Below are 71,855 nucleotides of genomic sequence, written 5' to 3'. Positions count from 1 at the left end.
AATTAAAAAATGCACCTTTGCTCCTGCCATATTTTTGTAAGTACCCAAAATGTGTCAATCTAGTTTGATTAACAGGTATTTGGTCTCTTTGAATTTTGAAAGAAAAAGTACAGCAAAAGGGCTACTTTCAGGAAGCATGGCTTAGAATGAATGTTTTATCTTTTCCCGAGAAGATACCACAAAAATCTCAAATAGAACAGGTATGTTCTTTTAGGAAGTTCAAAAAGAATAAAAAAACCATATTAAGGGATAGCAGCAATTAAAAAAACTGGGACAAATTAAAAAATGCACCTTTGCTCCTGCCATATTTTTGTAAGTACCCAAAATGTGTCAATCTAGTTTGATTAACAGGTATTTGGTCTCTTTGAATTTTGAAAGCAAAAGTACAGAAAAAGGGCTACTTTCAGGAAGCATGGCTTAGAATGAATGTTTTATCTTTTCCCGAGAAGATACCACAAAAATCTCAAATAGAACAGGTATGTTCTTTTAGGAAGTTCAAAAAGAATAAATAAAATGTAGTGACCTTGCCGGACTTATGATCAGGGATTTTGAAACTGAAAGAAGACTTCAAGCCGGTTATAGCTTCATTCACAGTAACTGTTGTTGAGACCTGGGAGATCAAATCCAACTTAGAGAAAAATAAATTATAAAAGATATACCGGTGTTGGATTTGGCATCTTGAGAGCAAATAGTTGAACAGGTAATTGACATTGCATGAGATTTAATCAACTATACTTTTCCCTGTTAAGATTATGTCAGTTATCACATGAAATAACAAATTTTACCATGACAGTTTGAAAACATTTTGCTGAATTTCCAACCTTTTGATTCAAATTTTTCTTTTCTTACAACTTTTCTTTTAGCATAAAGAACAAAGAATGGTTGAAAAAAGACAGCACTCAACCAGTTAGATAAGGCACTGACACCTACTGCCATAATACCAGTCACGACATATTTAGAAAAGAGTATATGAAAAAAAAAAATAGTTCCTAAAATTCTGGCCAATATATAGGTCCAGTACTATCTTGGATTATTAACTTTTTTTCTGGAGAAAGATTTAGAGAAGAAGAGAATTACAGTTGAATTGCTATCAACTTTGACATCTACAGTAGTTCTACCATTCTGGTACTTGGAACTAATATCCCCAACAAATACTTGTTTGATCTTCACACCACTTGCAGTCAGTCCCTGTCATAAAAAGAAGAAAAGGCATTTCCAAGTTAGAAGAGATGCATTGCAAACAAAGCTAGTGAAAAGAACTGAAAGGGGGCAATTTCATGTGTTTCCTAGCATAACCAAATAATATCACTTGTATGTCTTTTAGAATGAGAAACAACAAGCGTAATTAGTTCAAACTTCAAAAATACCTAAACTAACCCTCTGTCTTTTAGAATGAGGATGATAGAACTTCAGGAATTTTATGATAATTAATAGAGTAAGAGTAAGGGCACAAACAATAACTTTACAACAAAGTATGTACCAATCCAGATTTACTGGCCAATGTTAGCAAAAACTTGTGGTCAAAATTGTAGTCCTTGTACAAAAGATCTGCAATAAACATAAACAAGTCCAAAGATTGAATTATAATCACCTAAATATCCTTGTTAACAACACAGGAAGAAATAATATAAAATTTCAAAAAGTAAAAATGATAATTTTGTCAGGTGATTACTAGACAAGACATTTTTAATGATGCCAAAAGTAAAAAGAAGAATTTTATATATTGTAAACAGAGACAGAATTACAAAGATAAAATTGAAAGTATCACATAAAAATATATTTGGCAACAAATAGGTCCCAGGTTATCATATATTTAGTTATTTGCTATCTAATGCATCATGCAGGTCCTGAAAAGAGAATTATATCATACAACCCAAATGCACTTGTTAAGTTCTCTATTTTCAGCTAGCCATAACAATAGACACTAAATTTAATCAAATGGTAATACAATGTCAAACTCCAAAAAATAAATATGCAAGTAGATATCACTAGAGCTCTTGCAATATGCCTTCACACTAAAAGTAGCGCAAGGCGATTCAACAAACAAGAACTTCAAAATGATTACCTTTAGCCCTCTTTCCAACTTCATTAAAAGGAACTGGGCCATTGCTCATCTTTCCCTGAAAAGGGTAAAGGAAAAGGGAAAAAAATTAGCCCAACTGGTGATTTATTTCTTGACAGAGTTGTATTTGCAACAACAGCAATATTATGATATCAGAATCCATTATAGGCAATCTAGAAGTGAATGATGAGACAGTGAAATAAATGGAATGGTTAACAAATGACCAGTTCACCCTTCACAGATCTATTATTCCATCTAGCAAGCTGTAAAGTAATCAGACTTGCTAATGAAAAATAAAAAAGCAACAATTACAGCAAGAGGAAGGTTTCAGTGGAGATTTTGAATCCTTTAGGCCGAATTGCTGATGTAATGTGCGCCCAGAAAAGGAAAACATTGGAAAGTTTAATCCCCTTCGTTTGCTTCAATGCAGAAATATATTTCGAAATCGTTTCACTGGTACATACTGAACTGGGTCACTCAACAGTACTAAGCAAAAACTGGTACCAAACAAAACCCGATCTTTTTTGTATCTTTGAGGTTCAAAGTCGGCTCATAAACGCAAACAGATACAAATCGATAAATCATGCAACTTAAAAGTCACAACTTTTCAAAACAGTAACGATAAAAAAAAAGAAAAAAAAAAGAACAATGATGGAGTGAGAAACAACTTAAAAGGGTTAGAGATCGAAACTGGAGAAGAGATGAGCTAGGAGGGAGCTGTGGCTAGTGGCAGTAAAAGTGAAGCCCCAAAAACCCTAGTTTTGAAAGGGCTTAGGGAAACTGAAGTCAAAATTAGAGCAAGGGTTTTACAAAAGGAACGACAACACAACAGTGAAGGCGAATTTTCAAGGAAATAAATCTGCTACGATTCTAAGGAATCGTAGGAACCTGCTTTTCCAAATCCAACCACTCATTTATTTAGAGATTCGTGCATGAAAATCAACTGTTTTTAGGATTCGTGCATTCTAAAATATTGATGGTTAGATTTGAAAAAGGTGGGTCCTACAATTCTGGTTGGAATCGTAGCAGATTTATTTCCAATTTTCAAAAGGTACCCTTGGAAATAACTGAATAGTGACTTTACCCTCCTACGGCCGATTTTTTTAAAAATACTCAAAATAAAAAATAAATAATTTAAAATATCCAGGTTTCGGACAAAATTTTAAAAATGCCCAAACCGCCTCAAAATTCGGCGGTCCGAAATTATAATTCCGAACCACCAATAAATTCGGCGGTCCGGGCTTATAAATACCCCCCAAAGCCTGTTTCTCTCTCCTCACAATTCATTTTCTCAAAATCTCACTCTCTCTCCTCCCCACCCGAATTTCTCCTCTCTTTTCTCCTCTCTTCTTCTCTCTTCTTTCAATTTGCAAGTAAGTCCCTAGATTTTTTTGAAATTTCATTTGTAGTGTAAAAAAGTTGTAGATTAGTCCAATTATGTTAGTAAGGTACCAAAATTAGTATTTTTTTTTTAGTTAGTTGAGTTAGTGCTAATTAGTTATAATTAGGATTAAATAATTACGGTACCAATTTAGTAGTAATTAGTATCAATGTAGGTATCAAAATATTTATAATTAGTGATAATTATGGTACCAAAGTTAGTTTTAATTTTAACTTGAATTATTTAGTCCAAAATTTGATCGTAATTAGTGCTAATTAGTTATAATTAGGGTTAATTAATTACGGTACCAATTTAGTGGTTATTAGTGTCAATGTAGGTACTAAAATATTTGTAATTAGTGATAATTATGGTACTAAAGTTAGTTTTAATTATATTTTATGTCAAAATAGTTACACTTTTCTCCTTCGGTAAAGTAAGTTAGGTAAAATTTATTAAATTATTGGTATCTTTGCAGGGTCCTACCTACATGCCGACACTGATTGAGCACCAGGCTGGGTCTCCAGAGATCCAGCCGATGCGGGAGTCTCCGGAGATCCACCCTACGCAGGATGAGAGCTTGACTTTCAGCCTTGCAGATTTTGTTCCAGAGTATCAGTTGGACACAGCCGCCTCCCCGACACCGCGTCAGCCGTATCCGGAGAGGTCTCATGATTGGGAGGCCTCTGGTAGCGGGACTCAGCCTGACTATGGTTCCCAGCTTGCGGCATCCTTGTTCCATACCCCCCCGCCACCGCCAGCTACCCACACCGCCGATGATCCATGGGGTACAGCACTCATGATGAGCAGAGAGGCTGAGCCCATGGAGGAGATCACACCAGCTCGCGTGGCGCAGGAAGGAGAAGTACAGTGGAATGATTGGCATCAGGCTCGGGTTTTCACCAGAGAGAACAGGGGCCAACCAGCTGACCGATATACACCTTCGCAGTATCGTTGAGCATTTAGTTTTTTTGTTTTATTTTTAGTTAGTTTTATTATGTTTTAGAGCTCGTGGGTTTTTTTTTATAGTTTTATTATGTAGTGTTTTATATTTTATTATGTTTTATGTTTGTGTTTTTAGTTAGCTTATTATGTTTTATATTTTAGTTAGCTTATTATGTTTTATATTTTAGTTAGCTTATTATGGTTAGCTTATTATGTTTTATGTTTTATTATGTTTTAGTTTTAGTTTTGGGTTAAACTATGTTTTATGATAGTATTCGTACAATAAAAAAATATTAAACAATTTTGAAAAAAAAACACTAAAAAAATAAGAACACAAAAATACTTCAAAAATAACACTAAAATAAAATAGTACAACAACAAAAATAAGAACAAAAAAACACTAATAAAAATAACCACAAAGTTAAACCCCGGAAGAAAAATTTATCGGTTGGGGCTATTTTTGCGAGCTTATATCTCACGTTTTGTTCAGAGATTCTGAATAAAACTTGGCAGTGCTGTTCTAGGATGTTGATACTGTATGTTGGTAAATTTTCATGATTTTTGGAGATGTTTTTCTCAGGAAACCAGAGGTGCAAAGTTGGACCCCGGAAGAAACATTCATCGGTTGGGGCTATTTTTGCGAGCTTATATCTCACGTTTTGTTCAGAAATTCTGAATGAAACTTGGCAGTGCTGTTCTAGGATGTCGAGACTGTATGTCGGTAAATTTTCATGATTTGTGGAGATGTTTTACTAAGAAAACAAGAGGTGCAAAGTTGGACCCTGGAAGAAACATTCATCGGTTGGGGCTATTTTTGCGAGTTTATATCTCACGTTTTGTTCAGAAATTCTGCATGAAACTTGGCAGTGCTATTCTAGGATGTCAAGATTATATGTCGGTAAATTTTCATGATTTTTGGAGATTTTTTACCAAGGAAACCAGAAGTGCAAAGTTGGACCCCGGATGAAACATTAATCAGTTGGGGCTATTTTTACGAGCTTATATCTCATGTTCTGTTCAGAGATTCTACATGAAACTTGGCAGTGCTGTTCTAGGATGTCGAGACTACATGTCGGTATATTTTCATGATTTTTCAAGCTGTTTTGCTAAGAAAAATCAGAGGTACATTTTATTGCAAAAAATCTGAATATATAAAACAATTTGATTTGCAAAAAAAAAAAAAAAAAAAAAAAAAATCCGGACAGCCGAATTTATTGGTGGTTCGGAATTATAATTCCGGACCGCCGAATTTTGAGGCGGTTTGGGCATTTTTAAAATTTTGTCCGAAACCTGGGTATTTTAAATTATTTATTTTTTGTTTTGGGTATTTTTAAAAAAATCGGCTCCTACGGTCCAAAGCCAAATTAAAATATCAAAATTATAAGTTTACAAATTACAAATTTTGGATTGACTTCAAAGTGAACCGTTACATGTCAAAATTATAAAATTTTAAATAAAATTAATTTAGTATAAAATTAAATAGTTAAAATATAATAATAAATAAATGCATTAAAATTAATTTATAATTTTTTATTTTAACCGCTTAATCTTAAATTAAGTCAAAAATTTATAATTTGATATGTAAATGCATTACTCGTAAATTAAATCGATTTCAAATTTTCAATAGTTTGAATTTGTTGTTTAAAATCATTATAATAAATTTTGACATTAAGCTAATCGAAATTAACTTAAGAGAACTCTAGTTTTCCTCGAATAATTAGGTGCGAAATTAAATATATACAAATGTAAGGACAAACCTCCTCGTATTATTTGTAAGGCTGTAGAAAAAAACAAATTGAAAATTAATTTATCGGAGAAAAAAAATTAAATATATACAAATGTAAAGACGAAACTCCTCGTATTTCTCTATTGTACGATTTAATCAAATAAATGCTTGTTGAAATAATTGAACCTAATTTTTTTTTATTACCATAATAAAAAAAAATAAACCAAAACACCCTCGTTTGATAAGAATTCAAGAATTACCTAGGCCGCAGAGCCAATCTGTGAACCCATTTAATGGGGATTGCACGGCCGAATATTTTAGCCAGGCCGCAAACACATTCAATTTGAAGCCCAACATTTTTTTTTTTTTGGTTTACATAAACATTTATGATAAAACCAAAAGCTCGAAGTTTGAGGTATGTCAAACGACCAAAATATTTTAGCATGAAACAGCTCAAATTTGAACCCCAACACGATTTCTAAGTAAAAATAGTAAAATTGGGGCCGCAGATTAAATTTAACTCGTAATTGATGGAATTCCTATGAGTTAACTGCAAAAATGTAAAAGTTAATTTGTACCCCATCTCTTTCCTACTATTCACCTCTTCCTACAAGGAGATAGATCAGAAGATTTAGTATTATTCAAATGTCAATTACGAGTTAAATTCACCTACGAGTTAAACCTACGGTTATTGATGAAATTCTCACAAAATGAGGGTATTTTGGTATATTTTTTTTTCTTTATTATGCTATTAATAAAAATTTCAGTAAATTTAACTCTCTCTTTTTTTTGGAAATTTAACCGTAGGTGGATTTAACTCGTAATTGACATTTGAATAATACTAAAAATGATTATCTTTGTTATGAATAAAATATTAATGTGATGTCCATAACTCCCAACATTAATTCTCCACTATCCCCACTACTCCATGCACTACAATTGGAATTGATGGCCACCACTATTGAAATTTATTTCTCTATTTATTTAGATGGTTTTTCATTTACAATTTGTAGCCTATAAATAGAGGCTTTGTAATATTGTATTGTACACACATATGAGAAATGTATGAATAAAGAGATTGACATTTTTTCATCTCTATTTTGCTTATTCTTCTTTATGCTTGTTCATATTTATCTTATAACACGTTATCAGCACGAGAGCTCTACTAGTTGAAGATTCGAGATAATTTTAGTAACTTTTATTTCAATTTTATTTATATAAATAATATTTCCTAGTAATTGCTAAATGAAATAAGTTATCAATTTATTTATATTTATTTTAAGATGTTTAGTATGATTCATAGAATTTTATATGAAGTGCATTTTTTAATTTAATCTTCCCGAAGAAGATTTAAAAGAAAAATCTTCTTGAAGAAGATTTATATGATGTACAAATATTGTATAGCGGTTCATATATTTTTTTTCTTCAATAATTGAATCTTCTTGAAGATGATTTCAAGAGATATTACGAAAATTTTCAATTTTATAAAATGCACCGAGCAATTGGTCCGAAGCCATTGTAGCCATTTTATCAACTTGAAGAAGATTTCAAAAGATATTAAGAAGATCTTTCTGAAGAAGATATAAAGAAAAATTATATGATGCGCAAATTTATCATGATGTTTATATATTTTTTTTTCAATAATTTAATCTTCTTGAAGAAGTTAAGAGATATTATAAGTTGATTTATTATCTCTTTATGGTTGAAGAGATTATAATGAGTTGTTGGACAAAATAATTCAATTTGTTATGCTTCATTTCTTGAAGTAAATGTAGTAATATATAATAATAAATTTGAAAAAAATAAAAACTTGTGGACATGGACGTACAAGAATGAGTTTATTATCATGGTGATTATTACAAAAACACATATTTCCACCTGAAGTGGAAAGATAATGAAAAAAAAAATTTTAATAATGTGCAAAAATTAATGTGATGTTCATATTTTTTTTAATAATTTAATATTCCTGAAGAAGATTTATGTGGCTCACAAAAATTAATATGAGAATATTTCAATATATCTTCTTGAAGAATATTTCAATATATCTTCTTGAAGAAGATTTCAATAAGATTTATATGATGTGGAATTTTTTGATGTACTCTTCCCGAAGAAGATTCAAGAAATATTTCGAGTTTATACATTATCTTTTACATTATATTATGTTAATGAAATGACCCGAAGCCATATGAATATAAATTATATTAATGAAATTGGCCTGAAGCTATTTCATCAATTTTATCAATTGACCTGAAGTTCAATTATAATAAATTATTGAAGCCACATGTCTTGTTCTGGTTGAACAAAATGATAGTTACACATGAAGTGGAAAATAATATGATGGACAAACTATTAGATATGGACGTGATAATGAAGAAAAAGTGCATCATTCCACTAGAAGTGGAAAAATAAATGAACAAAAAGAATTACCACTAGAAGTGGAGAAATAATTAGAAAGTGAAGAGAATGACAAATAAGAAAATTCCTGCTATTATTAGTCATGTACCTGTCGTACGCCAATGTACCTGTAGTATGTCAAAACATTATATTGAACTATTATGGACAAACTCAATTTAGTCAAATGATTTGACATTATTTGAATGATGAAAAAGAGATATATAAAATAGGTGACATTTACGAAAAATTGAGCCCTCACTGTTTGAAAAAAAAATATAGTATATCAAACTTATACAAAATTATTTGAAAAGAGATGATTTACTTTCATAAATCATTTAATTTTCTATTAATACAATGCCCTAAAAGAAGCTTGTTCGTTTCTATTAATACAATGGCTTAAAGAAGCTTATCTATTTCATTAGAGGTATTACATTATAAGGTGGAATTTTAATTTTTATCTTTTATGTTGTTACGGAAAATTGTTAGATAAAAAAAAAATGAATAGTTGTTCATTCTTTATTTTGAAAAATAAATTAATACTTATTTATTATTTATATTGATTGTAGTGCATAAAAAAAATGTAAATGTAAGATAAAATTTGCTTATTTATGTTTAATTTTTTTTAATACTACTTATTTATTCTTTTTATTATTGATTATTATTGAAATGGTGTTTATTTATTTTTATAAAAAAAATGATTGAAAGCTCCAGAAGAGTTATTTTGTTGTTACATAGAGGAATACAAATTTATATTGATGATGATGTATTATATTCTTGTAAGTCTCAAATAAATTTATTAAGTTTTAAGAATATCCGCCGAAATGGATATCATATTGAGACAACTAATCAAAAAAAAAATATTGAATATATGAAAAACAATGCATATTGAAAATAAATTGCATATGTTTTTTCTCTGACTTGTACTACACATATATTAGTACAATTGAAACACATGTTATTGTAAACCAGAAGTTTACATACAAGAATATGTTTATAGTTTGGCATGACCGGTTGGACCATTCCGGATCAATAGTGATGCGAAAAATAATAGATAATTATTATGAACATTCATCAAAGAACTAGAAGATTCTTTAATCTGATGAATTTTTTTTTGTGTTGGTTTTATTTCTAGAACGTATACAATATGATATTTGTGGAACAATATATCCAACATGTGAACCATTTGAATATTTTATGATTTTAATTGATGCATCAATAAGATGGTCACATGTATGTTTATTATCAAATCGCAACCTGGCGTTTGCGAAATTACTTGCTCAATAGATTTGATTAAAGAGCATAATCCAATTATGAAAATACGTCTAGACAATATCGAAATTAATGTTAAACATCCTGTAGATGTTCGTATATAAAAAGAAGATATGATATTTTACATACAATAAAACTAATTCGCATCATGCCAACTAGCTATTATAAAGCTTCCCCTTATAATTAGTTTTTGGTCACATACCTAATATTTCCCATATAATAATTTTTGAATGTGTGGTATATGTTATAATTGCTCCACCACAACGCACTAAAATGGGATATCAAAGAAAATTGAGAATTTATATTGAATTTGAATCTCCATATATAATATAGTATCTAGAACCATTGATGGGAGATTTATTCATGGCTAATTTTGCCGGTTGTGATTTAGATGAATAAAAAATTCCCAACCTTAGGGGGAGAAAACTATCAGCTGGAAAAAATATATTAGTATGAATTATTATTGTCTTATTTTGATCCTCGTACTAAAGAATGTGAACTAAATGTTCAAAAGATAATTCATTTGAAAATGTTAGTGAATCAATTGCAAGACACATTCACAGACTCAAAGAAAGTGATCAAATCACATGTACCAGCTGCTAATGCTCCAATTAAAGTCGGTGTCCTTGTTGGACAGACTAATTATAACACGCATGAAGCGTGGAAAAGCAATCGGTTCCAAAGATTAAAAATATAAAAATCCTCGAAAAAGAAAAGGAGCAAAGAATGAAAATGGTCAAGTCGAGGATATGATAATTTCAGATAAAACTCCAGAAGAGAATAAAATTATAAGTAATATTGGAGTTCCAGCAGAAACTCAGGTATCTGAAATTTATGAAAATAATGAGATCTCGATAAATTATATCATGAATGAAATAAGATGGAACCGAGATGAAATTGATATCAATAATATTTTTGTATATAATATAGCGCTAAACATAATAAATATTGAGGATCATGACTAGAAGTCTATTAAAGAATGTCAACAAAGAAATGATTGGCCAAAATAGAAAGGTGCAATTGAGGTAGAGTTAAACTCTCTTGAAAAATGAAAAGTTTTTGGACCTGTAGTACTTGTACCTCAAGGTATAAAACCAGTATAAATCCAGTACTTGTACCTCAAGTTTTATGAGAAAATAAAATGAGAAAGGTGAAATTTTGAGATATACTCACCTGTGGTGGATGCTACAACTTTTTGATATATAATTAGTCTGACAGTCCATGAAGGACTTAATTTGCACCTAATGAATATTGTTACAGCCTATTTAAATGGCTCGCTTGATAATGATATTTATATGAAAATCTTTGAAGGATTTAAGATGCTTGAAGCATGTAATTTAGGTTCTCGAGAACATTATTCAGTTAAATTGAATAAATCTTTATATCGATTAAAACAATATGGACGCATATGCTATAATCGTTTAAGTGAATATTTATTGAAACATGGATATAAGAATGATACGACCTATCCATGTATTTTCATGAAAAGATATAGAAATGATTTTGTTATAATTGCAGTTTATGTTGATGATCTAAGTATCATTAGAACTCCTGAAGAGCTTCTGTCACACCCCGCGGCCACGGGTCGTAACAGTCCCCCGCCGTAAGCATACAACGCCGTGTATGCTTACAAGGCTACTCACATTTCAAACCAAACAACAAGCAATTCAAAACAAGTTTCTAATATATAATCAGAGTACACAGTCTGGACAGTAAATAATACAATATAAGTATCTCATCCAGATACCAACCACGAGGCCTACCCTAAATCTATACAACAAAACACATCTACGGTAATGCTGGTAAGCTACTAAGGCCTACTACTCTCGTGCCTCTCCGGAATCGGTCGCACCAGTACCTGTAAAATAACCGGGAAGGTGGGGGTGAGAATAAATTCTCAGTGCGAATTTGCCACATTTGAATTATTGGACTTGCAATCAAACTCTATATTCAATAATGAAACCCAAACAACAACAATGCAAACAGTTATATAAGAAAACATAAATAACAGAATGCCACTACTCGACAACAGTTAATCAACCTGAAACACAGTTTACGGAATTTCCAAGATGGATCTCAAACACAACATATATTTTGGCTTAACTCGATTCCTAACTCAGTTCAGTAGGGCTTGTAGCAACTACAGATGTTCTTTCGAGCTGAACCTTTATCAAACCCACATCTGTAGGGTTACTGACACCTACAGATGGCCAACCGCTGGACCCTTTATCTGACACCCATCTGCAACCGCTTGGCTTAACAGTTTATTAAGGTCTGGTTCAAATCATGTAAAGAAAATCCACTTTAAATCGTTTCCAATATTCGTCATATTCAATCGACCGTTCAAATGCATTAACACGTAGGAAAATGCTACCGAGCCATAGACGTTACACAAGTCAACCACGATTTCCAATCACACATCTCATAACATAATCACCCTCCCTCGTCCCAACCGGTACTGGGAATATCGAGGGCCGTTCACCTAAGGCCATTTAGGATCCTGGGAATCCAAGTCAGCATACAGCCCGACTTGGCAAATTCATTGGATCCAAGTGCTTAACTTCGTAAATCCATTCACAATCAAAATCATTTAGTTCGTGGTGACTTTCAATCAAAATCAGATCACAATAGATCAACATAACCTATAACCATACCAGCATGCAAATCATTCAATTCAGATCAATTCGAGTTTAGTTTGATTGGGCTATGCAAATGCTTTACACAATTCAGATGCAATCAATGATATTCAACATGACAAAACGAATACACAGTTTAATTCCTGAAAATAAAGTATCAAACAAGTCCAAGAATCCCACACCTGTTTGACGAGCGTACCGCTTAAGCTAAGGATTGGACGTCTCGTATGGTCTCGCAAGTTCTTGCTCGACCGAGCCTACACCTATATCATACGTATACTAGGTTTAACATTGGTTCAGGATCGAGGAGTTTAATCGAGTGGTGCTAGGGTTTATACCTTCCATATTCAATTTCTATGTTTTTGGTATCAATTCGTTCGGTTCATTATTTCTTACCAACATCATCTAAAACCACACAAAATTCATCTAGGTCCTCGGGACCATACAACTCTCCATTTGGTGACCATCAATCACCGGTTCACTACTTTGGTTCTCGGTTCATTTCAATTTACCGTTTGGTTAACCCTAATTTGGTCAAAACCTCAAATCGGCCGTTAAATGTTCTAAAAATTCACGATCAGGAGGCAACCCTACCGATTACAAGTCTAATTGGTCGGGTTAAGCAAATCAAATCACGATTATGCCAACTTTCAATTTTGGCACGAAACCCTAGAAATCAGATTTCATAAATCGGAAGAAATCGGGAAAAAGATTGACAAACAAACTAGTAAGAAGTGTAGAGAAACTAGTCCTCGAGCAATTCGAACACAAATCTCGGGTTTAAAACGAGAATCCGAGAAATCGAGAAAATTCGAGGTTTCGAAAGTAAAAAAGAGAGAAAGAAATACCAAATAGAAGGGTTCGAAGAGATCCTCGGCTGCTTTCTCGGTTCCAGACTCGATTTCTCGCAACAATCGGGAGTCTGAGCGAAACGGAAACTCACGGGATCTTTTCCTTCTCTCTTAACCGAAATTCACTTGAAAATGAGGAAAATGGTGAAGTGAGAGAGAGAGAAGGTTTAATTTGGGTTTTAGGGTTAAAATTACCCTGAATGCGGATTAGCCAATCCGCACTGCGGGTGACTTAATCCGCACTCGAGACTTAGTCGGTTGTCAGCCGAATCCAGGAAAAGTCCGAGCCTACTGCGGATGAACCTGATCCGCACTGCGGTTCAACCTCATCCGCACTCGCTACTTAGCCGATTTCAGAAAAATTCAGTGCAATACAGAAATTCATGAGTGCGGCTAAACCCATCCGCACTGCGGATCCCTCACTCGCACTCACTACTTAGTCATTTTTTTTTGTCAAAATTCCAGAAAAAGCCTGAGCCACTGCGGATGACTTCTACCCGCACTGCGGTCAATCTAATCCGCACTGAGCCTATAAAGTTCCGAAATCTCGAAATTTCGACGCGGTTTCAATTCACAATTAACTTACTTATTTAGGGAAACCTTAATTAAGGTTTAAACTTCCATTTTATTAACACAATTAACTTGATTCTTTCTTTTGATTCATTTCAATTTAATTGTAAAAATTTCGTAACGTAACAGCTTCCAAAAGAATAAATTATTTAAAGGAAGAATTTGAGATGAAAGATCTTGGAAGAACAAAATTTTGCATTGGATTGCAAATTGAACATTTAAAAATGATATTTTTATGCATCAAGAAAATTATATTGCAAGAGTGCTGAAATAATTTTATTTGGATAAATAACATTCATTAAGCACTCCGATGGTTGTAAGATCATTAGATGTGAATAAAGATCATTTAGACCTCGAGAAAATGATGAATAACTATTTGGTCCTGAAGTACCATATCTTAGTGCAATATGAACACTTATCTTGATGGCATACAATACATGATATATCACTTATAGTAAATTTATTAGCAAGATAGAGTTCTTCTCTCACGCGAAGATATTGGCATATAATTAAACATATATTTCGCTACCTATGAGAAAATTTAGCAATACACAAAAGCAAGTCAAGTATGTATTTGGTTAAGATCTGTGATTCAACACATTCTTCAGACATGTAGATTGTCTTTTAGAGAAATGATCCCGAAGATCATATATGAATATAATATTGTATGTATTGCTCAATGAAAGGAATGATACATTCAAGGAGATAGAACAAAATATATTTCACTAAAATTCTTGTTCACATATAATCTCTAAAAGAATAATGTTATTAATGTTCAGCAAATCCATTCAAGTGAAAAAAATCCAGCATATTTATTCACAAAGGCACTCCCTACTGTAATATTCGAAAAGCTAGTTCGTAATATTGGAGTTCGCCGAATTAAAGATCTTGACTGATGCTGTCATGAGAGGGAGTTCATATGCACTATATTTTCCTTAACCATGGTTTTTCCTACTGGGTTTTCCTGGTAAGGCTGTAGTTGCGTATTTAGAAGAATATTGTACTATTTTTCCTTCACTAGGTTTTTATCCCATAAGGTTTTTCCTAGTAAGGTTTTTCCTAGTAAGGTTTTAATGAGGCATATTCTTATGTAATGGACATCCAAGGGGGAGTGTTATGAATAAAATATTAATGTGGATGTCCATAACTCCCAACATTAATTCTCCACTATCCCCACTACTCCATGCACTACAATTGGAATTGATGGCCACCACTATTGAAATTTATTTCTCTATTTATTTAGATGGTTTTTCATTTACAATTTGTAGCCTATAAATAGAGGCTTTGTAATATTGTATTGTACACACATATGAGAAATATATGAATAAAAAGATTGACATCTTTTCATCTCTATTTTGCTTATTCTTCTTTATGCTTGTTCATATTTATTTTATAACAATCTTGTCTTTTTATCTATCTCCTCGTAGGAAGAGGTGAATAGTAAAAAAGAGATGGGAACAAATTAACTTTTACATGCTTTGTGAATTTATGACATGAGGGAAAAGAAAAATATTTTACCTCATCTATCCTTGGAGTAAATGAATTGTGTCCCCTCCAAACAAGATATAAAGAATTTTTCTCTCTCTTTCATCATTTTTTTTCTCATCTCATCTCCTCTTTTATTTTTATTTTGTGGAGCATGACTTTCAATATTCATTTTTTATATATAGAAAAATGGAGATCTAATTTGCTAATTTATATTTAATTGTCCATAAATGATCTTCATTAAGATCTCGAACTCACGATCTCCTACACAAAGAGTGTTGTTTTTGTTATTATATCAGAGGCTGATTCTTAGAATTAGTATTCATGATCAAGCTTTGACCATTTACAACAATAACAACAAAGAAGAAGATGATGCATTAGCAATTGAGAGGAGGTGAGGAAATGAAAAATAGTGCAAGTAATTAGTAGTAATAGATGGGTCTGAACCTTGGATTTTGATTTTTTATGGCTATCTATCGATTCTGACCGACTTTGTTCTTTCTGGAATTTTTTTGCCCTCCTCTAAAATTCTGATTTGTATTTGAAGTTAAATTTAGGGCTAAAATTAAAATAAATTCCTTAAATTATGATTGATAATTAGAATTATAAGTTAGAATATTATAAATTATAAGTTAGGGTATTGTAAATTACAAGTTAAAGTAATATCATAAAATAAAAATGCAGTCTTCAATTGTTCGGACTGAATGTAGATTTTTTTTAGAATTATAAATTGTGTAATTCATGTACGTTCACTCAAAAATCACATAGAAATTAAAAGTTAATTGAATCCAAGAAAAAAAAAAACAGTCTGTAAATATTTTTTGCCCGTTTCTATCTGATGGGCTTGACTCCATGCATGGTAACCAATCCATCGATGAAACAAAATGCTGCTTCTGGTCTCTGGATAGTTCCACTTCAATCAAATATCATGAGTAAGTCCATGGTATTATGCGTGTGACGATTTGGTATGTAATAGAGATTAATATTTTTATTTTCAAAATTTTAACGGTAGATCTGAACCGTTAAAAATAATTTTTATATGAATATAAATTTCTAGATTGAATTTTATATTTTTTATATTTTTTTTACTATTTATTAAAATATGTAGAAAATCACCATTTTTGGATGGTCCAGAATTTTCGGATCAAGTAATTTTGTACCTATCTTAAAAAAATTTAAATAAATTTAAAAAAAATATAAAATTCAGCGTTCAAGTACATATTCACATGAGATTATGTTGAACGGTTCTGATCGACAGTTAGGATTTAAAAAACGGAAATATTGATCTATATTACGGAACAACCCGTGATATGTATAGTACCAAAGACTCACTCAAATTTCATTATCTTATTTCGTGATCTATGTATGTTGTGGTTGTCACTTTTGCTGAAGGGAGAGAATATAATAAAAGAGTCATTCTATTAGTTGCTCAAATTATTAATTACAAATAGTAGGATTAAAATGTCTCATTTTTGTGTTCGAGACTTTGAGTCATGTTTAATATTTTTATTTTTGTTTTTATAGTTGAAACAATCGATTTAAATTGATCAATATAATCTATGTATTAAAATGTGCTTTAAGACCAAAATTTATATATTTTTTGGTATATTTTACCAACTTTTTATATATATATACAAAATCACTGTTTTTGGATGGTCGAATAAAACAATGATTTATACCTATCTAAAAAATAGTAAAAAAATTTTGATCCCAGCTCATTTTAATAGGAAAATCATGTTGAGTGGTCGAATGTTTGAATTTTAAAAACAGAGATAAGAATAGTTAAGCACTTTGTTGCGGTTTTGATCTGACGGTGAAGATCTTGAAGTCGAGTTCGAGATGTGGTTGAAAATGATTGCTTGAGTGTCGATCAAAGATCACGGAACGCTATCCTCTGCAGAGCTGTGCGGAGCTTTTAATTTGGTCCGTTCATTTTGATCGAACGGACCAGATCAGATCTCAAAATTTGGGCCTCCTCTGATCTGGTCCGTCCGATCAAAACGAACGGACCAGATTAAAAGCTCTGCACAGCTTCGCAGAGAATTCTCCGCAGAGGATACTCTCCCCAAAGGTCACACGGTGGTTAAGGGATGATTGCTTGAGCTTGGATGGACTTGATAAGGGATGAACGGATCCATCTTAATAGGAATTGGTCTTAACGGTCCCAAGGAAGATAAGTTGAATTGACCTCGATCTTTAGTGGTTGTACGTATAGTCTTCTCAGGCGGCGGTGACTCAAAAAAATATGGTAAGGTTAAATCCATGAACAATAGGTTGGATTTGGGATTTCCATATGAGAAAATTGTGTTGATTTAATTTTGTAGCAATAGGATATTAAGAGGTATAACAGAATCGGTGGTGGGAAGAGATAATATTAACTGGTAAGCCATGACATTTGCCTAATGCTCTTTCTCCTCGTTACCCTCCTCAGTGGCTTTCATTGCCAAACCCAAACCCAACTACACCTATCTGCCTCAGACCCGACCCACTAACCAACCGGGTTTTAACCCAAACCCACCAACCCGCTTCTTGGCCCTAACCCAAACCCGCTTCTTGGCCTATATTTCCCTGATATTGGCCATGCCCGATAACAATTTTCAACCTCGTTTTAGAGCTCCATTCTCTAGCCCAAGACCTAATGCCCCAAACAATGCACGACCTAAGTGCCAAATTTGTGCAAAATTGGATCACATAGCTAAGACCTGCTACTTCCGAAACGAGACAGACAATTGGATCACATAGGTTGGATTTGAGATCACATTACCTCTTCCCAACACCGATCCTGTTATACCCCTTAATTTTCCTATTGCTATAAAATTAAACCAACACAATTTTCTCACATGGAAATCTCAAATCCAACCTATTATTCATGATTTAACAATACCAGATTTCTTGAGCCACCAGAGTCTGAGAAGACTATTCGTACAACCACCAATCTGATCGAGGTCAATCCGACTTATTGGGGGTGTTCGGCAACCCTCCTTAAGAGGGTGTGGATTAAAAATTTAATCCTTACTAAGAAGCACTTGTTCAGTAAAATAGTCGGATTAAGAATGAAGCCTTAATACAAATAAAATATAATAATATATATTGTAACATGCAAAGACCTAAATACCCTCCTTCACATTTTTCTTGCCATCTAATATAATTATTATCTTCAAATAATTAAAAGTGCCCAAAGTTAATAATTAATACATAAGAAAATAATAATTAATACAACAATCAAAGAAAAAAAAAACATTAAAACTTAAACAAAAACAAAAATTAAAGAAGAAACAAAATTAAAACTTTAAACAAAACTCAAGAAAAACAAAAGCCAAAAGATCCTCTCATCAACTGGAACTAGCAAAGAATAACCATTCCATTTGCATTTCCTCTGACATCATTACGAGTTGTCAAGTAGCCTCCAACTAGATGTAAGCTGGTGATTACAAAATAGAGACAATTTAATCATTCATAGATATGTTATATAAGCCCCTGTAACTTACCAGCAAACAATAAAGTTAAAGGTGTTCAAGTGGTATCATATTTAACCACCGACGACCTTTACATGATCAACACTCAAGCAATTTTTTTTAACCACATCTTGAGCTCGACTTCAAGACCTTTGCTGTCAGATCCAAACCGCAATAAAAGTCTCCTCCTCTTGCTTGGAGTACCTTCAACAAATCAGACACCTTGCCAACAAGCTTGTTTTCATTAGCTCTCCTCTAACCGATGATGATTTAGCCATGGCCGTGCTCACCAGATTGGAATCAAAGTATAACTAGTTTGTCGTATCAATTGCCATGGCTAGCCGGCACCAACCCGGCACGTTTGCTGAAATTCACGGCTTTCTCTTGAGCTAACTCTGATACCATCATATGAAACAGTACTTGAATGGATTCGCAATAGTGTTTTCTATGTTTTGTATTATCAATTAAATGAGAATTACATCCTGTATATAGGCAGCCTCTAATACATTGTATCCTCTCATTCTAGATTGTAAATAGATTGTAAAAGCAAACTTCGGTTATCTCCAGAGAAGGAATAGATATAGATTTGTATGCCTCTAAGTTTAGGAGTAAATGGATGCCTCCAGAGAAGCAAACTTCGGTCTCCCACCTCCACTTCCCACCTCCCTCTTTCACCTATGCCTCTGCCTCTCTCTCCCACCTCCGCTTCTACTTCCGCCTCCGTTTTTCTCGTCTATGCCTGCTGCTTCCGCTCCAACGGACGTTCTGCCGGAGATCATCCGTCACTCTATTCCAATCAAGCACACCTCTGCCGAGATTGAATACTTCAACGTGTATGAATGAATACTTTAGTACACCTCTGCCGGGTCAAAATATAACTGTCGACGTATCAAAATATTTTTGTATCTGTGGATGCAATTAATCCCTTTCATGTCTGTGTTCTCCTTCCTCATGAAGTACTGAGTTATTTGCAAAGAACAAAACTTTATTAATGGTGAATTAAGCCACGGCATACTAAGAAATGACATAATTTTTTTTTTTGAAAAAAATAGAGGTATACGAATGAATACTTGGTGTCTTAAATATGAATACTTCAACGTGTATGAATGAATACTTGATATCTTAGGTATGAATACTTGCGTGACAAGATATGAATACTTGTTCAACGGACAACTCGAAAGTATGTCATCATAGATCTCATTTGAAAGATAAAATTGTGTAGAAAACATTCGTGGTTTTAGATTTGCAAAATTCCTCACATATCATCAGAAATATTATTTAGATTGAACGGAGAAGAAAAAAACACATCTAAAAACGTGTAAAAGATGGATGAGTGATGTGTCCAGTTTTTGTATTTACACTTACAGGACGAGGATGAATACTTTCTCGATGAGAGATGAACACTTGCGTGACGAGATATGAATAGTTGTGCAACGAACAACTCAAAAGTATGTCATCATGGATCTCATTTGAAATAAAAAATTGTGTAGAAAATATTCGTGGTTTTAGATTTGCAAAATTCCTCACAGATTGTCAGAAATATTTGTTAGATTGAACGGAGAAAAAAAAACCACCTCTAAAAATGTGTAAAAGATGAAGGGATCGACTAACAATCCCCCTACTCCAGTCCCCTAAACGCCCCCCTAACTAACTGACATATAAAGTATAATGGGGACCACTAACTATTTGGGGGACCACTTATATTTGAAATTTTTTACAACTGGAACGCGCATGTATGGATACTTATACGCGCAAGTATTACCATATAATATATTAAGTATTCATACCTCAAACATTAAGTATTAAAAAAAAATGGACATCAACTTTCTTTTACACACTCATATTTTACACGTTTTTAGAAGTGAATTTTTTTTGTCCGTTTAATCTCGTCAATATTTCTAACGATCTGTGAAGAATTTTGCAAATCTAAAACCACAAACATCTTCTACGTAATTTTCTCTTTCAAATGAGATTCATGATGAAGTACTTTCAAATGAGATTCTGTGCAAATATTCATACCTTCTCAAGTATTCTTCTCTAAAATGTCGAGTATTCATACTTACTCAGTAAAGTGTGAATATTTATGTTGTAAAGTATTTCTGAGAAACTCACAAATGTGTCTTTGACATTACCTACCTGGGGGATCACTACCGACTTGGAGGGCCGCAAACGTTGCTTGAATGCAACTACGATAGGGACCACACGCAGAAAACCAAGGACAAACGGATGCGTAATGACCATCTCAAGTGTCAGCGTTATAATTGTTGTAAACGTTTATTTTTAAAATATCAAGTATTCATACTTACACATTAAAGTGTGAATTTTTATGTTGTAAAATATTTTTGAAAAATTTCTAAATGTGCTTCGTGAATTAACTACCTAGCGGGATCGCCATCGCACAATCACCATCACGGTAGTTTTTGTAAAAATATTAATATCTAAAATTTCAAGTATTCACACTTATGCATTGAAGTGTGAATTGTTATGGTGTAAAGTAACTTAAATCAGTTAATCTATTTGGTGCTTGAATGTATTGATAGGTACTGAATAAAATATTCATACTTATAACTGAAGTATGAATTATTTACATATGACATTTGTATTTCTAAAAAATATATAACATATAAAGTATTCATACTTACACATTGAAATGTGAATTGTTATGTTGTAAAGTAACTTAAATTAATTAATTTATTTGATGCTTGAACATATTGATAGGTACCGAGAAAAGTATTCATACTAATAACTGAAGTATGAATTGTTACGTTGTAAAGTATATTAATTTAACATTTTTTAAATTGACAATATTCGAACTATTAATATATGAAACGGTAAGTAATAATAGTTAAGACAGCAAATATTAATATCTACTTAGTCAAATTTTATTGTTACTGTGATGTATATGTTTTACCAATTTTTAAGACATGAAATATTTATATCTACTTCGTCAAATTTTGGTATTATTGTGATACATATGTTTTACCAATAGTTAAAATATGAAGTATTCATATCTATTCGTTTATGTTATTATTCTTTTCATGTAGCTTTTCAAATATTATATAACATAAATCATCTGCGATGAAAATGTTTAACCGAACCAATTAATGACGTAAATAACATTCACAGAAAGTCAGAAAGGATTTTTCTCCCTACACGGTACACATTTGAAATAATTGAGCTGAAAAAAAAAATAGCATTCCTGTTGTCTTGACATCGATGTTGCTAAGCTAAAAAATAATTATTATAGGAGGAGAAGGCCAAGGCAAAAGATCTTCACCCAAAGCTTCTTGCTGGCATGTTTTTCTTTTTCACACTAGTGCAACCGGTGGTATAACAGCTCTTCTGACTTCTGATAAACCAATTTTTGAGAGGTACATTTTATTGGGAGTAATATAACTTTCGGTATTTGGTATTTTGGTAAATACATGACCAAAGTGGAGCACCCAAACATTGTTCTCAAGTACTGATACTTGGTACCAATTTTTTTTCATTTCAGCATGATCAATGCCTAATATCCCTGATCCAATTGATGAAAACCCCGAAAACAAAATTAAAAAATAACTCTGGATGTTATGACTTATTGGTACACACTACCCAACTTATTAGGCACAGACCTCATTAATTCCGTAATATTGTTACGTTCTGACATTCTTTCTTCAAACCCATGCATGTTCTAATAGTGTTTCCTGTTTTTAGCCCACATGCAGTTTCCGGTGCAATCGGCCTTGGACTGTTAACTATCCAATCTATTCTACCTGCTTTGTTTGAGGTAGTATCCGTTGCAATCTCAGGCCTAGTTAAATCTAACAATTAGATGGTATATTTTAATAATTTATTGAGCTGTTTATCTAAAATTGCACTTGTGATGTTTTCATTCTGGACTATCCAGGTTTACGAGTTGCACACGGACTCCTTGGTAGCAGCATCATGACCATTTTTCTAATCCATGCTGCATTTGGACTGCAGCTTGGTTTAAGTTTTTGGCAACTCTTTAATTACAGCGAAGAGTTCCTTCCATAGAGAAAAAGTAGTTTAGCGATACAAACTTGCACCGTGCATCATTTTTCCTCATTTTATGACATGTAAAATATTAACAATTTTAATGATAGTACTTGTTTTTCTCCCTTTTCTCAATAAAAAACACTTGATGGTACCACATATTTGCTTTTCGTCTTTTTCTAAACCAATAAAAAGGGGTCATACTTTATTCGTCATGTGAATTTCACTACAAAGCATAACGAATCCAATTTGCAGATCACTATAAACAACAGTGTGCATCCTTGCCTCACGGATCAAAGCAACATTCATGGGTCAAGTAGTTTGTTCCACCTGGCGTAGGCCAACATGATCAGAAAAATTACGAAACATCCAGACAAGTTGCCCCCGACAAAAGGCCCAAAGAGATTAGTTGTTGTGTAGAGGCTACATTTTATGTTCATTGCAACGGTACCACATATTAAAAAGCTGAGCGCAATTGCAAACGATGCCATGGTTAGTATAAGCTGGAGCTGAATCAGCTCGTTTCGCTGGTTGTCCAGTTGTATGTTCACGTAATCCTCTGTGTCATCTATGTATTCCCGTACCTGCTCCGTTCAAACAAGCACAACAGACTCAGATCCTCTCGTGCCACAAGAATTAACACAATAAAAGGGCCAGGATAAGCAGCACTTTACACAACAATATACAAAGTAAGATTATAAAAGAAAGAATCATCGGGGTGTTGCTACCAAATAAAATTTGCCGTATGCAATTAGCAATTAATTACTAGTAAAATCAGCTATATTCTACCAATCTTTTCATGAAAGAGAATCCATCAGTGAAAGGAAGTTATAGATAAAAAATAGAGATTATGTTACATGGTCCCCTCCAAATGGCAAATTATTATTGGTTGACATGGTGATTTGATAGGCAAGTCCCTAGCCGATTTTTTCCCCTACATATCATAATTCCTATGAATTCAGTGTTTCCCCTCTATTGTTGGATGCTTTTTTTTTTAGTTTTTTTGAAAAAAGAAGAAGATATGTACCATTAGTTAACACTGAGCAATTCCAATTAGTTTAGGTCTTCTGGATCAATTAGAACAAAAGAAAATAATATGAACCAATAGAAACAAAGTCCAAAAGTTCAGTAACTTTAAAAAATTAGGCGAAGTAGATGAGAATAATAAAATTGCAAATTATGAAAAAAGGATGGGACTAACCGACAAGATTCGGTTGCGGATACCATCCAGCTGCATGAAGTAGGCTTCTAGGAGCATCTCAAGATCCTCTACATCATTATCAGAGTACATGCTGGTTGCAATGCTTATGCTACGCTGATACCTATTCGAGTTCAGTCTCCCCATGTTGGTGCCATCTGGCACGATGCTGTTTGAAGTACCACCTGCCATTAGTGCATCCAATTGTTGGTTCTGAATCTGTTTTCTTGTCAGGTACAAGTCCGACATGTCTTCATTATCATCCAATAGGTGTTCAATTTCGTCCCTGACCTGACAAATACAGGTGTTTTATTATGAGAAAATAATGGCAACCATGACCATAACATCAATAACTAGTTTATTTTTCAGTAACAGACAGATTAAATCACGTCATTGAAACCGACATGTTTGGTGTCAAAACTTAAATGAAAAATGTGCCTCGCAGGCAATCTATTAAATCATTTCTTTATTTAAGTTGATTGCGATTAAAGATGCAAGCAATGGCGGATGTTTTTGGCTTAAGTTGAGTTCTAATATGTTTATAAGTATTTCAGTTCAATTTGCAAAATGCTCGAAATTCAAGCATACCTTCTGAATGCATGCAAACAGACGAGTCAGAATACTCTTCAAGCTCCTCACTCGCTCGAGATTCTTTGTACTGACATTCCGTGCCAGCTCATCAAGCACAGGATATGCCTCCCTCTCTAGATCAGTCACACTAGAGCCCAAAGAAGAGCAGACCACCTCCAGTGCAACCTCCAGTACTTGAAACTCAAAGGGAAGCTCGCGCTCAGCTTGAGAAGGTACTTCTGTCCCTTGATTCTCTCCATCGTCAGCCCGGGTTGTGGTTTTTAGAGGGACATGCTGCCTCAGTTGATCTATAAATGGGAGAACTTCTTGGCATAGAGGGTCCAGAATTAAAATTTCTTCAGCAGTAACAATGGCTCTGATATGCTCAAGGTTAACTACAATGACTTTCTCCCTTGCTGAGAACACCAATAGAAATTACCAAAGAAATTAATTAAAATCTTTCCGATTTGTAAAACTTAGCCCCTTAAGCTTTCTTATTTTGCAATGGCTCTCAAAAATTTCTGACCATTGTATGATTCCTAATTTTAAAATAATATGTGGCAAAAATTTAAAACACAACTGTGGACTTAATTGTGCCTTATCAAGGTTATTGGTAAATTGTAAGTTAGTACAATCAGATGATTAATACATATGTAAAATAGAATAATAACTTGAGTTTTCTATCAGGAGCAATATCAGCTGCACAAATTGAATTTTTGCCACATATTTAACCTAGAATCAAATTGAAGGGATAGGGCCCTGGATTACATAATTATAATTTTTTTGTTCTTCTAAACAATAAAATAAGCAGTTCCCCGCAGAAAATTACTTGGATTAAACTTAAAATTACGTTATCTGAAATGAAATCTCTACAAAGAGAAGAACAGGCAGCTCACCTAAGATATTAGACGACTGAGAGAAAACCGGCCCAAGGATGCGCAAATCCCGGGCCGGGATCCCGGCCCGCCTGATGATCACACTCTTATCGCATTCCAAAATCTCGGATTGGCCGGTCCGATCGAACCGCATCCACAATCTCGGCCCGGTCTTTTTTTTAATGCTCTTGGCGCCGGCGCTTAACACAGCAGCGGTCGTCGCCTCAGTGGAGGAATTGATCGGGCTTGGGCGGCCGTAGGTTAAGAGCGGCGACGAGTCCGACCGCTTGGATGGTCGGAACTTTCGCAAGAGGGAGGCGATGGGCTTCTTCCCCGATCGCTTTCCCATTTTCTGTGTCGGAACGGTTCCCTTGTTTTGGGGTTTCCCTTCCTTTTTTTCACATTTTCTTTTTGTTTTGATTGTGCTTTGCCTTTGATCATTCGAGGGAAAGAAGAGGTAGGTAGCACAATTGGTTAGAAAGATGTTTTAGAGTTATTATATTCAAATATTGAGAGTTCGATTTTCTCTCACGAATCTACTATCAAGTTTCAATAAAAAAAAAAAAAAAAAAAAGACTTTGATCATTCGATTCAGCGCTTTATCTCCGTCGTGCTGGATATATAGTTTTTAAAATTTACCTAAAGTAACTCAAATTTTGAGTTTAGATCTTGGACCGTCAGATCTGCTCTACCACGAATATTAAAGGGGCCACGTGCATTCTACATCCGAACTGATTGGCCCGGATTCTGATCGTACGGTTCGGATTTGAACTCAAAATTTGAGTTACTTCCGAGAATCTAAACTCAAAATATGGACGGTGGAAAGATGTTAGATTGTCTCTGCCGCCCATTTTATATCGCACGGTCTCTAAGGGCTTCAATAAAAAAAAGTATCGCACGGTCAGTTGTCAACGTAGTAAGTGGAAGACAGCTCTTTTTTGAGAATTTTTTATTTATATAATAATATAAAATTAATATAAGATAACGGATAGTCGGTAGATTGTACCGGGGCTGCTAACGACTCGTGAGGGTAACATTACAAAATTTCAATTCATTTCAATATAATAGAGCAGAAAAGAGATAATTTTTTTTTTTTTTGAAACCTTGCCGGCGACTGGCAAGTTGTTTATAATAATACAAAAGAGTTACAAGGTACAATATAGGCTCCCATCATGCATGGCCCTGTTTCACACGCGAAACCAGCCCTTACGGCCATAATGAAAAGTAAACACTATTGAGCATCTATTTTAACAATATTTAAGCCATAATCTCACATCTTGGATGCATCTTTCGGCCACCAACTTCGCCGGTAGTCGCTGTTCGTTAAAGATGACTGCATTGCGTTGTCTCCATATAGCTCATGTCACACCAATAAACATAACACCCCAAATTTTCAACCCCTTCTTTCCATGTGTGCATACCCTTTGGTATGATGCATCCCATATCTGCCTTACTGTCATTGCCGGCACCATAAATTCCATATGCATTATTTGTGCAACCTCAAACCAAACATTAACTGCATATGGGCATAAATAGAAAAGGTGTAGGTCAGATTCGATAGGGCAGTTCCGGCACATTTCACAGTGTTGCTGGATATTCATACCCCGCATTCGGAGCACTTCTCTCGTTAGAATTTTGCCGTGAAGCATCATATATGCAAATATCTTGACCGTGGCCAGTATTTTATACTTCCATATTCTTTTGAAACCCCACGAGATCAAACCCCCTTGAGTTAGCACCTGATTGACCGACTTTGCCGAATAGTCCCCATTAGGACTCCATCTCCATAATATCTTATCTACTTCCTCATTAAAATGCACAGAAGCTAGATCCACCGTTTCATCCGGGTTTATAGTCCGGATGTTACTCAGGGCCTCAAACAGTGAGATTTTTGAATTTTGTATAGCCGAAGGCACAGTAACCACTCTTGGTAGTCCTTGCCACAAGTCACACCAATACGATATTGTCTTCCCATTGCCTATTAACCAAGCTGTACTCCAACTGAACAGGTGTTTTATTTTCCGTAATTGTAACCAAAAAAACGATCCTGTCTGCACCCAGACCCTGGGTCCCATAGTTTGGCCTCCCTTGAGTTTCAGTCTTGTTATTGTCATTCTCCAAAGGCTCGCTGGCTCAGTATAGGCCTTCCACCACTAACGCAATAGAAGTGATATATTAGCCATACTTAGATTGGGGACCCCCAAACCGCCACAGTTTCGCGGTATGCATACCGTCGGCCAATTGGTCAGCGAGATACCTCCCATAGAAAAGATATAATTTGAAATTGAATTTTGGTGATTGGAATGCTTAATTTAGAAAGAATAAATGATTTGAAGATAAACCAAAAAACCCATAAGTTTCAACTTATTTACACTAATTGCCATTCAAACTTTTCCTCTTTACGTTCCCATTCACATCTTCATTTCCCTATCCACTGCTCCTCCAACACAATATCAGTTCAATCTTTCTCCACTGCTCCTCTCAACATCTAGTCCAAATTTTTCTCTCCATATATACTCTTATACTTTGAATAAGAGTCAAGTAGTACTAACTTTGAGAAAAAAACTAAACATAATCAACATTTGGAGAGGGGAATCTCCTGTCTTGAGAGCCCCTATCTTAATAAGCATCACAGAACTGTACAGACGCCATTCTTGGACCTAGCAACAGATTTTTCTCCCTCTCCACTGTGCCTCCTGTCCAACACATTCTAGATCCATCTCTATCGGAGAAGACAAGGACAGAAGGGACTTTTCATGCTAGCAAATTGAATTATTGCCAAATACCATCCTGTCTCCCATGATTTTTCCACAAGATTTGACGCTCCTGAAATCCCATCAAATCGTTTCTATTCTCATTTCCATCCGTGTTCCAATCAGCTTATTGGAAAAGAATTCTAATTCCATTTCTCGTTTGAGCATGAACCTCTCGTTCCAATCAGAAGAGTAGTCTAGGCAAGAAAGAAAAGATCACCCCTTACGGAGCTGTACGAACCAGGGGTAAAATAGTCCAGAAACACTTGAAAGATTCTCTAAAGGAGCCTGTATCTTAAGAAAGGGTTGAGGATGGATTAAGAATCAATGCTAAGGAGGTCTCTAAATCCATACTAAGGAATGAGTGTTCGGTCGAATTAACTAAGATTAAGAAGTAAAAGAGGCTAAAGGATATTAAGAAGTAAAAGAGGCTAAAGGAGCTGTGCCGAACAGGTACATTGTCCTTAGGGCCATCAAAGACTAACTCCTATTAGGACGGATCCGTTAATCCCTTACCGAGTCCATCCAAGCTCAAGTGGTATCATATTTAACCACGGACGACCTTTACATGATCAACACTCAAGCAATTTTTTTTAACCATATCTTGAGCTCGACTTCAAGACCTTCACCGTCAGATCCAAACCGCAATAAAAGTCTCCTCCTCTTGCTTGGAGTACCTTCAACAAATCAGACACCTTGCCAACAAGCTTGTTTTCATTAGCTCTCCTCTAACCGATGATGATTTAGCCATGGCCGTGCTCACCAGATTGAATGGATTTGCAATAGTGTTTTCTATGTTTTGTATTAATCAATTAAATGAGTATTACATCCTATATATAGGCAGCCTCTAATACATTGTATCCTCTTATTCTATGCTAAAGACAAACCAGGATGAGCTGTGTAATAAAACAAAAATGAAAATAGATTGTAAAAGCAAACTTCGGTCATCTCCAGAGAAGGAATAAATATAGATTTGTATGCCTCTAAGTTTAGGAGTAAATGGAGAAGTCCAGTAGTGGTTTATTAATTTTAGAAATAATTTAGAAAGAGATGTACCTTTAGAAACTTTAACTAAACATTACCCTAAAAATAAACTTTTAATGAAATAGTCGATAAGAACTCAAAAAACTTTTTAAATCTAACAAAAATATGTCACTAATTTTATATCATACTTGAAATACACAATTAACAAGAACAATAATATGTTAGCATTAATGCAACACAATACATAAATTCACATGTAAAAAAAAATGATCCATGTAAAAAAGCCTTTAAGAAGCTGAAAATCTGAGAATATTTTCTTAATTTCAATTTTTTTTTCATTGAATGCAAAATTAAAACGGTTCTATAATACAAACAAGACATGAAACTTATAGTTAATTATCTTAGTAAAAACTAAAAAATAAGAAAATGCATGAAGTAATTAAACAAAACAAAAATTGAGCTAGACAACACAATTCACGAATTGAAAGAATATCTTTATATTTTTTTAAGTACTTTTAATAAAAATAAAGTCAAATTCTTATTTTAAAAATAACAAATACATTACAGTTCCAAAAAGTATGCATTATTTCTAACTTTAAAATAAGAAAAATTATGTAAGATAAATGACGTACATATTATTTGGAATGGTTTCTACAAAGAATACTAAAATGTATAGGGATTAAAACATAGAGACAACAAAAAATTATATTATTCATATGTTAAATTCAACACAATTTTATAGAGTAAGGCTTGGGTGCTATGGATAGCATAGAGGGCTACGGTGCTACGGTTCAATATTCGAGTTTTCAAAATCCTAACGGTCGATCTGAACCGTTCATCTTGTTCTCCATATTAATATGTGTTTGGAGACCGAATTTTACATTTTTTGGAAATTGTTTACTATATTTTTAGCTAGGTAGAAAATCACTTGATCTAAAAAATTCTGCACCATTCAGATATTTGATTTTCTACCTAGCTAAAAAAATAGTAAAAAATTTTCAAAAAATGTAAAATTTGGTCTCCAAACACATATTAATATGGAGAACAAGATGAACCGTTCGGATCGACCGTTAGAATTTTGAAAACTCGAATATTGAGCCGTAGCACCGTAGCCCTCTATGCTATCCATAGCACCCAAGCCTTACTCCAATTTTATACACTGTCTATGTACAAATCACCAAAAAAAAAAACAACTATTGAAATGACGGCAAAATATATCTAGTATTGGACTCATTTTGTTAAAAAAAAATGAGATGAGCACTCTAAAAGATAACACCTCAAACATGCACAAAAAATATATATACATTTGATGTACAGTACATGAACACACCAATATAAAAATTTGCAATTTATTTAATTTCAAGGATCTCGTAAAAAGTTCACTAACCTATCACCTTTTCAAAAATTACAAATATAATATATTTGATGCAAACTCTATTACTTTTTGTATTGCATGTAATTAAGGGCCTGTTCGGCTGCATCGTGAAAATCACTGTTCACGTGGGAAAATGAAAATTCACTCAGACTGAATTTTTTTTTCCCACATGAACAGTAATTTTCAGTTCAAAATTTTTCATTCCCGTACCCATTCCTATTTCCACTGATGCAACCGAACAGAGCCTAAGGGTGTGCTTTATATGGGGGATGTGGAGAGAGGGGAAATACAAGTTTACTATTCCGAGGTGAGAACTTGTCAAATTAAGATTAATCGGACGAGTTCACCTGCTCAAAAAGGAAGAATCAGAGAGAGAGAGAGTAAACTAGGAAAAAGAGAGGAGCAAGTATTGGAAGCGCTACTAAATTGAAGTGTAAGTTTGAGTAGAACTAGGGCGTTCTTAAGTTTACAAGTTTTTTCGTGAACTAAAGTCTAAAACTCATCGAATCAGTTTTAAATGATGAATCTGAACCGTTGAAATCCGCCTACCTTACGAGTGATGCGTTTATGTGCAAAAATTTTAAACATTCGAATTAATTTAGTTTAAAGTCAAGCGGTCAAAATTAGAGTGTTAATAAATTAATTTTAATGCATTCATTTTTTGAAATTTTTTTGACCACTTGACTCTATACAAAATTAATTTTAAAATAAAAAAATTTACATATAGACACATCACTCATAAGGTAGGTAGATTTCAACGGTTCAAATTTATCGTTTGAGACTGATTCGATAAATTTTAGAATTGAGTTCACTAAGAGATTTGGTGAACTTAAAAACACCTTAGTTCTACTCGTGTAAGTTTTATTATTTAAAGAGAAATGTCGCCGCTCGTCACCTTCTTCTCTTTCCCTTTTTCTTCTTTTACGCATCAAGTTCTGAAACACAGCAGCCTAAGTAATTATGGTCGAGTCTCAACACAAAATACCACACCTTGATCATCGACTGATGCACAATGTTATTTTTTCTGTCGAATTCATATAAAAATCTAATGTCTACCACACGCAGGCACATGCCCTTGACACAAAATCATAGGCAACAAACTTCTGTGCTTAATTATGAAACGAGTTAGCCGACTATGATATTATTACTGTATTATTTGTCACACTTTTGGTTGCATAGATGTAACTACAGAAAATTCGGAAAAAGTTCTGCTTCGGGAGAAAAATAAAGGAAAAAGAAAAAAAAAAACTGAAGATGCACTGATCCGAGACTTCTTTTTGACTGACCCGAAACGAATTATACGCATTCGATAAGAAAAAAATTATATGCATTCGAAATTTGAAATAGGAGCATCTTGCTTTTTTCTTGATTGATGAATAGCAGTATCGAATGAATTATTTGGATTTAGTTCAGTAAGATTAAAAGTTAGTAATTCAAGTATAATTTGTGAATAATTTGAAATTATCTGAATTAAAGATCACAATTTCATAAGAAAGTAAACAAAAACCCAAAAAAAAATATTCACAAAGTATTTGCGAATAATTTGTAAAATTCAGAAAAAAAAGTTCGTAAAATTTATGAATTATTCAATCAAAATTCAGTCAGTTGAATAATTCGACGTTCGATTTGTCATTACCAGAAAAATGTTTAATTTACGAATAATTAGCAAATTAAACACAACAAATCTTGACTATGAATAGCAGCAGACTGGGTCAACGGAACCCGTTACAAAGGTTCAAATGCAGATTCTCGCGGTCATAGACAATCCTTAGTCCATCGATAAAAATAAGGCAAAAAACCAGAGAGATCTTTGGTAACATCTGATCGGTCGAATCTTAATCGGACGGACATAAATGGGAGGGTAGGAGTTATGACCGGGGTCCTGATCCCCTAAAGTGAGTCAAATTTTGTGTTTTTATTTAAACCGTCAGATCTCTTTTGGCACGAATATTAAGAGATATCGTGCATTATACCTCGGACAGGATTGGTCCGGATTCTGATCGGACGGTTCGGATCTAAAATCAAATTTTAAGTTACTTCAGAGCATCGGGACGACCAGATGAGGTTACAGAAATTTTGCGCTAGCCTTGGGCCTAAAATATAGCGTGCTTTGTTCAGAGTTCAGACGTGGAAGCGAAGGGAGCGAAGAAGGTAAGAGGTAAACCCTAATCCTATTAAAGCTATCGTCGCGGGTAGATTAGATCTGGTGTAAAATCTAGTGCGCTGTTGGATCCTGAGGGTAGGAACTGAGGTAAAGAGGAATTATTTGTATCTTCTTGGTTTCTATAGATTGAATTAAGCCTCTTTAGTATTTTTTAGATTTTAAAGCTTTCTTAGGGGTAGCAAAATCCCTAATGAGTATCTCTCTTTCCTGTTTAATTATTGTTCTTTCTTATCGATAGAAGAATGCGCGACTCTTGGATGAACATGGTGGGTTAAGGAGACGCCTAATTTACTTTTACTGATTTTTTGGCTAATTAATCATGATATATTAAAATGTCTATCCATTTAGCTGGTATATCATCAGCTAATATATAGGAAAGGAAGTCGTCACTGAATCGACACTAACTCTATATAGATTCAGACCGTATTAGTTTCCCTGGATTATTATCTTACCATGCCTCTTTTATTCATATATCCCAATTTTCTAACTTGATCAGGGATCAAATCTCAGAAGCCTCTGCTGTTTTTTGAGGTTGAGGGATTATGGAGATATGTGAATGCTCAGTTGTGATAAGGGTTGAAATGGATTGGCCTTGTAATCTGTGGGGTATTAGACCACTGTTTTTGGACCTGGTCCAAAATAATAAAAGAAAGAATGGAAAATATATGGTAAAAGAAAAGGGTGGGTGAAATGGTTCCATCTGAAAGCTTTTTATGTGGAGGATGGTTGTGAGTAGCATTGCAGTAATTTGGTGAGTAAAATAGTAGATTTAGTTGAAAGAACTGTATGCTGTAACAACAATAATGCATTGGTATACATGAAGTGCTAGTATGGTTCATTCTATTGTACAGTAGTTGATCATCTCTCTTGGTGTTGAATCAAATAGACTGTATTGCTGGTGCAATTTGGTATTTGTGTTATTGTGGAGGGATGATGCATGGTAGGAGTATGACTTATGGAGATGGTTTTGGGTGTGTGGCTTTGTTGTGGACAGGAAGTGAAGTGAAGTGAAGTGAGGTGGAGTTGCATAGGCTTTAGAGGTGGAGAAGATTTTTTGAAGGAGGCAAAGATGACTGATAGCAGCCGCAGCAGGAGCCGCAGCCGTAGCAGGAGCCGTGAGCGTAGCCGCAGTAGGAGCCGCAGCCATAGCCCCTCAAGAGGCCGCAGGATCAGGACGGAGCGGCCATCCTACCGTGAAGCTCCTGCTCCCTATAGGCGCAATGACCGCAATGATCGCAACGATCGCCGTGACTATAGGTACTTTTTTCTCATAAGACTCTGCTGCTATTCTCTTCTTAATGAGTATCTTGTGTTGTTAGAAGTCAAAAGGTGAAAAAAGGGACTGAATTTGTTTTTTGCACTTGTGCACTCTTAAGGGAATTGATTGGGATTATTTTAAAGGTCACTTCACTTCAGTTAGAATCCGTGTTTGGTGACTAACCTCAATAGATAACCAAATTTTATTACGCTGTTAATAATTTCATCCAAGAAAACCTTCCTGTCTGCTACTGCTGTCTTCGTGTCTCCCTCTTTGATTCTTCCTCTACTTCTTTGTTCGAGTAGACTAAAGAAAGGGATTTAGAGCAGAAAGGGTGCGAGCGGCCTTCCTTCTGCTTCGTCCCTATTTGTACTACATTGCTAATTAAGTCTCACCTTGTCAAACCTCTTTCTCTCTCTCCCTCTCTTCACCATGAGAGGACAAGCTCCGACATTGGTCTGTCTCTATGTTTTAAAATGATCTATTAAACTGTGTGTACATACCAATGATTTATTTCTTGTATTTTTAGTCGCATATTATTGATATATGATTTTGTTGAGAATGTAGAAACAAAATATGCAGCTGGTTCAAGGCTCTTTTAAATTTTTTTATCCTATATGCTTAGAAAAAAATATTATCAAGCTTGGGTTGGTATATTCCGATGAACAATATAACACTATGACATGATTAGTGACTATCGTTTTGGTAAATGATATATGTTTTGTAACCAACAAACTTATTATGAAAAATATTAGTTCCATTTATGAATGAGAAAAATATATATGAGATGTTATTCTTTGTTAGAATGTACATTAATAATTTGTTTTTAATCATCCGAATGATATTCATATCTGTATTCGTATTCGTATCCGTCCGATATCTGTATCGTATCAGAGACTATCTGTATCCGAAAATCAACAAACTTATTATGAAAAATATTAGTTCCATTTATGAATGAGAAAAATATATATGAGATGTTATTCTTTGTTAGAATGTACATTAATAATTTGTTTTTAATCATCCAAATGATATTCATATCTGTATTCGTATTCGTATCCGTCCGATATCCGTATCGTATCAGAGACTATCTGTATCCGAAAATTATAATGGATAAGGATACGGTTTGATCATTATCCGGTCGGTATCCTACCGTTTACACCCCTAATGCAACTGACAAGCATTCCTATGACATGACTAACTTTGGAAGCGCCTGGGCTGCTGCTCTGACAACTGCCTGGTCGCCATTTTCATAGATAATTCCACTCTTTTATTTGAGTAGCGATTTTATTTATTTATTGTGCTTGAATCTTATTTGTTTTTTTAATTGGGAAGGTTTGTAAATTTTTGGACTAAATTCTTATTTCTCCCTCCTTTCTTTTTAGTTGGGTTTGATCTTGATTGGAACGAGAGAATGGGATGACTGGAAACTTGTTTCTTCCAATTTCCTTTTCCTTCTTATTATGATAGTTGGATACTTTTTATCGTTATCCATGGGATCAGGGATTAGAATGATTAAGGGGGGTACTCGTTTCACAATTTAATTGGAATAGAAATTGTGCTAACTCTCCATTCTTTCTAATTGTGGAAAACTAGAAGCTTCTTTTTCATGTTATCAGTCTAAAAGAAATTGAGAAACAGGCAAGGATTTGGCAGGGAACATTCTATTTTTTTTTCCAACTTCACGATTATTGTAGAACAAACCCAAGTCTCATTTTTCTTTCCAATTGGGTATGTTTGTGTTCCCTCTTTTATCCAGATTGTTTACTTTAAATTTTCTTGGAGTACGCTCTCTGAATCTCACTATGGTCTGCTTGGAGGGAGCAGGAGATAATAGATAAAGGTGAAGTGATTCGTTATCCAAAATGGATTGTAGTATGCTCTCTGAATCTCTCTATTGGATACATAACTATTGACAGAGTGGTCAAATTCGGATACAGATCAAAGTTCAGTGATGAAAAACGAATTTCGAGTGCAGCTCAGTGACTGCCAAAAATTTATCCAATTTATTTCATCTACCTTGTCTATTGAAATCACTATTTGTCCTTCCATTATTTTAGTTTGGAATGCAGGCATCTATGCCCATAATAATATTTAAATTTGGGTCACACCTTTTCTTCAAATGTAAAGAGGAATATATTTGTTCATTGCCTCCTTTTCCTTTTCAAGTTTTCATCCTTGGAGTCTAGTTTTCCCCACCTATCCTGTGATCCAGAGTATTGAATAGAGAGCGAGGAGATGCTCCAAAGGGGACCCTTCTCTCACCTTATCCAGGCCCCCACTTTTCCCCACTTTTGAGGGCTCTTCTCTTCTATGAATATTTACCGGAGAAGGTTACATGCTCTTATCCTGCCCTGCCCCGATTTATTGAGTCCCTGACTGGGTAGATGTATATATTACACTTGGTTGCACCTACCTGTGATCACTTTAATTGTCCTATTTTTTCTTAATTTGGTAATGTGCTATTCTTTGCATTTAATTAAAACGTCAACTTCAGTGTTCTTTCAAATGGTCTCAAATTATTCAATGCCTCCATTTGTTTTATGTCTTGTGATGAGCAAATTTTCACATTCTCTGTCATGTTTTCAGGAGGCCTGAGCTGTGTAGGAACTGCAAGCGCCCTGGGCATTTTGCTAGAGAATGCCCAACTGTTGCTCTTTGCAACAACTGTGGACTCCCTGGGTAAGAACTACAATTCTCAACTTTATCTCAAGTTCATAGATAAGCATTGTGCATTTCGTAGTCTTTAAGTCAGGTTCTCTGTTTCATTTCGGTGCCTTGTGCTGTTTGCTTGTTTTTTTGGGAAATGTGACAGGCACATTGCAGCGGAGTGCAGCATGAAAACCCTGTGCTTCAACTGCAAAGAACCCGGGCACACAGCCAGCACCTGCCCGAACGAGGGCATCTGCCACAAGTGCGGGCGGGCAGGCCACTTGGCCCGTGACTGCCGCATCCCTCCTCCCTTTCCAGGTGACACCCCCCGCCTCTGCACCAATTGCTACAAGGTGGGCCACACTCTGAACGAGTGCACCAATGAGAAGGCATGCAAGAACTGCCGCAAAACAGGCCACCTTGTGCGGGACTGCCCTAACGATCCCGTATGTAACCTTTGCAATCTGGGCGGCCATGTGGCCCGCAACTGCCCAAAATCCGATTCACTTAATGAGAGGGACATGGGTGGTGGTGGGTACAGGGGGCAGACCGGCTACAACCGGGACAGGGATATTGTTTGCCGGGCTTGCCACCAGGTGGGTCACATGGCAAGGGACTGCATGGGTGCTTTCATGATCTGTCACAACTGTGGTGGTAGGGGCCACTTTGCTTATGAGTGTCCTTCAGGGAGGCTCTTTGACCGTGGCCCACCCCGTAGGTACTGAGTGGGTGGTTTTGTTGGTTCTGTTGTGATGTTTTATATGGCCATGCATGTGTTGCTATCGGAGCCTTATATTTATTTGGTTGCTTCTTAAGCGAGACAGGTCAGATATCTTTTGTTAGTGTCTTGTGAAGAATGGGTATGTTGAGAGGTTGTTATGTACTTTGTTATTTACGGCTTTATGCTGGATGGGATTGTTGTTCATTATTTTGCTAGCAGCATTGAGTTTTTCGTTCAGTTGTTTTTCTTTGAGATTGGTTGCTTGCGGCAGGACCTTGCAATTATTATTTGTGATGATAGGTTCTGAGAAATTTGGATTTCACTGTCGGAGAAACTTTCTACTCTCTCACTTCATAGAAGTTTTTAGTTCCATGGTGCAAATTCAGATCTTGTTTTAAGTTAACAATTAGTCATGGTGCATTGTCTATGTATTAACCACCGCCACCAGCTCCAAATAAAAAGTAAGCAAATTAAAAACGGGAAAAAAAGTACAGTGTGATTTCCATGCCGGGGTGCCGTCTCTGCCTAAATTTTTTGCTGCAACTATAATAGTGTGCCTTGTATTGTTTCAGGCTTTCAGCAGCAACAATTTGAAACACATATTGAACTTTGGTAATAGTTATGGCCTTGTGGGGCTTAAGTTACCGAAAAATAGGTTTACGCCACACCATAGGTGGGTGCTACTTGGACATTGTAATGATTCGTTGCCTTCTTAAAACGCTGGTAGATACTTCACTATTTAAAAAGAAAGAAAAAGCTAAGAGTGTTACAATTTCTCAACATGCCTTCTACAGTTTCGGATGCAAACTGTTACTGAGTAATAGTTATTTCCGCATCAAAAAAAAAAAAAAATGAAATGAAAGAAGCTATTGTTGGTCAATGCGCGGCCCCACACGCACCATGTTCGCAGGATCAAAATCTGCTGTTATTCTTGTGCGTGAATAGTGTTCCTGCTATCCATGTTTTACCAAATTCAGTCATTGAATTATTTCCAGATGCGTGCACAGAAAAGTTTTGACAAAACTTGCTTTGAGATTCGTTCCCGAAAAAAATTGAACGGTTGGATTCGGAAAAGCAAGGATAGCAGGATTACTGTTTACGGAAATATAATAGCAGTGGATTTCATTCCCATGTTCGCATCCGTGCACCTCACATGATCACATCAGTACCCACGCCTACACATCTCAATATTGCAAGTGTTTACAAGTGTGTTATTAAAATGTTTAAAAATTGTACTGTTAAATGTATAAAATTTATCTTGTTACGTGTTGTATTTAATATGTAAATGTTTAAGCATGCATAGTACAGTGTTTAAATTTGCATAATTAAATGTTTATAGTTTGCGTCATGGTAGTTATAATTAATATCATATTCAGAAGTTGCATTGTCATGTATATACATACAATAGAAGATGTTAATATTTTTTTTTGTCAGAGTATTTTAATCAAATATCATATACAAATGTTCAATCCAGTATGTCATGCGTTTCCAGAGTAATTAATATCATATTCCTGGGTGTTTTTTTTATTATTATTTTAGAAAATTCATATAAGAACTGTATTAGTAAAAAAAAAAGATGCGGACAGGATTAGTTAATAAGTGAAGTAAAGAAAGACGTGGAAAATTTTATGCCAAAAAGAAAGAGTATCCCAGCTAGGTAACACTATATAAACATGGTAGAAAAATCTCATCAAGGCATACAGAATTGCAACAATTACACTTTATGAGATTTATAAAATTGTTTCAACAACATTCCATTTTTTTTTTAAATTTTCACAGAGGCTACGAAGTCGTGAGTTGAAATCAAACTCTCAATTTTTTAGTAACCAGTCCTAAAACTTTTTCTTCTAACTAACTGTGCTACTGCCCTGTCTCTTGTTTCAACAGCATTCACTCAATGACACTGAAAGTTGTTGTCCTGATGAGGCTGATTACATGCTCTTTACATGGCCACGTCTGTGGTACTGTGGGTTACTGTGAACTCTCTATTTCCTTGGTTTGCTTTTGGCGCCTTTTCATTGCTGATATGTTTTTGTGTGTTTTGGCATGATGCATAATCCAATTTGTCGTCACCGAAAATTGATTTATTTCTTTTGATGAAAACTAAAAACAAGCGACCAGACTAATTATTACAGACCAATTAATTGATCTACTGACACGAATAATTAATAAAGAAAGCAGACAAATAGAAATTTCCAAAATAGACATAGTTATTCCCTAGAGGTGAACAAATAGACATTCAGAAAAGCAAAAATTGAACCGATCAAACAGAAGCCTCAAACATTTCCATTTCATTTTCTTAGTATAAGAAATATGCAAATGTTAATTTTTTTTAAGTCAGGAAATTTTGCTTCTCACTAATTTTTTTTTTTTTTTTTTTTTTTTTTTTAAATAAAGACCGGAAAACAAGTTTTACTTCAACAGTTATTCCATCCAATTCCAGACAAAGTACTCAACAAAAATTGCTAACAAACAAACGCACACTTTAAAAGATAAAGAATTCAGGTTTCAATTATATTCCTCCTATTTTGAGCCTGGCATCTTATAGATCTAGTAGCATGACCCCAAAGACTCAAAAACAAGTACATGGATGATGGATCCACCTTAAAGTGGGACCCGTATGAGTTATGACCCATATGGCCATATGGGCAATACGCTAGCCTGTACATGAGCACATTTGTATATATTTTATCATTTATAATATATCAATAGAGAAAAGTACAAGTGGGTTGCACCTGGATTTGCATCCAAATTGTAGTTTTCTTTCAAAGATGTGCTGGTTGGTTCAACAAAGATGCAATACAGGTTAGATTATGTTTCGGTATTCACCCCAAGGCAAACCTAACCAAAGCCTCGGTACCATTCATTCCGCAAGCACGCCGTGCTTTATTGTTAACTCACTTTAATTTTACAAATTTAATACAGAGCTCCAAAGACCAAAACAAGCAATAGCTTAAGACCTACCATGTACTTTGTATATACAATTGAAGCTGCACCCTTTTTCACATGCACCAAAATAAAAATTAAAAACATAATTTAAGAAACCTACATTTTTGTTCCCTGATGAATTTCAGACTTAAAACCAAAACCCCGTTTTGCCTTAACACCACAAAAATTAGTCAACCAACAAATACTAAATATAAAAGCAACTAGTTAATCTAAAAAAATCTGTACAAAAAGAATACAGAGAACTATTGGACCAGCCAGATAAACTACATAATCATATATTAAGCAAACCTCCATTTTCTTTTTTCTTCTTCTTCTTCTTCGCTTCAGGATTGATACAAATCCCAATCAAAAGTTGGATTCGAGAACACCTCGTAATCCGTGGGCCCATCTACAAAGCTATCAACCGATTGCATTCCCTCTAGAAGGGAGGCCTGAAACTGGTCACTTCGTGAAGGGAGCAACTTGAAAAATAACAGTAACCCTAGTGTGAATATTGCCTCTAGCTTAGTTGGATCACCTTGCACGGAGAAATAGAGCAACATGGCTGTCAAGAAACACACCACACAAAATTGCATGATGCACAGAACACGATCCATTAACTTCCCGTCATTACCTGCTGGGAATCCACGGACCCGATAGACAAACAAGAAGTTGTACTTGTCTACCAAATATCGGTACCCAAAATACACTGCCCCCACCGGTACCACTAGTGGCGCAAAGAGTGAGTATATCATGGTCAGCGCAAATATGGTAAGGTCAAAGGCATAATATTGAGCAAAGTCAAAATTTTGCTTTGGCATGTGGAAGCTTCGGCTTGTTGGATACACTGCTAGGTCAAGTGCCGACCCCTCTATCCCATTCGGGCTATCAGGTTGTACCAAAGGTGTCCTTAAACTACTCCCTTCACCATTACTGCTCTGTTCTAATGGGTAATCCTCATTTTCCTCTGGTACCAGCTGTATCATGTCATTCTTCTTGAACTTCTTGAACATATTCTTTATCCACGGGACTGGTGCAAGTAGATCAAAGGAAATACCCAAAAAGGTGCATGTTATTAGAAATGCAAGGGAAGAAAGAGAAGACCTAGAAAGAAAAGATGGGCTCAGATACTCTTCTATTCTCTTGCAATCCTTTCCATCTAAATAGCATTGCCCCATGCGAAGCAATGCGCTCTCCAGAGACGATTCCACCAGTGCCCTTAGTAGAATTAAATTTACCAGAAAGAAGCACACCATTTTCAGCAATGCAGCTCTCTGTTCTCCTGACATGGTGAGATGGCACTCAAACTTCGAAAAATATGAGAGAAACGATGGTATTATCACGTACATGCTAATAAATATAAGCACGTTTGGCAAGAACTGGATGAGAACGGTCCAGAACCAACTGGATGTCTCCAGCCAGTCCAACCACGACTTGGCCTGATCCATTGCCTCGGCATCTATTATCCTAGCTGCATTCTGCATGCCACTAATAATAGCTAAAGGTGAACTGAAAAACAAAAGCATGAGAATCAAGCATGTATTAACTGCCACCCGGCGTAGTATCAGAGAAAATTTGTTAATGCCGAGGTGATTCCAGTAGATGTCAGTTGCAGGAGGTGCCCGTTCAACTTTCCACCCACTCCGTCCCAGCTGGAGCTCCATGACTGGAAAGAACTGCCCTACCGGCCTCTCCTTCCTTTTATCTGTTCTGAAATCTCTCACTGCCTTATTGGCAGCATACACATCTTTAAACACCACAAATGCTACACCCGCACCTGGTGCACGTCCATCCCTGTAGTCTGCAAGTCTGCTCCCTAAAACCAGCTTCCTTGTATGCAACCTCCTCATCCGATCCTCGTCAGAAAGACCGATTTTCTGTGCCAGAAAAGCCCACAGTTCCTTGGCTTTCTTCCAGATTTCATGCTTTATTTGCATGGTACTTCCCCCATTTAATTCATCGAACACATTGCCATCATTCATCTGGGCTTCTAACTGAGAAATCTGATTGGTTACCTTAGTCCACTCAGTTGTTAAATACTCCAAGCTGCATAAGTCAAATGGCACAATGACCCGGTACACCTTACCAGGATACCTATGTTGGAAGTATTCTTCTAACGGGCTCTTATCACTAGCAAGAGACTTAGGAATTCCTTGAATCATGATCGTGAAAACCGCAATCGAACCAGAGTGTGGATGGTTCGGGTTCCCTTGCCCGTCTCTGAAGCGAGTTACCCGTAAATCATCCTCCAGCTTTGAAATTCCAAAATGCGCAATGCCCGCAATCACGGCAGCTAGGAGGAGATGAACCCACAAAAGCGGGGACGATTTGGGGATATGAGAAATTGTGGTCTCCGTAAATTGATCAGATACCACGTTTGATCCAGCGAGGAGGTTCAAAGGCAAGGCTGCTACCAGCGCAACAACAGAGGTGAGAATCAAAACTAGAAAAGCTGACCTTTCGAATAGGAGGAATTGCGCCGCGTCAGCGCCACAGTGGAGCGCGATCTGGCTGGACGTGGCGTGGTACACCGAGAGGAGCTTGGTAAGTAAGGCTGAGGCGCCAGGAAAGCGGCGGTGGTCAAAACGAAGCTTGACTAAGAGGAAGAGAAGGAGACAAGAGATAGCGCCGATTGCGGAGATATTTAGCAAATACTGCATGCTCCCGTACCATGCTAACGGATCCTCGCCCGAATCGGGCGGAGAGGCGGTGGCTGACATGGAGGGGAGGTGAAAGGAGTAAGTAATTAAGGGGCTGGTAATAGGTTCATTGAATACACAGGGAAGGGAAGGGAAGGGAAGGGAATCTAAAATTGGAGTTTTTGTTGCGGTGAAGTTAGCGTGAAGAAAGGGTGGAATATTGAGGCTCTTTCGGGAAAGGAGACGAGATGAGATAAATAAAAGGTTTTTTTGGGAACAGAGATGCGGATCCAGATGCCAATTTGAGGATGTCACAAAGTGGACCCGTTGTAATTCGGATCCAACATAGAAGCGAAATTGAATTCGCATCCTCTGAGAAATCTCATATTTTGCGTGACTTTTCGGAAAATTTCAACCGTTCAATGACTTTCTGCACGAATATCAAAGCTCGAATAATACTAGCCCCCGCGCTATCCCCGACTAGGCACCGGACACGTCGGTCACGCAAAAAATGAGATATCTCAGAGGATACGCACTCAGCGAAATCAGGGTCCACTTTATGCTAAGAACAAAATTTATCGAATAAAGCTAGGGTGTGATGTGCTCGCTAAAAGAGTTTGGTAAGCACAACTCTAAAAGTATATCAGATCGACTTTAAATATCAAATTCAAACTGCTGAAATTCATGTACTTCATGAGTGATGCATGTACATGCAAAATTTTGAAAGTTTCAAATTTATTTGCCACAAAGTCAAGTGATCAAAACAATGATAAAAAATGAATATATAAAACAACTTATAAATTAACTTATAAAATGTTCATTCCTTTGACTGCTTGACCTTGTAGCAAATAAACTCGAAACTTTCAAAATTTTGCGTGTACATGCATCACTCATGAATTACATGAATTTTTGCAGTTTGGATTCAATATTTGAAGTCGATCCGATATACTTTTTAAGTTGTGCGCACCAAACCCTCTTGATGAGCATATCATACCCTAGCTTTACTCAACTTTAACTATGGATTGGGTTAATAATTTACCAGCGATATCTATATATTCATTGTTATTATTATTTGTTTTATTTTTTTGGTTTCTTCATTGTTATTATTTTTATTGAAATTGCTTAATCAGGAACAGAGGCTTGATTTTAATATGAAGAGGGTTCTAATGCTTCCATTTTTTGTCTTTATTATTCTTTTATTTTTTAAAACAGTAATAGTTCAAAATCTAAAACATAAACATCAAAATAAACTGTTAGATGTGATCTATGTTATTTTCTCTATACCCTCATGAAAAATTATCACATTTTGATTTTGTTTTTAATGTAAATCAATAAGTTGAAATATCGACATCTATAAATTATCCATATTAGTACATTTTTACAAGCTCTTGATAACAACTAAAACAAAATTGAAATGCAATAATTTTTAATACGTAGATAGAAATGATGTAGATTATATCCAACAGTTTTATTTTGACTTTTAAGTTTTAAAATTTGAGTTTAAAAGGTTTTAAAAATGGAGGCATAATGGAGGGACAAAAAATAAAGACATTTGAACCCTCCTCTTTTAATATATGAAGTCAATATATACATAAAAATTTTAAAGATTTAAAAGAAATTTATTTACAAAATTATACACATAATTTTTTTTTATTTATAGAACTCAATTTTTATTCTCTAAAAGAAGTATGGAGTCAAATTTAGCACACATATATAAAGGGTTTTATCTTTAATATTATAACCTACAGTATAAATAAAATAATTTTTATAATAAATGAGAGTAACTTGACCTTATTTGATAAAAGTAAATTCACCCCTATTTAATAATGTCAAGGTATAGTTTATTTAAATAAATTTTAATTAAAAAGTTAGAAAAATCGGATTCGAAGTTAATATATCGATACTTGAGTAGAACTGAGGTACCTTATTCATCAACAACAAGTTCTTTGATCAAGTAAAAAAAAAACTTCTTTGATGAACTAAATTTCAAAATCCATCGCAATGACTTCATACAACGAATTTAAATGTTGAAACCGAGCTACTTCATGAGTGATGTGTTTACACAAATTTATAAATTATCGACTTAATTTAGTATAAATTCTAGCAGTAAAAAAAAAGTTTATTCTAAAGCATTTATTTTTTAACCTCTTGAATATATATTTAATTAATTTGAAAATTTTAAATTTGACATGTAACTGAATCACTTCTGAAGAAAATCAATTTCAACGGTTTGAATTCGTCATTTGAAATCTATCTAATATATTTTAAAGTTAAGCTCGCAAAGAGCTTGGTGAGCTTAAAAACACCGTAGTTTTACTCTTGATCCTTTTATTGTTTTTCTTATTGATTTTGCTTAATAATATTAAGATTCAGTTTATTTATAAATTTTGATTGAATGCTAAATTAGAAGAAAAAGAATAATAGCAAAAGGGCAAAAATCAAAATTTAATAACGAAAGCGTCTTGAATTAATTCCGAGTGAATCAAACAATATGTGTATTTTATTATTTAGTTTTCCAGTATTATGATTAATTTATATTTTCATAATTTTATCAAAAATCGGTTAGGTTTAATTGTAGCAATGATGGTGGCAATCATAATGGACAGAAATAATAAACATTTAAAAATGATTAATACACGAATATTAAAGCGGATAAGACGATTCTGGAATCCATCAAATCTAAAGTAAATCCGATAGACATTGAACCTGCTCCACGGTAAGCCTGTTTTTTCAGGTCGGCTATGTTTGGATGTACTGAGAATAGCGAAAATAGCGTTGTTCCGATCCATTCAAACATACTCAATTGCTATTCAGAACAGCGAGAATAGCGCTGTTCCGCTATTCCTACAAAAAAGTCAAAATAGCAATTGGTGCTCTCTCAAATGTTCAATCCCTCCATCGCTATTCAAAATATTCAATCCAAACAATATTTTCGCTATTCCGAATAGCACCACATCAACACTTTCTCACACTCTTCAAAAAATCACTATTTTCATCTACCATTCTAGCTATTCTAGAGTGTATCCAAACGTACGGATTTGAAATTTAAGTTAGACGCTTTTAATTGTCATTATTTATAGAATTAATTGGAGGTTGTTTATTACTAGTATTTAATAGAATGTCCTCTGAATCCAGCATTTTTTTTTAACTTCTGTAGTCATTTTCTTTTTCCTTAAACTCAATTTATGGATGTCCATCATAGATTTCTGTTGAGAAATCAGCTCAAAAGTGTAATTTAAAAAATTTCAAATAGGGAAAAAAGTAAATCGGCAGTATCTAAATTGGAGTAGAACTAGGGTGCTCTTAAGCTTATTAAAGTTTTGGTGAGCTTAACTCTAAAACTCATCAAATCGATTTCAAATGACGAATCCGAACCGTTGAAACCCGCCTACCTTACATGTGATGCATCTACATGTGAAATTTTTAAACATTCGAATTAATTTAGTATAAAGTCAAGCGGTCAAAAAACATTCAAGAAATGAATGCACTAAAATTAATTTATTAACCTTCTAATTTTGACCGCTTGACTTCATACTAAATTAATTCGAATATTTAAAAATTTCACATGTAGATGCATCACACGTAAGATAGACGGGTTTCAACGATTCGGATTCGTCATTTAAAATCGATTTGATGAGTTTTAGAGTTAAGCTCACCAAAACTTTGGTAAGCTTAAGAGCACCCTAGTTCTACTCTCTAAATTGTGCATTTTGAATTTAAATGATTAATATTTGTTTTATAAAGCTGTATATATTTTGATTGGACGGTTCGAATTGTCTGCACAAAATGTGAACTGAACAGATAAATCATACTTTTATTCGTATAATTATCAGTATAACCATATTATTTGTGTCTAAATATAAATTATACGTATTCTTGTCAGTGTCACAAAACGTTATAATTTTATTTTTTATTTATATTTTAAAATTTGAAACTCAATTTTCAAATCCGATGCATTGATCTTCTTTATGGTAATGAGAGATGAGTCGATGTAAATCTTATATTATTTTTAGAATTATTTTATATTATATCAAATGATTAAAATGAGCACAATAAAATTAATCTACCATTGTTATAGTAAAATTTCTTCATTTGTTGGCCACCTTATCTAATGTAAAATATGCTCCAAATATATATATATATAGAGAGACTAATATGCTTTCAGTAGCATATGGGCCGAAGTGCTACCGGTTCAAATTTTAAATTTCAAAATCTAAAAAGTCGATCTGAACCGTTAGATGTGATATCTATATTGAAATGTACTTGGAAACCAAATTTTACATTTTTCTGAATTTTTTTTACTATTTATTAAGCCACTTTGAAAATCATTGATCCAACAGTGGCTTCTGATTTTACTGTTTTGTTAAGCCACCGTTGGATTAGCAATTTTCAAAGTGACTTAATAAATAGTAAAAAAATTCAGAAAAATATAAAATTTGGTCTCCAAGCACATTTCAATATAGAGATCACATCTAACGGTTCATATCGACTTTTTGGATTTTGAAATTTTAAATTTGGACCGGTAGCACTTCAGCCCATATGCTACCGAAAGCATATTAGTCATTCTCTCTCTCTTTCTATATATATATACTAGTATCATACCCGTGCGTTGCAACGGGGACATATTATAAGAAACAAATATATCAATGAAAATAATAATTATCTAAAAATTAAAACACATGTTAATAGAAAATTTATATGATTATGTATTTTTAATTAACATTAATCGTGATCTCTGATAATAATTTGATGATTCTTTATTTTTAAATACCAATGATATCAAATAATAGCTCGATTCGAATCTAATATCAAATATCATACAACAATTCAATATCAACATATAATATGATATCAAAAAACATAAATAAAAAGTGTTATCGTTTGTATGTATAGGATATACACACACACACACACATATTATAAGAAAAATATATATTCACACACACGTTCCAATTTATATTCTTCTTTGTTTCCAATTTAGAATACACACACACACATACACACATTGATATATTATATATTGAAAATATATTCTAAATTGCCCACACCAATATGTATAGAAACAAAGAAAGAAAAATATGGAAATTAAAAAAAATGATTTCCATTGTGATTCGTATAGAAATAAAGAAGTAAGAAAACAATAAATAAGAAAATTGAAGGTTGAGTCTTCTCAATTGAAAAGGAAAAATATGGAAATAAAGGAATAAGGAAACAAATAAATATATAGCTAAATTTCAGAATTTGTTCATTTTAAATTGTAACGTATCGTGTGGCAGCACATGTGGTGAGTATGTTTTTAACTAAATTTAGACTTTTATACATAAAAGAGATGCATTTAATCAAAAAAAGACAAATTATGTAATTGGAGAGCTGAGATCAAATCCGAAGTTTCATCTCTCAATCATAGCCGTTGGCGGATCGGACACCCAATGTGCTTAATAATAGAATGAAGATATATATATATAGAGAGAGAGAGAGAGAGTGTGTGTGTGTGTGTGTGACTAATGTGCATTCGAATGTATATGGGCCGAAATACATACGGTCCAAATTTGACTTTTCAAAATCCAAACGGTTGATCAGAACCGTTCATCTTGTTTTCCATATTAATATGTGCTTGGAGACCAAATTTTACATTTTTCTGAATTTATTTACTATTTATTAAGTATTTTACAAAATTGTTGATCCAACGGTGGCTACTAATTTTACTGTTTTGTTAAGCCACCGTTGGATCAACAATTTTGTAAAATACTTAATAAATAGTAAAAAAATTCAGAAAAATGTAAAATTTGGTCTCCAAGCACATATTAATATGGAGAACAAGATGAACGGTTCGGATCGACCGTTTGAATTTTGAAAAGTCAAATTTGGACCGTATGTATTTTAGCCCATATACATTTGAATGCACATTAGTCGCTCTCTCTCTCTATATATATATATTTTGCGCGGATGCATTTTTATAAAAATAAAAAAAATCAATGGTTCAGATTTAAAATTTAAGAATTTAATATTAAATAATTATGTCGTGGTAATTTATGGCAACAAAATTTTTGTGGAAGAGCCTTCTCGTAAGAAAAGTCAAAGGAATGTCAAGGTGCATTTGGATGGAGCGAGATTAGCACTAATTCGAAAATAATACTATATTTTTGAGCCATTCAATATTTGAATGGAGCAAGAATAGCACTAATCCATTATTTTTTTGTTGTCTTATATGAATTAGTTCACTATTCTACTAATCCAATCAAAAGTTGAGTTAGCTACTATTCTCAAACTTGAGATAACTCTATTCTTTATTTCATCCAAATATAAAGGAAGAAGAAGACCAAGAAGGAAAAGGAGTCATCTCATCTCATAGTGGAGATGATGATGTTACAAAGCACTAGAGGACTAAAGAGAAACCGACTCCAATCCGGACTCGGATGTTTATAAGCTATCAAATCTCAATTAGTTTTTTAAATAGGATTATGCTATTTAATGTTCATAATAATTTTTTTTTTAATTTTGAATTCACGACTTCGTATATAGAATTGTCTTTGAATTCACATCACCTGAGTTAACTTAAATTTTGAGTTTAAATTTGGACCTTCATATATGCTTGAGAGTTTAGCACGAATATTAAACGGATCGGTGCATTTTGTTGCTGCTTTTATGCAATTTTCTAATACTTTGTTTGACATAATTTGCAAAACAAACATTAGTTGAATTTAACCATTTACATAATTGAGTAAGTTTGTAGGTTCAAGCCTTTAATTGTGAGATTAACAATGAAGAATCAAAGATGGGTTCAAGATCTTAATTGCAAGATTCATATGAAGAAGAACCAAGGTTCATGAAGAGTTTAATTGCAAGATTTATTTGAAGAACCAAAGAAGTTAACAAGACTTTACGAAGTTATAGATTTGTAATAATCATATAGTTAAATAAAGGAGTAGAACTAGGGTGCTCTTAAGCTTACCAAAGTTTTGGTGAGCTTAACTCTAAAACTCATCAAATCAATTTCAAATGACGAATCCGAACCGTTGAAACCCGTCTACCTTACGTGTGATGCATCTACATGTGAAATTTTTAAACATTCGAATTAATTTAGTATAAAGTCAAGTGGTCAAAAACGTTCAAAAAATGAATGCACTAAAATTAATTTATTAACCTTCTAATTTTGACCGCTTGACTTTATACTAAATTAATTCAAATGTTTAAAAATTTCACATGTAGATACATCACACGTAAGGTAGGCGGTTTCAACGGTTCAGATTTGTCATTTGAAATCGATTTGATGAGTTTTAGAGTTAAGCTTACCAAAACTTTGGTGAGCTTAAGAGCACCCTAGTTCTACTCTAAATAAAGTATATTTGAAGAGTTAAGTAAAGTATATTTGAGGCTTGTTGATTTATGAAGCATCCATTCGGAACGAACCAAATCGTATGGAACATATAAAATCATAAAAAACAGAGAAGTTCCAGTTTGGTTTTGTCTAGGACGAATGTCATCTGTTGGAACGCTTATCAAGTTTTGTGGGATAAATTGTACTAATTGTCCTGAACAGACATAAACGTTTAGAACAGTTAATATCAATTTAATTTAATTGAGGAAACCATAATTTCAATATTCTTATAAACCGTTATGACGGATCACTTCTGTTAGAACAAATCTGACAAATCTGGAGCCCCCACTATAAAAGTAGTTGCCCCGCTTCAGATTTGACTAAGCTAGCCGCCTTCCACATTCAAAAAACATTTATTGTGCATTCTTGAAAGTTTTCATTGTTGAGTGAGCTTAAACTTCAATATTTTCTCAACATCTCAAATTCACTCGACTTATCTTCTTGGAAATATAGTTTAGTGTCTATAATTTATTTCTAGAGCCTTTCCATCCTAGTTAGTGCATCCTGCTTGTAGGGCATTGAAGGGTTCACTAGCTCAAGCATTTTCGCTTACATATAACCATAGTTGTGTGATGATCCCAATGAACCCTCCAGCTCGAGCTTGCAGTCTCACTTTGTGCACAAGTTAGGCCGTGACTTCCCACCTTTATTGGACTCACGTGTCACGAGCTATATCATTTCTTTTGGATAATAGGAAAGAGGCACCAACGAGGTTGCTTTACCCTAGAGATATAGAAATTTTACGTCGAACTCCGTTATTATCTTGCTTGTCAAATTTATCTAACTCTACTATATTTACTTTACTCATGCAGTCATGCATGCTTATTTGGTAATTGTTTAAATTGTTTTTTTTGAGGGTAAGGTGGCAAGATGCCATCCTACGGTTTTTTAGAGAGTTTGAACAAAAAACACCCAGGTGCCGTTAGGGACTACATATTTCACCTTGGTTGAATTGATCAAAATTTTAATTGGACAACCTGTATATAAATTCAAAATTTGAGCTGCCTCATAGAATCTATACTCGTTGTTCTTTATTACTCGACCAAAAGTTAGTTCTTGAACATCGATTGGTTGTTTGTAGGATTTTTTTTATATATATATATATATATATGATATGGACTGGATATTATTGTTAATGATATTTATTTTTGTCTTAAATTAGCTGTTCAAAAACTTCTAAACTATGTTAATAGTCGACACGATTGATGCTATTGCGAAAAAAATTGTTTTTCTCATAGATACTCCGATTAAAATAATTGTACAATATTTTGTTCAGATATTATTTGATAATGGTTAGGAAACTTATATATATGCTACAATCACACTAATTGTACATTGTTCAGTTATGATAGATAAATCATATTAGAATAATTATTCTATTAAGATCAACTGGAACAATAATAGTTTCACATTATAATTCTCCCATTAACTTATTACATTAAAGTTTAAACCAACAAAGTCTTATGTCAAATATCCCGACTTCTATATATACCATAATAAATAATATTATTATTATTATATTATTTTCATAGGTAGAAAACAACACACCTAGCTTCCTCGTGAGATTTAAATTCCAAATCTGAGGAGTGTAAAATACTAATTAGGTGCATGCTGCGTTGATTGGATGCACCCATACCACCAGCATGGATAGAATTACTTTTTCGATTTCATCATTAAAATTGTCAAATTAATGCCACGTGGATAGAAATCTACTATACTATTCTAGATCCAGCATACAAAGTACGGAATGAACCTTGTTCTGCGACCAAAAACAAACTCTAGAAAACTAAATTTAGCTTCATTTGGGAAAATATTTTCCCATTTTGTTTTTATTTCGCCTTCTCTGAAGTACCTTAAATTTTGAGTTTACACCTTGATCGTCCGATCAGAATTTGGCCAATCCGTTCCGACGTGGAATGCATGGGATCCTTTAATATTCGCACTGGAACAGATCGGACGGTCACGATCTAAACTCAAAATTCTGAGTTAACTCAGGTGATATGAATTCACCAGTCTTTTGGCCCGAAAAGGTATTATCACCACAAATTTAAAACCAGTGGGGAGAGGAGAGGCAGGAAGAAAAGAATCTAATGGCGTCGACGCCATCCCTTTACCGAGTTTCTATCGTTAATCGACACTTACCCGACTTCCGATCGGCGGCGCATCCATGGAGACAACGACGTTGGTGGTCCCCGTCCACCTCCGGACCACGTAGCCGAGGTTTTTCATTCCCGCTGCCTCCGGCGCTGGCGGCGGGTTCGAGGTCCGAAGACTCCTCTGCTCCTTACGAGATGTCAGTCGAGAGCGCACTCAAGTTATTGGGTGTCAATAAAGGAGCTACCTTTGATGAAATCCTAAGAGCAAAGAATGCTGTTGCAGCGACTTGCAAGGACGACCCTGAAGCAACTGCTCAGGTGCAACTCTCTCTGTTTGCATTATATCATGATTGGGATTTGGGAGCCTTTTTTTGTAAAATTTAGGTAGAATTTGATTTGATTGACAGTTTATTCAGGGAAAAGTAATGTGGCCCCGAGTTTTGTAGATTACCAACTACACTTAACCAGTTGTATGGGGTGCTCATTTGAGCTTCATATCTGATATTTCCTGTTAATTCAAAAAATCCAACTGAGCCGAAATAATTACACAAGTATAATAAATATATTAATATCATAGGTTCAAAAATACGAAGCTAATTGTAATTTTTGGGTTAAAATCGTCGTCATTACTGCTGATATCTCATTAAACTTGTTTTGTTTGAACTTCTGCATTTCTAAATACTAATTTTTTTTTTCAGATAGAGGCTGCATATGACACTTTGCTGATGCAAAGTCTTTCACAAAGGCGAGCTGGTAAGGTTGCAAGCAGCAGGATCCGATATGCTGATGTCAAACCTGTTAGGCGTGCTGGTTCTGGTCCCACGCCTCAGTGGATGCAAAAAGCCATAAACAATCCACCTGTTTCAATTGTAACACCAACTAATAGAGACTTGGGGATCCAGGCAGGTGTATTTGGAACTTTGATGGTTTTCACATTTGCGAGTGGATCATCTGCTTTGTTATCGGGTCCATACACTGCTCCTGATGTTCCCGGGTACATATTGGCTACTGGGTTTGGAGCTTCGCTGTACTTTTTAGCAAAGAAGAACGTGAACTTAGGTACCTGATTTGTTACTTTTTTCACTTTATTGATATTTCATGGATAAATCCCCTATGAAAGAGATAGGCAGATCAACTAGTAAAACTCAATTACATATGCTGAACATTTTCTCATCTTTTGCCCTCAGCTTCTATCCCAGTAATGGATTCCATTATTTGAAGATAAGCTGCTGTTCCATTTTTTCTTTCTTTTATTTTATTTTTCCTGCAGTACTTAAAGAAGGATCAAATTTAAATCTTAATGCCCACATATTTGAGCCTTTGACCACATTTGTGACAATTCACCCAACCTCATATTTATCCTCAATGGGGGAAAAAACTAATATTCCCAAAGTTTACGTCATTGAGACTGTTGGTCATGTAATTTCTGTGGAAGGTTATTAATTGGTAAATTGGGTCTGATGGGGGTTATGGTTCCAATATTTGTTGCTTGCATACTATTTGAACGAATGACCCTCGACTAAACTGTTAAAGAAACCTTGTATTACCATTGTACTTGTATATATGAATATCTATTAGGTTACAAGCTTTCATGGAAATTACACCATGGTTCTTACTGTACTAGCGGATAAGACTCAAAACTTGCAGTAGTTGCACCTCGTACTTTACTTTTGTCAGATTGGTTGATGAAAAATTCTGTCAAATGTCTACATTTTGCTCCTACAATCAGAAATTACACTTAAATCAAGCCAATCAAAACTAGAGTGCAGGTTCTAAATTATGACTGATTTGGTTGTTGATATGGTAAATATTAGGGCTTCTGTTGTCGTTTTTGCTTGAATTTATGGTTTTGATATTAAGACATTATTTACAATAATCCCTGAAAAATGCTGGATGGTACGATTAACAATGGTTTGAACAGTATAATAAATCTTGGGTGTCATCTGCTAGGGAAATATTTTGGTGTGTTTTGCAAAACTCTAAATGTTATCGTCTCTAATTACATTTATATCATTTTTGCAGGAAAAGCTGCATTGATAACAATAGGGGGCCTTGTTGTAGGAGCAGTGATAGGTTCAACAATCGAGAGTTGGTTACAAGTGGATGTTGTACCAATTTTTGGGATACGTTCTCCTGCTGTCATTGTTAGTGAATTCATACTCTTTTCACAGCTGGTGACGTCATTGTACCTTCGGTAGTGCTGTGAATTTATTTATGCATTTATATACTCGTATAGTCATATTCCTTTGTAATTAGCTGAAACAGTTAGGTTCTGTATCTGCTTGGAAAAAATGCAGAAAATTATATGGCTCGTTTTAAGCTTACAAAAGATGGGGAGGCAACTGTGAATAGCAAGAACTTAAGGACGGGACAGGTTATTCTGCTACTGAAATGGAAACCTTAGCCAGTGGATACCAGCAGCTTTAATTGTGGTTTCAGCACAGCTGGAGCTGAAGAAGCCAACAATTATTGAAATTAACTCGATATTTGATTCAGAAACAAAATTTAGATCTGGAATACCTTTCTGAATATACATCCTTCTATGCTCTAATTGTAATTCTATCCAGAATTTGGTTCCGTCTATGAAGAGCATTGATATCTTGATTTGCTGATTCCTGCAGATACTCTAACATTTAGTTATATTGCTCTGTTTAGTTGTCCGGATCACCTGAAGTAACTCAAATTTTGAGTTTAGATCAGGACCGTCCGATCAGAATTCAGGCCAATCTGGCCTGAGGTGGATAGACGGGACCCTTTTAATATTCATGCCAAAGCAGATCTGACTACACAATTTACATCAAATATTTGGTGGTCGTTTTTCCTTTAAACCAGAAAGGAGAGTGCTATCATTAATCATGTTTCCATAAAATACAACTAATATTTGTTGCATGAAAAAAAATCATATAAACGAATAAACAGCAATTACATCGCTAACAAAAATAATCTAATCAAGTTGCAATCAGCACACTGTCAGGCGTAACTACAAGAACTTGTGAACAAGAACAAAGAGGGGATAGTACACTTAAATTCCACTTGATCTCTTTATTCTTTTGAGGCAGATTTCTCATTTACTACCATAAAACTTCATATTAGTTTGTACGTCTCCGGAAAAGAGTAATTCGAGAAACACCAAAGTTCTCCTCAACCCCCTTTTCCTGCTTTCTTCGGAAGTGAGCAAGGGAGACTTTTGAAGAAAGGATTGGACAAACGTGGGATATATTAACAGGTTTGCTACGGGCAAGTACAGGGTAAAAGGGGAATTTTGTTTCTGACAAGGGTTCACAAAAAAGATCCGGTTTCCCCGCCTAAGAAAGCTTCAAGTTATTGTAAGCTTTGGCACCTCTATTATGTGGAAGTATATGGTGCAAGAGAATTTGATGGCACTAAGATGCCTCCTCCTTTCAGCGATACTGTGGGCCCCTTGTTCCAGCTAGGTTTGCTCATGAGATTCTGATCGAGAAACAAAACAACAACAGTTATATCATCGTGAAAATGCCGCCGCACCCCACGGTCGATTTTTTTCAGATCAGAGTATCTCATTTCTCTCTTTTTTGCCGCCTCCTGCAAAGCCACTTTCACAAGCTTTCTCGCTATACCCTGCAAAAGTCACTATGTAATTTTAGAAAGAATTACAGTTTCAACTTGCAGGTACCTAAATTTGACCTATATGCAATAGTAAATATCAGACTTTAGTGAAGTATACTTATGCCAGGTATATGGAAAATAACCTATACATCTGATTCTGATAGTATGCTACTGCTACCTGTATTAACTCAACTAGTCTCTGTGCATCTCTTGACTTTATCGGAGTTTAATTACCCAATTGAACTAGTCAGTTTAAGTAGGATTAAATTGACTTAATTGTACCAGTTCAATTAACTTTTCTCTTAGTTACACTAAATTTCAGCGGCTCAGTTGCAAACCTTGAGGCACTGGTATGTCCAGTTACCCTGTCAGTCCAGCATCGAAATTGAGTCAATCCTAGGCAAGCAGTGGTGTTTTTCTTCACTTAAAATTAGCATTAAAAACACAAAAACGTACATTACGAGGGCTATTTTGTACAATGCGAACAGCTTCCTCATTGGTGAGATGCTCCCAGAGGCCATCTGACGCAAAAATAAGAAACTGATCATGCTGCTGTAGTTGGTGCACTGAAATTGATGGCTCGGCACTCAGTATGGACTTTTGAAATGGTTCTCTCAGACGAAACTTTGCATGCAATGGTTCTCGATTGAATTCTGACTTTTTTAGATATACATCTCCAATCGACCTTGACACCTGAAAGTAAAGAATTTACAGAATTTATAATTTTAAATTTGTAATGCAACTTGCAGGGTTCCCCATTGATATATGCCTCCACTTGTATTACCGACATATGCTAATTCGATATATGGTGCTGATACACACATGAGACACATGTGATACATCATAAATATAAAAATAACTTTCTGTACTTTCTTTTTTGGAGAGATTAGGAAGTCGTCAAATAATGCAATAAAAGTGGGATAAAAGAACTGCCTCCCCTTGGACTGGACTTATCATGTCACTTTATTAAAAAACAAAAGATAGTGATTGCATGTTCATTTTTAAGCTGCTGCTTATTTTAGAAAATAAATGACTGAACATGAAATAATTCTATAAATGTTAAAACATACATCTAAAATGAATGGCATCAAAGATTTTATAAAAAAAAATATTATTTTATCCAAGTAGTATTGCATAGAAATATTTATATTTGTTACCATCTAAAGTAGCTACCGGTCCTGAATTCCCATGCTTAACAGACTTTCTCCACTTAGTCAACCCATAACAGAACAATTTTTATTTGTAATACTATAATTCTTTTTTCTTTTGATTTTACCAGATAATCTCTCTTTTTTCTCTGAATTAGAAAAGAATTAGAAGGGACCATCACTGAAAATTTTAAAACATTTCATATATATTAACCAGTAAAAAAGTGCAGTGGGTTGAATCAGGTATAAATGAGACCCATACAAGCACTGTTGCCCATAATTGTTCATAAAGTAGCTACCAGTCCTGAATTCCCATGCTTAACAGACTTTCTCCAATTAGTCAACCCATAACAGAACAATTTTTATTTGTAATACTATAATTCTTTTTTCTTTTAATTTTACCAGATAATCTCTCTTTTTTCTCTGAATTAGAAAAGAATTAGAAGGGACCATCACTGAAAATTTTAAAACATTTCATATATATTAACCAGTAAAAAAGTGCAGTGGGTTGAATCAGGTATAAATGAGACCCATACAAGCACTGTTACCCATAATTGTTCATAAAGTAGCTACCAGTCCTGAATTCCCATGCTTAACAGACTTTCTCCGATTAGTCAACCCATAACAGAACAATTTTTATTTGTAATACTATAATTCTCTTTTCTTTTAATTTTACCAGATAACCTCTCTTTTTTCTCTGAATTAGAAAAGAATTAGAAGGGACCGTCCCTGAAAATTTTAAAACATTTCATATATATTAACCAGTAAAAAAAGTGCAGTGGATTGAATCAGGTATAAATGAGACCCATACAAGCACTGTTACCCATAATTGTTCATAAAGTAGCTACCAGTCCTGAATTCCCATGCTTAACAGACTTTCTCCACTTAGTCAACCCATAACAGAACAATTTTTATTTGTAATACTTTAATTCTCTTTTCTTTTAATTTTACCAGATAACCTCTCTTTTTTCTCTGAATTAGAAAAGAATTAGAGGGGACCATCACTGAAAATTTTAAAACATTTCATATATATTAACCAGTAAAAAAGTGCAGTGGGTTGAATCAGGTATAATGAGACCCATACAAGCACTATTACCCATAATTGTTCATAAAGATACAATCATTTACACAGTTGATAAAAAATTAAAAACTATTTATAGACAAAAAGTGAGAGCAGGTAGGGCAGGGTGTAAGTGAGATGCCATACCTTGCTCAGACCCACCAACTTTTTGTTATCAACTAAAAGATAGTTTTCTGTCCAAATTCTTTGATAAAGCTTGTAAAAGAATACAAAAAGTGCAATTATACTAATATTGAACAGAAAAAAACAGCAAGTACCAAACAACCAGTGATACACCAATAGTACCTGAATAATGCCCTTCACACGCCATACATTATGCTTTAGCATCACGACTTGGGGGTCATCGGGATGTGCCGCTTGCAACTCCTGCCTGACTGACTCAATTGCAGCATTATGCTCTACTGAGAGCTGGACCGGCAGGACTTCTCCAGTAGCCTTGACAACCCTCCCCAGCACAACTCGAGAGTCACCCGCATTGGCAACAAAGAGGGTTCCGCCACATACCACACTGACCAGGCAGCATGAGCCGACTGCTGCAATTTGCGGCTTGATGGGCCACTGCTTGGTCACCACTGACAGGAACCCCTCCTCGGTTGCCTGGAATGCTTTTCGGATCACATCTGCTGACATGGCTTGTTGCTCTGATGTAAACCCTGGATTTGACATTGGGTGGTAATGGTTGAAGCAAAGTCAGAAATTGAATTAGGAAATAAGATGACATTATCTAACTGAGTCCCCAAAACAATGTTCTTTTCTTATTTTTTGATGTATCTAGTAATATATGGGGTCAAATTAATTGCAAATACTATTATTAGATATCTATATGGTTTCCCAACTTTCCTAATCCAATTATATCCAAAGAGCTGATTTTTTGATGTATTCAATATAGAAGTTCATTTGTTTTAGAGATTATATTTACTGGATTTTGATAACAGTGTATCATCATTCTGATTTTTAGTATATAATCTTATATCTCATGAGAGTCGAATAAAACCTCCGTTAAGTGGGAGAGAAAAACATGCAACGAACTTTCCAACAGAAAAATCTTAAAAATTGCAAAATAATTAACTGAAGTATAGTTATGAATGTAATAAGTACAGGGGCGGAGCTGATAAGTAACCCCCCTTTCCTCTCTGCATCCACCCTTGAATAATTACAATGCAAAACTAAGGCAAAACTATAAATGAAAAAGTACAAATAGTTGACAAAATTAAATAAACTTCAGAAACTTACTTTTAAGATGATAAAACAAGTTCTCATTGATGTACCGGGATGTCTCTGGGCCGCCATGCCCGTCATAGATCCCGACAAAGGTCCCACATGGACCTGGTTCTACCGAGCTTAGCGGGCCCGATTCTACTTGGCTTTGGTCTTCCAGAAGGTTATTGGCCTGAACCACTGCCATAGAGAACTCACCACTGACATGTTGCCCCAAATCTTTGTACCATAACAGGCCCTGCCTTCGGCCAACTGAATCAGACCCGTTTACATCGCGACCCGATTGTGAGCTCCAGCAAGTCTTGAAGAAATCCATTAAGGTAGATACTTATAGCATCAATCATCTCACCCAGCACAAGACATGTATGTATTCCTTTTAACTGGTTAATCTCCTACACAATGCCTGAACAAATTAGAAAAAGGAAAAGATATATGAAAAGGTACCCAGTATCAGAAATGGGTTGTTTTGAGATATTTAATATAAAGATCCCTTTTGTACAAAAAGTATAATACTTAAAAAGCAAAAATAAATAATTCACCATCTCTTTCATACCTCTAATCAGGAATCGTTGCTCAGCTTTTAATTAGACCGAATTGCAGCTCAGGATCAAAGACTTGCCTCCTGTTAGCCCAATCTAACCTAATACCAAGCAGATGAACAGTTCTGATAAGCAAACAAGGTAGTACAGCAATTATTACCTGATAGAAAGAGAGAAAGAGAGAGAAAACAAGGACCCACTATTGTTTTCTTATTCGTTTGTGGAGCGCTACGCCAGATTATGAATCTACAGCTCAGGCCTCAGATCTGGAAACCCATCAAAATCACAGAGAAATATTGAGAGGTCTCTGACAGTGCCTTAAATCAGAGACAGAGATAGAAGCAAACAAGCAAAGGCACCTCCTTTCCTTTCCCTCTGTGAAACCAATCACTGAACTGAAATTGCAAATAAAAAGAGAGATAAGTGGAAACAGCTCACCACAATCTCTTTCTCTCTCTCTTTATATCTTCCCGGGTCTCAGTGTGTAGAGTTCTACTATAGAGACAAAAAACCATAAAAGGGAAGAAACAAAGAAGAGCTAGTAGCCAGCAAGACAAGCAGAGAAATGGGCTCTACCTTTGCTAATTGGAGAAATGGAGCTTTGTCCATTTTTTGGGACCCCCAATTTCCATGCGATTTTATAAATAAATATACATGCATACGTCTCTCTTGGGATTTAAAAAATTATAATTCCGATAATGATTTCTTTTTACTTTTTTATAGATAAACATTTTCAATTTCTCAGTACAAAACAAAACCGTTAAAACTTATTTTTCCACGCCAAAATTTTGGGTTTGAATTTTCTTTTCTTATTTTAATGAAGTTGGAGGTCAAATTAACCAACTGTTATTAATATACATAAGAGACAAATAGCATTACAAAGTAAATGTTTAACGACAAGAAATGAATTCTCACTTTCAAATTTTTAATATCAAGAAATCAATTCGCACTTTCGGTTTGGTAACATTAAATAGATAGCAATCCATTGAATTTTTTTTATAAACTATAAATAATTAAATCAAATTTACGAAACCAATATGATTGTTTTTTTTTTTTTTTGAAAAATCATAAGGACCCCAGAATTGTCTTTTTCTAAGACCGAATGGCCCATTCGGTCTCACCATTTTTTTTAGTTTTTTCACAACTTCTCGTGTGGCCGTTTGTGTAGGGACCTATTTATTGATTGTGCAATTAATTGATGTTCCCTTTCTCAAATTAGATTTAAATACTTCGTATATCACAATTGAGCAAGGGGATTAAAAACCTAAACATGTTTAATTTGGTACCAAATTGTGTTAGGCATAAATTTTAAATTATTACATGCTAGTTATATGACGAGCTCATAATAAATTGTGGATTAATTTTGATGTACAACATGATATTCTCACAGTCAAAAAGGAAAAAGTATATTTTTTTTTCTTAAAATAATATAAAATTCAATTTTCCTCCAAGGTTGAGCGGTTCGTATAAAACATCATAATCTCAAAAACTTAAAATTTAAATCATAACATATCACAGAAAAAAGATGCTACAATAAGAGAAAATTTCCAAGCTATTGTTTTCTCTCATTGAGTTCGAATTAAATTACAGCATGATTTCTCCGTAACGGAAAAATATAGAAAAAAAACTATGGACACCGAATGCACCATTATGGGGTAAAAAAATTATAGAGACCGAATGCACTGTTCGGTCTGAGGTAAAAATGGATCTTTTGTGGCCGTAGTTGTGGAGAAATGAAAAAACTGAAAAAAAATAAATAAATGATGAGACCGAATGGGCCATTCAGTCTGAAAAAAAAAACAATTCTAGAGACCGAATGAATCATTCGGTCCATGTAATTTGTTTTTTAAAAAAAGTAATTATATTAGTTTCCTAAATTTAATTTAATTATTTATGATTTATAAAAAAAATTCCAATCCGTGACACTAATCTTTTGTAATGCTAGTGTCTTTTCATCTTTGTAATGCTAGTGTCTTTTCATCTTTTGTAATGTGTTAGACTTTCCAATTCCCCAAAATCATGGAGGAAAATAATTCTCTAAATCTAGGTCTCTAAGACCTATGACATGTTAGTTTATTGTATTTTTTTAATGAAATGACAGAAAAGACTCGTAAATTTCTGATTATATTATTTTTATCGAAATCTTTATTAATATTAAAAAATGATAATTTAATCATCTGCATCCATTTTTGAATTATTTCTTATTCTATCTGATTCAGAAAATAATTCTCTAAATCTAGGCTTACTTTATGGAGAATAATTTTTCAGATTCAAAGGTTATCTTTACGGAGAATATTCTCCGGATTTGAGTTTTTTTTATTTTTTTTACTAAAATAGAAAATATTATGATTTATTTATTTTTTTGTATTAAAATATTAGAAATATTTTATATTTTTTTAAATAGATGGAATACTATATAATTTGATTTATTAGAAAGACTACGACAAATAATTCGGATCAATATTTTTCAGGCTGAATTTTTTACGACTGTAAAGAAAATTAAAATATTTGTGTATTATTGAAAAAAAATAAAAAAATTTTGGATATGAGTTATTGATCCTCGTTCAAAAGCCACTTCTAAGTAAATAAATAAAATATTATGATTACATTTAAATTCCATGATATTGTATCTATTGTGAAACAAAATTGATAAGAAATCATTTCATCTTAGTTTTGTGAAAGCAATTTTTTTTTCAAAAATAAAAGGACCATAATATATTTTTTTATTTACCTAGAAATGATTTTTGAACCGGGATCAATAACTCAGATTCAAATCATTTATAATTTTTAAATAACACACAAACAAATATTTTAATTTTTCTTACAGTCGCAAAAAATCCAATCGGAAAAATATTGATTTGGGTTATTTGTCGCAGTCTTTCTAATAAATCAAATTATATAGTATTTTATTGGATAATTCTAGTATTTTAGTACAAAAAATAAATAATCATAACATTTCCTATATTAATTAAAAAAACTCCAATCCAGAGAATAATTCTTCGGAAATCCAAATTCGGAAAATTATTCTCTGAATTTGCGTTAACCGAAGTGTCTCTGGATTCGAAAAATAATTTTTTTAAAAGAAGGTCTGGATCCACAGAATTATTGGGCGGATTTCGAATTTTCTTGAATTTAGGTGCATGATGTTAAATTTTATATATTTTTTTAATATTAATAAATTTTCGGTTATTTTTAGTTGGACTTTGGCATATGATGTACTGAAAGTCATCTTATATAGCAGTTTAGCTATATAATAGGGTTTGAAATATTAATTACGTGCCTCAAATATTTGCTCTTTTAATTTAGCAGTATTGTATAAGAGTCTAATTTTAATAATATAGTGTGACAAATTAATGCTGTAAAATTCAAATTCATAACAATGCTTTTAAAATTCCTCAACTGATAAAACTTATGTGAACATATAAGATTTGTGCACTAAGATTTAAATTTAATAGACCGAAGTATTTTATTTTTTTTAAACGAGTTTACCTATTAAAATGAGGTTATAATCGGAATTTTTATTTACATATTAAAATTCAAAATTTGCCGTTGCAAACTCAAAATAAAATTATTTTGTTTCAACAATTCGAAACTTAAACTTTCTAACTCAAGAATAAAAAAATAATTATGTTTGACACCCAAATACATTAGAATTAATTGGATCTACCTCCAAGATTTTCGAAAGTTGCATTTCTGTTTTAATGCGGTGGGATCATTGCTGGGCCAGTGACCTAATTTGTTTCGCCTTTTACTGGTGCGTATACCTTTTATATATGAGGATGGTTCAAATGCCTCCATGTTTTTGTACCTTCATTATGCCTTCATCTCTCTTCATTATTTTCAAAGTTCAAACAGTCGATCCGAACCGCTCAACCTAATCTCCATACTAAAATATGTTTGGAGACCAAATTTTATATTTTTAGGAATTTTTTTACTATTTTTTTAGATAGGTACAAAAATACTGTTTTTAGATGGTTCAGATTTACTGATTTTGTACCTATCTAAAAAAATAGTAAAAAAATTCCTAAAAACATAAAATTTGGTCTCCAAACATATTTTAGTATGGAGGTTAGGTTGAGCGGTTCGGATCGACTGTTTGAACTTTGAAAATGATAGACAGAAATGGAGGCATGATGAAGGCACAAAATGTCACACCCCAAATCCACGGGGGTCTGACAGCCTGCCGCGTGTATAAATCAAGCGGCACATATACACGCAAGGCAGTGGATCTTTTATATGCATTGCCAATATCCTCACTCGCTGCGTCCGAGTAACAAACCTGAAAATAATCGGGAGGGTGGGGGTGAGAATAAATTCTCAGTGCGAAATTTGCCACAGTTTAGATTATTGGACTTGCAATCAAACTCTATATTCAACAATGAAACCCAAACAATAAACAATTCAAACAGATATATATTCATAAACATAAATAACAGAATGCCAATGCACGACAACAGTTAAATCAACCTGCAACACAGTTTACGGAATTTCCAAGATGAATTTCAAACACAACATATATTTTGGCTTAACTCGATTCATAACTCAGTTCATTAGGGCTTGTAGCAATTACAGATGTTCTTTCGAGCTGAACCTTTATCAAACCCACATCTGTAGGGTTACTGACACCTACAGATGGCCAACCGCTGGACCCTTTATCTGACACCCATCTACAACCGCTTGGCTTAACAGTTTATTAAGGTCTGGTTCAAATCATGTAAAGAAAATCCACTTTAGAATCGTTTCCAATATTCGTCATATTCAATCGACCGTTCAAATGCATTAACACGTAGGAAAATGCTACCGAGCCATAGACGTTACACAAGTCAACCACGATTTCCAATCACACATCTCATAACATAATCACCCTCCCTCGTCCCAACCGGTACTGGGAATATCGAGGGCCGTTCACCTAAGGCCATTTAGGATCTTGGGAATCCAAGTCAGCATACAGCCCGACTTGGCAAATTCATTGGATCCAAGTGCTTAACTTCGTAAATCCATTCACATACATATCAAATCAAATCGTGGTGACTTTCAATAAAATCAGATCATAATAGATCGACACAACCTACAACCATACCAGCATGCAAATCACTCAAGTCACATCAATTCGAATTTAATTTGATTGGGCTATGCAAATGCTCTACACAATTCAGTGATGCAATCAATGATATTCAACATGACAAACGAATACACAGTTTAATTCCTGAAAATAAAGTATCAAACAAGTCCAAGAATCCCGCACCTTATTATGACGAGCGTACCGCTTAATTTAAAGATCAGGCGTCTCAAATTGCCTCGCGAAATCTGGCTCGACTGAGCCTACACCTATATTATACGATTACTTCGTTTAGTTCGGTTACATTCTCAAAACTTAAATTCCAAAAGCCGTCTTTCAATTCGTCAATCCTTTTATACCTTTCGGCTCATTTATAATCATTTTAATTCAAGTCCAATTCCAAATTTACATATACACATCATGTCATATTCATTTCAATTCGATTCAAGTATATCCCAACCGCAAAGTCACGGCTATCATTCATATCAATTCACATATTTTTCATATTGGTTCTCAATTAATCTAATTTCACACATTGGTGTCTACTTTGCAATTCAACCCTTTTATTCCTTTTTATTACTTAACATTTATTCAATCTCACATAGGCCTTATGTTTTATAATTCATACCCCTTATATTTTTTTTTTATAAAAATTCTCAAGGCTTGTATTTTGCACAAAACAACCTTCAATTTAATTTATTTACATTTTTGGTCCCTGTCAAGTCAAGGACTGGTACACACACAAAATCAGCACCATTTACCGGGAAAATCAACAACCCGAGCAAAGGTGTAATTAACTATAATTCCCTTTACAAAATCCTAACTACAATTCCCTTTAATTCATACAATCACTATGGTCATATATTTTACCATTCCGACCATTTATAAAATCATTTTGCAATATACCCCTTATACTTAATTTATTCGAGCAATTCGATCGAGTCGGGAAAATCAACAACCCGTACTCGAAACTTAACAAATTCACATCCTACGACATTAATCAACTCATCAATACACACAATTCACGAATTTTAGAAATTAACCGCAAAAGGAAATGTCGAAAGAAAGTGGCATGTTCCGAGGGTTTCGCCTCGCCTCGCGGCCATCTCACTCGAGCACAAGCAAGCACCATAGCAGCACCAAGGGAGTACCGGGACAGCACCAATCGACACCAGCACGGCTCAGCACCATAACCCTAGTTTCTAGGGTTTCTCGAAAGCTCGCAAAAATCAACGGCAATTGCGAAGGATCCAAGAGATTAGTGCCCCGGGTTAGATAGAGAGAGGAGAGGATGGGGTGGCGGCCGGCGGGGTGGCCGTGGCAGCAACGCAAGGGAAGAGGAGCGGAGCCCCTGTTTTTGGGCGTAGAATTTCTGGCGGGTCAGGCGGGTCGGACCAAGAAGAGGAGGAGAGGGAGATGGGGCTGTGGCGCGGCGCGGCTCGCCGGCGACGGAGGAGGGAAGAGGGGGCGGAGCCCCTCTGTTTCTTTGGCGTAGCAAGAGGAAAGGAAAGGGGGGTTGGGGATGGGTCACGGACAGAGACAGAGGAGGAGAGGAAAAAAAATAGGGAGGTTTTCTTAATTGATGCTTCAAGATTCGTGCTACAAGGTTTGAATGGTTGAGACTTTCCAAAAGAAACAAAGTTTAAATTAATTGATACCTATAGGGTGCGAATTAAATCTGACGAAAATCAGAAGTTATAAATTTTCAATTATCTTTGTTATAAGTTTTATTTTTTTCTTCTAAATGAGTTCTAAAGTTTAATAATTCATATCATGTAATTATCCACAAATCATTCCTTCATTTCATGACTCGAATCGAGGCTTCATAAAATTTCCATAATGTCGTACGAATATTTTCAAGTGTTGATAATTCAATTTTAGAACCCGAAAAATTTGATATCAAATAGTGTATATATATAAATATCAAATCGAATATCTAAAATTCATAATTGAATGAAATTGTAAGTTTTATATTAATCTTACTGGTACAATAATTTTGTATATTTATTCTCTTAATTAGAACTCAATACAACTATTTATTTTATGTTTTAACCCTCTAAATTTTAATGTACATAATTTTATGATTCATTTCTATTTCGAAATTTTAGTTTCGTTTTAGTCGGTCAGAAAATTTCTGAACGATCGTTAAGTTAATTAAACTTTTTATTTAAGCAAAATTGATCGATTTATCAATTTTAATCAAGTTTTAAAATTTCGGAATGTAACACAAAAACATGAAGGCATTTGAACCCTCCTCTTTATGTGTGTGTATATATATATATATATATATATATATATAAGAATATGCTAGCATGCAACGGTTTAATATTTGATTTTTCAAAATCCTAACGGTCGATCCGAACCGTTCATCTTGTTCTTCATATTAATATGTGTTTGGAGACCAAATTTTATATTTTTTTGGAATTTTTTTACTATTTTTTTAGATTTATTGAAAATCGCTGTTTTCAGCAAATCTGGACCATAAAAAAACAGCGATTTTCAATAAATCTAAAAAAATAGTAACAAATTCCAAAAAATGTAAAATTTGATCTCCAAACACATATTAATATGGAGAACAAGATGAACGGTTCGGATCGACTGTTAGGATTTTGAAAAGTCTAATATTGAGCCGTTGCACGGAAGGCCTTTATGCTACGCGTAGCATGCTAGCATATTTCTATATATGTGTAAAATAGTTTCGGGGTTTCATTTCATGAGTGAATGATTGTTTTTCGACCATTGGTCTATCAGTGGCTCGCCACGCCTATCACGACCCTCCTCCTTTATCCTGGCTTGGAACAGGCTGTGCAGAAACTGCACAGGCGAAGTTTATTTTATGATTGTGATTGAGTTTCATTTCTAGCCTACTCCAACTTATTTGAGACTAAAAGCTTAGTTGTTGTTGTTGTTGTTGTTGTTGTTGTAATAGTTTCCGGGTATTCTGAATTGTATATCGATATGAAAATTTTGAATTGTTGGAATAGTTTATTGCAATTTTAAGCTATAATAACAACATTCCTATTTGGCATATGAGTGTGTACAAATTGCAGGAGAAATATATTGACAAAGTTATTTCGGCTTTATGTAGCTTATGAGTTGTATAATTTTTATTTTTATTTTTATTTTATTGTTTGTGTGTTGTATGAAGCAAACTAGTCCTCATATTAAAATGAAAAATAAACCCTCACTACTAGATAAGGTTCAAAGGTCACATAATGAGACTAATGAATAGTACACCTATACTAGTACTATATAAATCTTTTGCACAGTTGCGCTGAAATAACTACAGAGAAGAGAAAAAGGTGTTAAACTTTGGTCCCACACGAGCATTGATAATTTTAGCAATTATTAGCAGCACCAAAAAGGAAGAAATAAGCACTTTGTACATTCATACGCAGATATTTTTAAAAAATTGGGATTCCTTCTGGCGACCGTAATGCTCGTAGCAAGATGCATAAACGGATCCATATACAAATTGGGGTTACTTATGGATTTCAATTTTTTTTATTTTAATTCAATACTAATTGTTTTGTTCAAAGTGCTTACTCTTGGTTTGATATAGTGTCTATCTCTGATTCGAGTTAGTTCGATTTTTGAATCGATTCCTTCTGAGTTTTGATCGATTCTGTATAATTCGTTTTTTTTTTATATGCAATACTCTATTTCATAAATAGAATGAAAAATAATAAGAGAACAAGAAATGTCTGACGGTAGGATCTATTATTATAATTCTAAGAAACGAGTTTGGCTGAACTTTTGTGCTTTTTATTATTCAATACTTATATTTCATTTAAATTTTTATCTAAATTTTGACTTCAATTTGCTAATTGACTAAGAACAGTTCCACTTTAAATTGTGCCAAGTGAAATTGTTAGCTTACTAAAAATATTTTAATTACGTGTCAATAGATTTTATGATTATAACATATTTTATAATTATAACAGATTTTATAATAAACATAGTTACAGGGATTGAGTTGAAATTATGTACCCGATAAGTTAATGAGTTTGAACCTAATTAGCTATTTAAATTCAATCAGTGTCCTATCCTAACAGAAATCTTAGATCCGCTCATGAATAAAACATATACATACTTATGAATACAAAAATGGATATTCGACACGGCATGCACAACACTGTGTGATACCAGAGGTGGAGTTAAGTAATAGGTATGGAGGCTGAGCGTAGCCGGAATTTTAATCAAGGATGAGAAAAAACCTACAAATTTAATCCCAAATTTTAAATGTTCATGATATTTTTTTTCATATCATTAGTTAATTTAAAGAAAGAAAACAAAAATAAATAAAAATAGGAAAAGGAAAAATTAAGGGAAAAAATATAGAAACTAATTCAAACACAAAATTGAGAGAAATGGAGGCATCCCGGAGGCCGAAATGGAGAGAAAGAAGAGAAATAAATGAGGTAAATGGAGGTATCCTATGCATTTCAATTGGAGTGGAGAAGAAAAGAGGAGGAGCCAGTTTCTTCTCTCAATTAATCTGACATGTTGACTTTTTTAGTTTATATTTTATTATGACATAGCTCATAAAATTTCATTACAGATTCTTTGGAGGCTCATGAACGGATGAAAGGATCATCTTCCCCATAGAGTATTTGAAAAAATCGAAGAAGAAGAGCAAACTGGATTTGAAAAATTATGAAAATGAAAAACAGAGATATAAAATTTTCGAACTAATTTGTTGCAGACAGAGATAGATGGAGTTGAGAAGAACACATTTACACCTTTGCACTGCAGGGTAGGCAAAATTAATTATAATCGGAGTAGGTAAAAACTCAAATATATATATTAGTATAAACTTGATTATCAAAATTAGGGATTGGGCAGTTGATTCATTCTTGGACGACTGTAGCTCTGTCTCTGTTTGGGAATCAATTGATCTCTATTTCATAATACTATAAAATTGACTTTCATTTTCCGCAGGAAAACTTTATAATTGACCTTCATATATATTTGACTCACATAATTTGAAAGTCTTAATCCATCCCTGCATGATTCAGTATTTTTAATAAAATATGGACACAATACGTTTCAGACACAGCCTCATAATTTTAATATAAACATATATTTTTTTGAGTAAAGATTTTAGTCCCCGCTGATTAGTCCCCTATTAGTCCCTCTAACAACCTATTGTCATTAATATGCAAAGTCAACTGTGTTTGACTCCTCTCTCTCTTCCGATCAACAAAAAAACAAAATCATATTCACGCTCTTCACGGCCTCTGCCTCTTCATGTCCTTCACGCCCTCCGCCTCTTCTCTTTCTCGGCATGGTGCACCGTCGAGATCCGACGAGGAGAGCGTGGTGCATTGTCGAGATCCGGCGAGGAGAGCGTGGTGAACCGTCGAGATCCGACGAGGAGAGAGTGGTGCACCATCAAGATTCGGCGGGGAGAGCGTGGTGCACCATTGGAGGGGGTCCATGCTAGCCCAGCGAAGGTTGTCACAGTGGAACATATGAATACTTTATTAGTTAGATATGAATACTTCATTTGTTAAATATGCATACTTCATGTTAGATATGAATACTTCTTGAAAGAGGTGAGGGGAGAGAGATGGGTCTGACTTTTGAATTTTGAATTGTATAAATTACTTCGAACATGTATGAATACTTTGTTTGTTAGATATGCATTCATGTTATTAGATATGAATATTTCTTAGAAGAGGTGTTTAAGAAGAAGGGTGTGACTTTGAATTGTATAAATTATTTCAAACATGTATGAATACTTCATTAGTTAGATATGAATATATCTTAGAAGAGGTGTTCAAGAATAAGGGTCTGATTTTGAATTTTGAATTGTATAAATTATTTCAAACATGTATGAATACTTCATTTATTTAGATATGAATACTTCTTTAGTTAGATATGAATAATATATAGATTCACTGTAGTGGTTCCCAATCTTGACAAATATCGTTTTCAGACGGTTGCGGTCCCCAATTCAAGCTGTCACAAGACGTCAGCGGTCCCCCAGGTCGTTACTGGTCCTCTCCAGCTTGTGTTTACATATGACGAATGGTTTTGATAATAAGTATGAATACTATACATTCGTAGGTATGAATACTATACGTTTTGACTATTAACTCAGAGTATAAATACCCCCATATCAGATGTTGGAGTCAGTTAGTGGTCCCCTATTGAAAGTTGTTTGTCTTTTAGTGCGGGGATGTTTAGAGGACTGATATGGGGGTACTGTTATTCGTTCCCTATTGTTTTAAATATCAAACCATATTATAACTATTAATAAAAGATCTGTGAGGTAATTTTTATAATTCATGACGTATTGAAATATTTGATTTGAATTTTAAAATTTCAGAAACCGATTACATGATTTAAATTTCTATATAAATGTGCTACTGTGTACATACATTAGAGTCTGTACTTTCTACAAACAAATTTTTTGTATGAAATCTATTTATTGATGAGAAAATTTTATTTTATTTTATTTTCATCGTACTCAAATAAAATTATGTACATTATGCACAGACATAGTAATAACTTGCGGGGCTTTAAGAATATTTTATATATATAAAAAAAAGATTGGTATAAATTTATGTAAAAAACCAAATGATTTGGAATTTTTTTATAAACCATAATTAAAAAAAAGATTTTTATGAAACCAACATGATTACTTTTTTTTACACAAATCATAAGAACCGAAATACTATTTTGGTTTTTTGACCGAAATAATAATTCGGTCCTAGATATTTTCACAATTTTTTAACAATTTTTTTTCTCAAAATCTGTGAAAACGGCTGGGACCGAAATGACATCTCGGTTTTTATAATTTTTGTAAAAAAATAAGTAATCAATTTGGTTTGGTAAAATTTATTTTTTTATTCATGGTTT

General features: G+C 34.2%; 6 protein-coding genes and 1 long non-coding RNA gene across 20 annotated transcripts in view; 3 read left to right on the top strand and 4 right to left on the bottom strand.

Moving 5' to 3' along the window:
- The window catches only part of VDAC4 (voltage dependent anion channel 4), a 4,646-nt gene extending 1,725 nt beyond the window's left edge, over window positions 1–2,921 (bottom strand). The window contains exons 1-5 of one of the 2 annotated variants that reach the window (XM_078299515.1): window positions 2,754–2,921; window positions 2,066–2,120; window positions 1,481–1,548; window positions 1,078–1,188; window positions 524–610 (exon numbers count right to left, since the gene is read on the bottom strand). In XM_078299515.1, coding sequence (XP_078155641.1) covers window positions 524–610; window positions 1,078–1,188; window positions 1,481–1,548; window positions 2,066–2,114 — 315 coding nt within the window. In that variant the 5' untranslated portion in view covers window positions 2,115–2,120; window positions 2,754–2,921. Of the gene's footprint in view, window positions 1–523; window positions 611–1,077; window positions 1,189–1,480; window positions 1,549–2,065; window positions 2,121–2,730 lie in introns of both variants that reach the window. The other variant, XM_078299516.1, reaches the window with a different exon arrangement.
- Window positions 2,922–21,990: 19,069 nt separating this feature from the next.
- Window positions 21,991–22,894, top strand: LOC144551521 (uncharacterized). Its single transcript, XR_013510829.1, has 2 exons — window positions 21,991–22,142; window positions 22,468–22,894. It is a non-coding gene; the product is annotated as an uncharacterized LOC144551521 (long non-coding RNA).
- Window positions 22,895–23,000: 106 nt separating this feature from the next.
- On the bottom strand, window positions 23,001–25,844 carry LOC144551520 (putative magnesium transporter MRS2-G). Its single transcript, XM_078299502.1, has 4 exons — window positions 25,435–25,844; window positions 24,557–24,954; window positions 23,972–24,259; window positions 23,001–23,354 (listed from the first exon to the last, which is right to left on the bottom strand). Exons 1-4 carry the CDS (start codon window positions 25,760–25,762, stop codon window positions 23,076–23,078), a joined length of 1,293 nt encoding a protein of 430 aa, XP_078155628.1. The 5' UTR covers window positions 25,763–25,844; the 3' UTR covers window positions 23,001–23,075.
- A 6,691-nt stretch (window positions 25,845–32,535) lies between these two features.
- On the top strand, window positions 32,536–37,554 carry LOC144551518 (uncharacterized). 6 transcript variants are annotated; one of them, XM_078299497.1, is made up of 4 exons: window positions 32,536–32,683; window positions 33,186–33,946; window positions 36,531–36,626; window positions 36,760–37,554. In XM_078299497.1, the coding sequence occupies exons 2-4, from the start codon at window positions 33,759–33,761 to the stop codon at window positions 37,319–37,321; spliced, it is 846 nt and encodes a 281-aa protein (XP_078155623.1). In that variant the 5' UTR covers window positions 32,536–32,683; window positions 33,186–33,758; the 3' UTR covers window positions 37,322–37,554. The 6 variants fall into 6 exon arrangements, with proteins under 6 accessions (XP_078155623.1, XP_078155627.1, XP_078155625.1 ...); XM_078299501.1 differs by having other exon boundaries at window positions 32,539–32,683; window positions 36,534–36,626; XM_078299499.1 differs by having other exon boundaries at window positions 32,609–32,676.
- A 2,897-nt stretch (window positions 37,555–40,451) lies between these two features.
- Window positions 40,452–43,129, bottom strand: LOC144551524 (early-responsive to dehydration stress protein (ERD4)). The gene has a single exon (XM_078299514.1). It carries the CDS (start codon window positions 42,963–42,965, stop codon window positions 40,590–40,592), a length of 2,376 nt encoding a protein of 791 aa, XP_078155640.1. The 5' UTR covers window positions 42,966–43,129; the 3' UTR covers window positions 40,452–40,589.
- Window positions 43,130–52,286: 9,157 nt separating this feature from the next.
- On the top strand, window positions 52,287–54,717 carry LOC144551523 (chaperone (DUF3353)). The gene is made up of 3 exons (XM_078299512.1): window positions 52,287–52,676; window positions 53,057–53,417; window positions 54,381–54,717. Exons 1-3 carry the CDS (start codon window positions 52,353–52,355, stop codon window positions 54,554–54,556), a joined length of 861 nt encoding a protein of 286 aa, XP_078155638.1. The 5' UTR covers window positions 52,287–52,352; the 3' UTR covers window positions 54,557–54,717.
- A 456-nt stretch (window positions 54,718–55,173) lies between these two features.
- Window positions 55,174–60,625, bottom strand: LOC144551522 (putative protein phosphatase 2C 28). 8 transcript variants are annotated; one of them, XM_078299506.1, is made up of 7 exons: window positions 60,506–60,625; window positions 60,130–60,319; window positions 59,944–60,030; window positions 59,406–59,793; window positions 58,458–58,825; window positions 56,400–56,636; window positions 55,174–55,955 (listed from the first exon to the last, which is right to left on the bottom strand). In XM_078299506.1, the coding sequence occupies exons 4-7, from the start codon at window positions 59,704–59,706 to the stop codon at window positions 55,704–55,706; spliced, it is 1,158 nt and encodes a 385-aa protein (XP_078155632.1). In that variant the 5' UTR covers window positions 59,707–59,793; window positions 59,944–60,030; window positions 60,130–60,319; window positions 60,506–60,625; the 3' UTR covers window positions 55,174–55,703. The 8 variants fall into 8 exon arrangements, with proteins under 8 accessions (XP_078155632.1, XP_078155631.1, XP_078155633.1 ...); XM_078299505.1 differs by having other exon boundaries at window positions 60,130–60,424; window positions 60,506–60,547; XM_078299507.1 differs by lacking the exon at window positions 60,506–60,625 and having other exon boundaries at window positions 60,126–60,495.
- Between the last annotated feature and the right edge of the window lie 11,230 nt (window positions 60,626–71,855).

Source organism: Carex rostrata, chromosome 3 (genome assembly GCF_964058835.1).
Source record: "Carex rostrata chromosome 3, lpCarRost1.2, whole genome shotgun sequence".
Taxonomy (NCBI): domain Eukaryota; kingdom Viridiplantae; phylum Streptophyta; class Magnoliopsida; order Poales; family Cyperaceae; genus Carex; species Carex rostrata.
The sequence above is the reverse complement of the archived record's forward strand: the minus strand, read 5'-3'. Positions and strand labels throughout refer to the sequence as shown.

Coding starts and splice junctions, on each gene's coding strand:
- LOC144551518 (XM_078299497.1), top strand. CDS start 33,759: ATGACTGATAGCAGCCGCAGCAGGAGCCGCAGCCGTAGCAGGAGCCGT. Junction 33,947..36,530: donor AACGATCGCCGTGACTATAG/GTACTTTTTTCT, acceptor CTGTCATGTTTT/CAGGAGGCCTGAGCTGTGTA. Junction 36,627..36,759: donor AACAACTGTGGACTCCCTGG/GTAAGAACTACA, acceptor GAAATGTGACAG/GCACATTGCAGCGGAGTGCA.
- LOC144551524 (XM_078299514.1), bottom strand. CDS start 42,965: ATGTCAGCCACCGCCTCTCCGCCCGATTCGGGCGAGGATCCGTTAGCA.
- LOC144551523 (XM_078299512.1), top strand. CDS start 52,353: ATGGCGTCGACGCCATCCCTTTACCGAGTTTCTATCGTTAATCGACAC. Junction 52,677..53,056: donor ACCCTGAAGCAACTGCTCAG/GTGCAACTCTCT, acceptor TTTTTTTTTCAG/ATAGAGGCTGCATATGACAC. Junction 53,418..54,380: donor AAAGAAGAACGTGAACTTAG/GTACCTGATTTG, acceptor TCATTTTTGCAG/GAAAAGCTGCATTGATAACA.
- LOC144551520 (XM_078299502.1), bottom strand. CDS start 25,762: ATGGGAAAGCGATCGGGGAAGAAGCCCATCGCCTCCCTCTTGCGAAAG. Junction 24,955..25,434: donor TCAGTCGTCTAATATCTTAG/GTGAGCTGCCTG, acceptor TGGTGTTCTCAG/CAAGGGAGAAAGTCATTGTA. Junction 24,260..24,556: donor TGTTTGCATGCATTCAGAAG/GTATGCTTGAAT, acceptor TGTATTTGTCAG/GTCAGGGACGAAATTGAACA.
- LOC144551522 (XM_078299506.1), bottom strand. CDS start 59,706: ATGGATTTCTTCAAGACTTGCTGGAGCTCACAATCGGGTCGCGATGTA. Junction 56,637..58,457: donor GTGTGAAGGGCATTATTCAG/GTACTATTGGTG, acceptor CTTTACTTTCAG/GTGTCAAGGTCGATTGGAGA. Junction 55,956..56,399: donor TACAAAATAGCCCTCGTAAT/GTACGTTTTTGT, acceptor TGACTTTTGCAG/GGTATAGCGAGAAAGCTTGT.